Source organism: Quercus suber, unplaced genomic scaffold (assembly GCF_002906115.3).
Source record: "Quercus suber isolate HL8 unplaced genomic scaffold, Cork oak 2.0 scaffold_390, whole genome shotgun sequence".
Classification (NCBI taxonomy): domain Eukaryota; kingdom Viridiplantae; phylum Streptophyta; class Magnoliopsida; order Fagales; family Fagaceae; genus Quercus; species Quercus suber.
The window spans coordinates 342161-406772 of record NW_027069842.1 but is presented as its reverse complement, the minus strand read 5'-3'; the positions used below and the strand labels follow the sequence as shown (position 1 = coordinate 406772).

Genomic DNA, 64612 nt, shown 5'->3' with positions numbered 1-64612 from the left:
GGTCCAAAGAAATGGGAAATGCTCTGGTTGTGTACAGGGAAGTGAAATCCCTCATGAATTTGAATACAGTCAGCAAGATGGTTTAGTAATTGAATCCTATTTGATTAGAGCATTCGCAGCAGTGGAGTTAAAAATTTAGCTTTTTAACTCCACCAAAAATTACTTTATCTATTTTACCTATACACATGCTGCAGCAGTGGATCTATTTTAGCTTCTAACATAATAAAATAATATAAACATCACAATAAAATAATATATCTACTACAATAAAATAATATATCTTACTACAAAAAAAAAATCATCAAAAACCTATCAATAGCAAAATCCATTACCACTGCCAACCAAGAACCACCCACAACCACCCAACAACAACTAGCAAGCCAAGAACAACCACCCACAAATACGGCCAAAAATCTAAATTAGCCAAAAACCACCACACAAATCACCACAAAAAAAAAAAAAAAAAAAAATCAAACACAAGCTAACTTGGCCAAATTGAAGTGATTTTGACAACTAAACCATAAAACAAAATAAACCCAGAAAACCCAATTGGCAATTTATCACAGCTAGCTAGTGGAAACAGCGCCGAACCTTAATTGTATCACATAACAACCACCGCGCCGAACTGCATCAACCACCACAACACCGGCGACTTCTCCAGCTCCAAAAACCTCGACACCACCGCGTCGAGGACTCTCCCGGCCTCGATCGCCGCCGCCAAGTCCTTCGGCAAATTCTTCAACGACCTCCCAGCCTCCGCTAGCACCATCAAAGCCTCCTCTCTGTTCTTGTCCTCTGCCGACGACCCCTCATCGCCTCCTCCTCCTCTGCTACCACCTCCGCCGCTGTTTCCATTGTTGTTGTTGTCGTCTCCGGCGGGGAATGATACGGCGAAGTTTGCGATGGAGAAAGCGGTGAGGAAGTGGCGGGTGGGGTTGTTGTGGTGGTGGAGAGAGAGCGAAGTGGGTGAGAGAGAGACGGAGGTGGAAGGAAGTGGGTGGTGGTGATGAGGAAGAGAGGAACGGACGGTGAGGATTGGGCTTGGAGAGAGATTGAACAGAGAGGCAGTGAGCAGAGAGTGAGATTGAGAGAGATGAAGTTTAGAGATTTTAGATGAGAGAGAGAGAGAGAGAGAGAGAGAGAGAGAGAGAGGCACGGTGAGAGTGAATGAAAGAGAAAGCAAGTGGTCTTTTTTTTTAATCAAAACCAGAATAAAATAATGCATTTTATTTTTAGCTTTGATGAACAGTGCACATCTATATATAGATGTGTATTGTTCATAATCATCTAAAATTTTAACTTTTGCCTCCACTGCTGCAGCGTGATTTTTGTGTTTCTGAAGCTGAATTTTAGCATTATAGCATTATAGCTACACTGCTGTGAATGCTTTTAGTAACGTTGTGGAATCCAAATCTTCTGTCTCACTTTCTTTACTCCACTCTATACTCTACCAATAAATACTTGCCATGTGTTTACCTAATTAATTAAATACTACTTATTAATACTACAGTTATTAATTAATAGTAGTATTTAATTAATTAGGTGAACACGTGGCAAGTATTTATTGGTGGAGTATAAAGTGGAGCAGGAAAAGTGAGACAGAAGATTTGGACTTGTGACTTTGAGATTTTGAATTTATATTTATGTATGTACATATGTATTGTATACACGTTTCTATATGTAAATTAATGTGATTAAGATCTAACAGTAGCATTGGAAAGTTGAAACGATTATCTAGGTGTGGAATTGGTGACCATTGACTAGTAGTCTCCACAAGAGGGGAACCATAATAATTAATAAGAGCCGTGAGTTCTAATTAGCTCAACTGGTAAAGTCTCTGATGGTTGAATAAGAGATCTAGGGTTCAATCTCCATCTACACTAAAAATTGATTGGTGTCTTGGTCTGATGACAAAGAACTATCATCAAGAGCGGACGCCATAGGTTGAAACTCTCTCTAAAAAAATAATAATAATAAGAGCTCCATGCTATTTTAGTTTTAGTGGAAACTTTAATGAAAATAATTAAAATTCCACTGTTTTAGTGGTATAATCAAGGGAAAGGATTTGCTGCAAACTAAGTTACAGCAATTCCTACTAAACACAAACATGTCAATGCCTCAAATAGACACACCTGCTCAACAAATCCTTTTCCTAAAGATAATTTTCAACAACTCTCATGGTCCTGCCACAACTTTCCCTCTCAATGTTTGAATTTTATACACAAAACGTTTAGTGTAATAATTTGGGTAATATTTTTGCCCAATATGCCTACAATCTGATTTTAGGCTTGACTGCGACCTTCTTTGTCTATTTGCAAAAAAGAATTAACCGATAAAGCATTCAAAAAGCAATTTATACATATTTGATTACTTCTTTGCTTTCAACTGAATATTTTTGGGAAAATTGCAAATTATAACCGTAAAGTTTGGGAGTGATTGGATTTTACACCCTGAAGTTTCAAAATTTAGATTTTACATGTTGAAGTGTAGGGTGTATTTTACCCCTTAAGGTTTAGGTTTGTTTGGATTTTACACTCTAAAATTCTAAAACTTCAAGATATAAAATTCAATCACCTCCAAACTTAGGGGTGTAATTTACAATTTACCTAATATTTTTTTAATGACTAAAGTTTAACATTAATTGTGAGATTTTGTAGGAAAATAATTATTTTACTTGATGCGAGTTTAATGGAATTTAATTTTTTTTTGTCGTTAAAACTTTTTTTTTGGCCTAAAACCTAACCCAATTGAAAGAGAGAAAGTTAAAAAGGTATAGTAAGGATATTTTTGTCTTGTTATTAGAGTATTCCCATCAGGTGTTTTATAAATATACCATTTTGACACATCAAAAAACTTACTTTATTATTTTAATACATCATTTTACAATTCACCGTTCATCATGATCCTAATTTCCAATTATGGTAAGAATTGTTGTACAACAGTAAAGTGCAAATGGACTTTGATTTAGGATACTTAGCCCTATAATATTAGTCTTTTCTATCTTCAAGATTTCTATGTTTGTTTGTTTTGTTAATAACAGGTGATCAGTGTGATGCACTAATGCAAAACCTTTACAAGTTCTATTTTTAAATGTTCAAGTGATACTAGCTTACAGAAAAAACAAGACAAAAATTGGTAATTAAGAATCTAGCCCACAAAATAAAATAAAATAAATTTGACCAAAAAAAAAAAAAAAAAACTAACATAGCTCCACGTTTACTTAGCGCCATCAATTCCCATCTCTCTGCCAATTCCCTTCTTTTTTTCCGAATCTACTCTCTCCTTTTTCAGTCCTCTCCTCCTCAAGCTTGCTTTCTTTCTTCCATTTTTTTAGGAAGAATTTGGTCAAATGTTCAGCGAAGGAAAAAATTATGCCCTTAGCAAGACTTTCACCCACAAAAATGACCCCTTCACCCATAGGCATAGTCTTAAGCTTCTTCCACCCTTGTTTGATGAGCTGCTTCACAGACTAAAGCAAAGTCTTGGGTCCTTTGGACAAGGACATATGGCAAACTGTGGTGGTGGAAATGAGGGGATGAGGTGGGCGTGGAGTTTAGGTGGTCATGGTGGAAGTGAGGGGATGAGGTGGGTGTGGGTAAAGCTTTGGGGTTTGGGTGGCCAGGGTGGAAAGGAGGGTTTAAAACTGTTGGTATAGGTTCCCTATAATGACAGTTTTCAATTTTTAAAAAGTATCAGTATAGGGTTTCAAACTGCTAGTAGATGTAGATGTACGAAATGGAACTATACTACAACTATACTAGGCCCAAAAATAAACTTATACCCATCGAATGGGCAAGTGTAAATGAGCAAAGTTGAGTATGGTAGGTAAGAGGTGAGAGATTGGGTGGCAGGGGTAGAGATATGTTGCTCCTTGGGAGGCATGAAACTATACTAGTGTTAGGCTATAGGCTATACTACAACTATACTAGTGTTTTTTTTTTTAATACCAGTAACGGAAGAAAACCAAGTTAAGTTACACAGTGAAACATAAATGGGGCCAACAAAAGTGGATTGGCCTATCAGCAGCCAAACTAGCTAAGTGGTATACATTATCAAGGACAACCTTAGAAACAAAAATCAACTTCAACACTAAACCATCTTGTTGTATGTAGCAAGGATCTGCCATCATTGTTCTTTCCCTCCAATTAGGTTTTGCAAATCCATTTAAGAGAAGAACTAATTTTTTGCAGGTGCTGAGTACCAAAACTTTCTGAAAACCAAGGGTCCTTGCTTGGATAGAGGCTTCCACCAAAGCTTCATGCAAAGCACCAGCAGCCGAGCTTACCACACAGCTTCAGACACCCCAAAAAACCACTTCACCTTGTCTGTTCTTAGCCTCATAAGCATAAGCACTACCAGAATAACTCTTCCTTTTTGCTCTTGTTAGTTTAAGAACTATTTGCCACTGACCTCCAGCAGGATTGAGATCCTTGGAATGATTGAACTCTTTGGGACTGTGAGACTCTTCCTTGCCAAAAGCTTCTTGGTACCTGCAAGATAGAGTTTGAGCCATTAACAGCACACCAAGGGGGTCAGGTTGGATATTGTCATGGACTACCACATTCCTATGGTTCCAAATTGACCACAAAATGGTAAACAAAATTTGCAGAAATCTCATATCCTCTGGATTCAGCTTCTTATGCTTGATTAGCAAGGGGTTAATCCAATCTTGAACTGAGATGTTAAACAAAGAGGAGGTATGAAAGCACAAAATAGATCCATGCCAAATGGCTATTGCAAACTGACGAGAGAAACAGGTGTGTGGAGCTTTCAACCTCAGCATTACATAAAGGGCGATCTCTATTGACATTTATCCCTCTACTATTCAGATTCAAAAAAGTAGGAAGACTATCATGCAGCAACTTCCAAACAAAAGTCCCAATTTTCAAAGGAAGTTTAACTCTCCAAATAAGTCTCCAAACCTCCTTAGGAATTGAGACAGTAGGCCTAGAGTTAGTACAAGAGGCTTGAAATCTTTTAAAAGTAAAGAATAAGCCCTATGTACATGGAAGTCACTAGAAGATGAGTGTTTCCAAAGAAGTTTATCATTGAAGCATACTATTTTAGAAATAGGCAAAATGAAAATTTCTTTGCAGATTTGGTAGGGGTATAAACTCCTGACCAAATCAGTTTTCCAAGCACCTATGTATTGATTGATAAGGTCAGCTATTGTCCTAGGAGCTATTTAAGGACAGCTAGCAACACTAAGGTTGGTACATTGAGGGAACCAGTCTTTATGAGAAATGGGAATATCTGAACCCCTCCCAATCCACCATTTACCCTCTTTAAGTTTAATGTTTTCTGTTTTAATGATATTCCTCCAAATCCAAGAATTATGAGATTTGGGAGAACAAGCATGAATAGAGCCTCTAGGGAAGTGTTTACCCTTAAAAGTCTTGGCCAAGAGTGATTGGGGGTTGTGTGCAATCCTCCAAAATTGCTCAATAAGCATGGCCTGGTTCAACAATTTAAATCGTTTCAAACCTAGTTCTCCTTCTCTCTTGGGTTTGCAAACCTCATTCCAATTAATAAGGTGTAATTTACGAGTTCCTAGATCATGATCCCACTAAAAGGCTCTAATGGTAGCATCTAGTTTATCACAGACAGTGTCAAGGACTCTAAATTAAGAGAAGGTGTACAAAGGCATGGATTGCAACACAGAGGAGATAAGGGTAGTCCTACCAGCTTGAGAGAGCAACTTAGCCTTCCACCCTTGAAGTTTAGACTGAAGCTTCTCCCCCAAATATTGGAAATCAGCAACCCTTCCTCCCCTAAGCTTAAAATCTACCCCTAAATACTTACTAGGACTAACCACAAGGTTGACTTGGAGTTGTGAAGCTAAACTTCCCTGATCCTCCCTACACCTATTTGGAGAACAAAACAAATCAAACTTGTCCAATTTAATTTTCTGTCCTGAAAGGGCACAGTAGCACTCTAGTGTTGATCTTAATGTGGCAATAGACTTAGCGTCATTTCTAAAAAATAGGGGGAGTCATCAGTAAAGAAAAGATGTGTAAAGGATAACCCATTCCTTCCGAACTTCACACCCATAATATCATGGTTATGTTCAGCTTTAAGCAAAGTAAGAGACAAAATGTTGGCACACATAAGAAAAAGGTAGGGAGACAAAGGGTCTCCCTGCCTAAGTCCTCTTGAGGGTTTAAAACTCTGTGAAATACTCCCATTAATCAATAAAGTGTAATTAACAGAAGAAACACACTCCATGATCCATTTAACCCAATTTGAGCTAAAATTCATAGACAGAAGCATAGCTTTAAGAAAGGTCCAATCCACCCTATCATAGGCTTTGCTTATGTTTATTTTCAAAGCTCCAAAGCTGGTCTTTCTACCCCTTTTCTTTTTCAATAACTCAAAAACTTCATGAGCAATGATGATATTATCAGTAATGCTTCTCCCACTAATGAAAGAATTTTGAAAAGGAGTGATAAGGGTGTATATGAAAGGTTTAAGCCTAATAACCATAAGTTTGGAAATAATTTTGTAAATAACATTGCAAAGACTAATAGGCCTAAATTGAGAAACAAATTTAGGAAAATTAACTTTAGGAATGAGAATAAGATTAGTTTGATTAAGAGATTTGAGCAAGGAAACTGAGTGGAAAAAAGCCTGCACATAATTGCATACATCCTGTTTCACAGTATGCCAAAATTCTTGATAGAGGAAGGCTAGAATGTCATTAGGCCCTGGTGCTTTAAAAGGCCCCAATTGAAAGACAGTGTTTTCTATTTCTTTAATTGTGACTGGTTTGTTCAGAAGGCAGCATTGCTGAGCAGATAATTGAGGAATAGCTAGATTGTGCAATTGCTCCATGATGTTCTCTATACTACTAGTGGTGGCAGACTCATAAGCAGATTTAAAATGATCCACAAATATCCTTTCAACACCTTCTAGATCCTCGATAAGAACCCCTTCAGAATTCTTAATACAATGGATTCTACTTTTGGTCCTCCTTTGTTTCACCATTGTTTGAAAATACCTTATGTTTCTGTCTCCCTTCAAAATCCATTCACTCCTGGCCTTTTGTGCCCACATTAGCTCTTCTCTCTGCAACGAACACTCCAAGTCCTCTCTAAGCTCTCTTTTTTTTTTCCCACATCCTCCATAGATATAACATTGTTTTGAAGGTCTTGCAGCAACCTCTTTTTCTGTTTAATTTCTTGTTCTATTCTGCCAAAAACAGCCCTATTCCATTGAGCAAACTCCTTTCTAACACTGGTGATTTTATGCATTAATTGGTAAGCCCTTGAACCATAAGTATTGCTCCTCCAAGATTTTTGCACCACTGCCTTACATGATGGATGAGTTATCCACATACATTCAAACCAGAAGGGTCTTCTTAGAAAGGGAAGCTTGAAATCAAAGTCTAGAGTGATTGGACCATGATCTGATCTGATAATTGGACGATTAGTTAAAGCATAATTCAAATAAGTTTCAATCCACTCCACACTTGCAAAGGCTCTATCCAATCTATCCATGACAAAATTTTCCCCCTCCCTTTTATTCATCCAAGTAAATTGTTGACCTTGAGCTACTAAGTCACATAATTGTAGGTCTGACACTAGGAGCCGAAAACTCTCTGCACCAGGGATTGGACCATCACCAAAAGAAAATTTTTCCTTAATAGAGAGGATCTGGTTAAAATCTCCAATGCATAACCATCTCTGATGAGCTATCAATTTCAATTCCCTAAGCTTACACTAGACTTCTTCCCTCTTAGAAAGCTCAGGCTGACCATACACAAAAGTAATAGAAAGGGGGTTACCTCTATTGTCCAACAAATTCGTATGCACCAAATATTTGGACTTATACATAATATGAAGCTTCTATCTATCCATCTAAGCTAACAGAAGACCACCACTCATCCCCTCCCTTGGTAGCTCCTAACCAACCTCAAAACCACATTTATCCCATATCTTCTTTCCTCTATCTTTAGGTAAAAGAGTCTCCATCAGAAACATTAAATCTGGTTTTAACTCGTGGGCCTTTTTTTCACATTGACAAACTGCAGAGGATTTGCCTAAGTCTCTACAGTTCCAGCTGAGTATCTTCATGGCAACTAGGGAAGCTGCTGAAGGCCAGCTTCCCGTTGCCCATTTGGACTATTTAGAGTAGTAGTATTACCTCTTTGAATTGCTCCTTGATCCTCCCTCTGGACCTCCCTTCAAACCTCATCATCTTGATTAACATCCCCACCTCCTTCTTTCTGGAAGAACCCACATAAAATCCTTTGTCTAATATTTCTACCCAACCTGCCAAATTCCTTCCTAGTTCTCTTCTTAGAGGTGCACCCTTGTACCATAGAACCTGAGGAAGCATTCCGCACGACCTCTCTCTGATTGGAATTTAGAGGAAAAGGGTCAGAGTAGGATTCAGAGTGCGTTGGAGTTGATCTTAGACTGGACACACTCCTAGTACTAAAAGGACTCATACTAGCCCATTGATTAGTAAGAAAAGTGGGTACTTGGACAGTAGAGACATCCCCTTCCAACTGGGCCGAAGGAGGGCCTAAATGTGGATTATCCCTTGCTATGTTTACTTCATAGCTTTGGGCTTGATCTCTAGATACACCACCCACACCCCCCCCCCCCAAATTCAAAATAAGAACGGTGTCTGTTAACTCTTCTAACCAAATCTTCCACTAAGGAATCAAGGGATTTCGGAATCTGCCCTCTTTCCCACAAAGAAACTCCTCTATCCTCAGATCTATCCATATTTAAACTGTTTAAGTTGAACATAGTGGCAGTGAGAGAGTCACTATCAGTCTCAGAGGAAGAATGTTGGGTGTCCCTAAAATTTCCATTTGTAACAAATGGCCCTACCCCATCAAACCAAGTCCATCTCAATGACATAGACTCTGTATGCATCTCAGGGTAAGTTGTATGCGTGTGTGAGTTATGATCATGCTAGGTAGGAAACAGAGTTGAAGCATTTGCACTTCCCCTCGGACTATTAGCATGACTTTGCTTTGGAGAAGGTATAGGAGTGTTGACAGGTGTAGCAGGATCATCGTGGATATCTAAGTGTAATGAATGAACAGCAGCATTTAGATTGGAATGCAGTGTGTCTGTTTGGTTAGGAATTTGGTGGGGTGGATTGTGATTGATGTTAGTATTAGGACTCGGTGGGTCTGTTCCTGGGTCAGGGTATAGAGGAGAAGCTGGTGCATGAGATGGATGTGGATTGGCTGGGTTAGAACTAAGGTCAGGGGTCTGTGTATGGGTAAAATGTTGGTTTGGATACTGGATTGGGTTGCTTGAATAATGCTAATGCTGAGCCACAGGACCAAAACATACCTTAGTTGTCCAACGTCTTCTCCGATTAAAATATGCTCTAAGATTGTTTGAGAAGTGGGGCTTCAGAGCATCAAACTTGAACTGCACTTGGTGGATTTGCAGCATGCGAACCCTCTGACGATACAAACTCATTTCAATGTTCTCCATGCTCTCAGAGCATTGATTTCTGGAGTGCCCAATCAGTCCACACCGAGTACAGAGCTTGTGAACCCGTTCATATCTACATTGGATCCACGTTCTTGTTCCATCGTCCAATCTTAACATGAAACCTATCACTACTGGCATCCATGGATCTATACGAGCTCTGATACGCATAAACCTCACATTTCTAGGTACACGATTCTCCCAATCAACCCTCTTAAAAATCCCCAATAACTGCCCCATTTTTTCCGCAAGTTCTGGATACTGGTATTCCACAGGTAACCTGTACGAAGCTGTACCCACAACGAAACATAGTTTAGTTGAAGCTTGTGCATGACCAGATTAGGCCACCATTTCTCCAGAACAAATAATGCACCATCAATGGACCAAGGACCTTCATTGCATGTGTGATTTAGATCCTTCAAGTTCTCAAAATGGATGAAGTAGAAGCAGGAATCCCTTCCTACCATTGTGACAGAGCCCCGTAAGTGCCATGCGTTGTTAAGAAGGTGCTGCAACTTGGTTACGGAGAACATCCTATGGTCAAGTATAAACCCAATGGCACAGGAACTCCAAAAATCCCTTTGAACTGCAATATCTTCTGGATCAGGTTTAATTACAGTGGACCTCTTCATCATCACTGGACCTACACTCTGAGTCTAACTCATCATCAATTAAGCCAATACTTTCCTCAGAGTCACTACTCTTTGTCCAGCCGTATTCCCTTGTATCAAAACTATTGGCCATAATAAACAAGAAACAACACTTCTAGAAAGCTTGCATGTACCCCTAAACAAAAAAGAAAAGGAAAAGAAACCACTGGGACCACTGAAAGGGACACCCAGTGCAGACTCCCGAAGAAACAGGGAACAAAAGGAATACAGATAGAAAAAACAACACACGTCAAACTGGGGAAGTATAAGGGTCAACTAACAGAAAAAAGAAAAAGAAAAAAGAAAAAGAAAAAGAAAAAACAAAGCACAGCCGGGAAAGTATAAAGGTCAACAAAGAAAGAAAATAAAGCACAAAGAAAAGGTGAGTCAAAGCAGGTGACACGCAGAGGACATGCAAAGAAGAAATTGAAGAGGGTGGTTGGCAGGAAAAGACGTCTATGGAGAAGAGTAAATGAAATAAGACTTGAGGGAGAAAGAAAAGACAGGAAGTGATGGTTAGACGGCGAGAAAAGACGATGGTAGGCCCTTAAAGGGTGAACACTCCCCAACGAGAGAAAAGACTAGTGTTATTCTATTGCTATCTGATAATGTGTTATCTCTCTCCTACGTTAGTATATCATCTCTTCTCACATGAAAAAAGAAAGTTGGTGTATTATCATTTATTTTAAAATGATTTTTTTAGGCTTGAAATTAGGCATTGAAATAATACATTATAAAAATAAATAAATAGGAAAGTTTTAATAGAGAGTTTTTGTACCTTCACTCTTTATTAATGTTTAAAAATATGATGATATATCAAACTTGGTAATTTTGTATTCAATAAATTCATGCATTGTAATTATTGTATCAATATTTGCAACTCGGCCTCTTAAATGAAAATTTCTGGCTATGCCTCTATTGGGCGGTGATGGTGGAAATGAGGGGATGAGTTCTTGGTGGGTAATGGTTGGGACATGGTTGTCAAATTAGGGATCTTACATAGGATCGTGGGAGGTTAGTGGGATTGTGAATCATGGATCGTAATATCCTATATTTTTGGGAAACAAAAAATAAAAAACACATTGATAGTGGCTTTGTATGTTAAATAATCTCATAATTAAAGTATGAATTTATCTTTAAAAAAAAATATTTGCATCAATATGATGTCATTTTTATACCATGAATTACTGTGAAACCAATGTGGCTACGTCTATACTTTATAATAATGAAACAAATATATTTAAGCTTTAACACAATATATCCAAAAATTAAAGTTTACCAAATGTTTAATTAGCCACTAAGTATCAAAACCTTTGGAAAATATTTTTCAAGTTCAAAATCCAAAGGAGTTTGTGAATGGCAACTAGTTAAGTAGAGCTATAATATAAAATCCAAAAGCAATTTGGAAATAAAGATGAAGTGAAAAGGTTTTTTTGATTTATATTATAGGGCATATTGGGTCGTTTCTATCCATTGAGTTGATTGGACTTTTTTTTAAAGACAACTCAAAACAAATTTAGGTTTTTAGTAGGATCATCGAGATCGTAAGATTGGTTCAATCCACCGATTCCATACAATCCAACTAATCCTACATGCAATCCTCAAAAATACAGGATCCTATTGCGATCCAAGTTTTTTTCGTTGAGTAGGATTATACAATTCGACACTTGATATGACAACCATGATTGTTAGTACATAGGACATATTTAGTGGTACAAGAATTAAAAAATATAAATATATTTTTGTCATTTATGAAAGTATAAGTAAAATAATTTATTTATTTATTTATCAAATAATTTTTAAGACTAAGGTTTTGTTTGTTGTTGTTGTATTATCAAATAATGAACTTAACACCCATTTTTTGTTAACACAACATTAAATTACTAATTTCTCTAAAAGTTTAAGTTGTTAGCAATTGGTGAATTTTAATATATATATATATATATAAGATTTAAGCCAAAACTTAGAGAAAGTCTAATTAGATTCTAAATTGGATTACAATTGGAGTTCAATTTTGCCTCATGTGTTCTATCTAATTTTTTAATATTTGTGTCAAGTGAATAATTGGGTACAAAAACCGAAAAGTCCAAATCTCATTATATATTTTAGAAGTTCGTGGCTTAAAAAATGTGTAAATCACTAAATTGTTACTCTAACACAAGTATAATTTGAATTCATTTATGTATATAATTGTGATTATTTTTAAATGTAGCCGTGTATATGCAGGGGGTTATACACTATTTATTCTAATACTTTCGCTCATATTTGAGTCCAAACTCTCCCTTAATAAGTTGGTCCGAATTGCCCTGACCGAAAGTTGATCAAAATGTAGGTGAGAGAAAATTGAGAGCAAATTTGGTTTTATGTAGGCTGATTTTTTTTTTTTTTTTTTTTGAGAATCATGTAGGCCGAATTAATAGAGACAAAGTGAGAGCTCCTGTTAATGGAATTGGACAAACGTTAAGTTTATGCACAAACTCCAACTCCATAAGAAATTCAATTGGTATTGGAATTTAGACTCATCATATGAAGTCTTGGAAACTACTACAATCTTTTTTTTCTTTTTTTGAGGGAGGAAACTACTACAATCTTACATTCTTACATTGTTTTTGGGTCAAATAGTTTTGATTCTATAAGATATTGTGCATTCACTAAGAGAGGTGGGTCTGAGTAATTTCCTGTTAATACATGTGATGAAATATATTCATTTGCAGCTTCTGTATAATGGTTTCCATCCCAATTCACGTACTCAGCAGTATTATTGCATGGTATTGCTGTCACCGAGCTCCCATTTAGAATCTTGGTTTGGCCACAAGCAATTCGGTTGTCAAAATTCAATGGCAACCCACCATAGCCACAGCAAGCTGCTAAAGGTTGTTTAAATCCTGAAAGCCACATAGTTCACAGACAATCCAACTAATTAGATAAACAGATAAATGCAGAAAATGCAATAAAACAGAGTGAAAAGTACAAATTTCAAGATTGGTAATGGTAACTTACCATATAGAGAATAATTTGAAATGAGGTTTAATTTTATTGAGAAAATGTCAACATATGTGACATTAGCTCCAGGGAGTACCCGAAATTTTGTACAAAGGTCATGAAGTTGCATGTTGAATTGATTAGCAGCATTGTTGTGTGAGGTCACACATCCAAACTGGTCAAGTTTTGATGAGTCTTTTCCAAATTGTGCAATTATTCTAGGTAAGCATCCAAGGGGACCAGTGTTGTGAATCCAAAAATTCCTTGCACCCTCATTATATAATTTCTGAAAAAGCAAGAAAAGGTAAGGAAAGAGATACTTGATGGTTCTACTAAAATCAACTGGATTAATTTGTTAGGTTAGGCAAAATAGATGAAATAACCTTAACTCCAGCCTCAAACTCTGTTAAAATGATGGGAATCAAAGCAAGTACTTCATCTTCTGATTTTGAATAAAATGCTCCGTCCAGATCATTCTGACCGACATCAAACATGTAGGCGGCCTGCCTAAAAGATTCTTGTGAAGGAATAAATTCTTGAAGTTTCTTATCTGTGACAAACACATGAAAATTACATTCTAACTCTCTGAAAGCAACCTTTTACATAACAATGTCATTAACCTTAAACTTGGGTGTTGTTACACTTATAGTACTAATACCTTCTACTAGTAATTCCAGGACTCGAGTCTTGAATCTGACAAATTGAGCTACCTGAATTCCAAAGGAGAAAGGGCTTGTTGATGCTGCATTGGCTGGAAGTATAGTAGATCCTCCAGTAGCAAAGTTACACCCATTCTGGAAATTTGGTATACCAATTGAATCCAAGTATGGATTGAGAAATGAAAGGTCCAATGCATTCACTGCTGCATATAAATATGCATAAGGAACCTACATACTTATAAGCTCAAAAATAAGAATCTAAGTGTGAACACAGCCTCATTCTACTTTGTCTTCACATCATTAAAGTTTGAAGTTTTAGGCCTTTCACATATTTATATGAAATAAAATTATTTCAAACTGATAAACTCATAGTAGTAATGTTCTTTAGCATGTGTGTGTGGGCATTTGTATTTTGAAGTAACAACTCAAATTCCATGCATTGTTTTTGTGCAATCAAAGTTTATTTTCTTGTTTCAACATGCTCCTATGCAAGAACTGGAAGTTGTTAAAGATACATTACCTAGAAAATCAATGATCAAACGACCATCGCAGAACCGCCCAGATGGCTTAAGGAAGTATGTTTGTCCATTAGGTTGTCCAATCGGAAAAGCAATTCCTGCAGCCAAGCCACCGGTGTCTGAATTTGAGTCACCAAAGTTGAAAATTGCTGGGATACTGAAGTTGGCAGAGCTAACAATAGGCAAGACTAAGAAAGTTAAGGCAAGTATGTGAAAAATATAGGCTTTAAGAGCCATACCAATTGAAGAAAGCTGGATGGGGTCTATGGATAAAACAATCTATAAAATTATGTTCCTTTAAATGTGGCTGGAACGTGAAGATAAATCCCTTGCAAGTTTGGTACGAAATTGGTGTCTTGCAAGTTGAACTTTTCTTTTGTTTGGTATCTTGTTTCGGGTCAAATGGTTGGATAAGCTACACGACACAAATCTAATGTGCTGTCTAAACTTTAAACTAGAGTAGACTTTAAGAAAAAAAGAAATGTATATTATAAGGTATATAACATAGTTTTTTGAAGTTTTTGATACTTTATTTTAATCAAAATAGTATTATAATTTAATAAATTCTGATAATAAAGTTTCATGTAAAGTAAACTGTGTTAATAATTTTATAAAATTTAAATTAATTTTGCCATTATGATATCAATTTATATATTTCTTTAAAATTAGCAAAATAATGTTATAATTCTCAATTTATATGATCACATGTCGTCACATTGCTCTTCTTACCTCTTCTTTCCCCCTCTTTTACCCTTTATTCATCTCTTATAAAAAATAAAAAATAAAAACTCTTTTATTCCTACCTCCTTCCAAACTTACTATTAATTTTTTTTTAATACAAGATAGAATTTCTACTCTAACATAATCTAATTGTGAAACTCCCTTCTGGAGACTTAAATCCTGACCCTTACCCCCCACACCCCACAAGCATGGTTTTTTAAACTTGGACTGGACCAGCCAATTCAACCAGGTTAACTGTGAACCGGTAATAATTTGGTTTTTTAACTATGAGAACAGGGTATACATGAATTCTGAGAGAACGAGACGAACCAGGGTTCAACCTGAAAAACCTGGACTGGACCAGCCAGTTCGATCGAGTTAACTGTGAACCGGTAATAATCTGGTTTTTTAACTATGAGAACCGGGTATACATGAATTCTGAGAGAACTAGACGAACCAGGGTTCAACCCGAAAACCATTTGAATCGCAGGCCCGTTCAACTAGGTCATGGAATAGAACTTATTTGGAAAAATTAAAGAAAAATGCGCTTACCAGGCTCCAAACCTGAGCTCTCTCACCTTGTAAGCACCAAAACTGAAACCATGACCAACGGACCAAGTGCCCTTCTTGGGAGCTAATATGCAGTATTATTGAATTTATATTAAATTTACATGATTTATAGTTTCTAAACTTCCATGTCATCTTTCTCAACATATTAAATATTACTAAATTTTTTTTTCATTGCTAAATTAAATTTTTATTTAAGAATAATACCTATGCAATTTATGAATTTATTTAGAAGTCGTTTTTAGTTAATTGAAATGATTTCTCTTGAAGGATTATTATAAAATTTCTTTTTATGCTTATTTATGTTGTACTATTTTTTATTAACCTTATAATGTACCATTTTATGTTAACCTTATAATGTCATGAAAATTTCACTGAAATTTGTTTCAATTTTTAAGATATTCTTAGTAAATTTTGCTAATATTTACAAATTTAATATACTTATTTATATTTAAATAATTATTAAATTAATTATGACGTCATCATGGTTTGACCCCGTTCAACCTTGGTTCGATTTTAAAAACCTTGAACATCTCCCTTTTTTCGATTCAATGAATGGTCCGGGTTTGAAAACCATACTCATTAGCACTTATACTTAAGGACTAACCACTGCACCAAGGCTGTGCGGTGGTAACATACTATTAATTTGTTATTTTTTAAAACCCCACAATTTCATTTATTACATCCCTAAATTATTGGGTTTAAAATAAATTTTTCAATAAGAGTCTTATACCTCAATTAATAATGGGTTGGGCTTTAACAGGCTGGTTACATCAAAATATAAACCCAAAAAAAAATCAAATTATAGGATTTTAAAAAAAAATCCTCATTAAAAATCATATAAATCAATTAACCCATTTTGATTTTTGATGTTTCCAACAGTGGGAAAAAAAAAAAAAATTTGGCCCGTTTTGTAGCCCATTGTAATCTTGTGCGCAGGATATAAAAGTTGCTTTTGTGATTAGGGTTTGTTACTGTTGTCGTGTTTTAGAGAAAGAGAGAAAAAAAAAAAAAAAAAAAAAAAAAAAAAAAAAAATCACGCCTGAAAAAAAAAAAAAAAAAAAAAAAACCACTTTCAGTAGAATCCAAACAGGCACTACTTGATTCTCTGTTCTCTGTTATAATCACTGTAGTAGATTGTGGAAACTTCATTTGTAGTTGTTAATGAAACTTGAAATTTATTGTCATCTTCCAATAAATGCTTTGGTTTCGGACCTTTATGTTCTTGTTAACGGTTTATATATATATATATATATATATAAATGTTGCAGCAACCCATGACCATTACACTACCGGTTTCTCATTGCAAAATTTACTTAGTTTTCAACCATCTATTACATTTTTAGATTCTGATAGCGTCATTCTTTTTTTTTGATAGGCTAATGTGTCATTCTAATTCTCTTTCATCTCTAAAAACATTTCTTCAAGAGTTCCACCACATCAAGCATTATTGTTTTTTCTCGCATGGCCAATTCGGATATTCCCTTGGTTTTAAGGGGAATGTGTCCAGGGCCCACTTCAAGAAAAAAAAAAATGTGATGTAATGGAACGTTAGTATGAATTCTACTTGGAGACGGTCAAATCTAAATGTGACAAATTTAAAAAGACATTGGTAGTGTAATTTCAATAATTTATGCAAAATTACAACTTGTTTTACCAAGTTTATTGGTATTACAAATTTACAATCAAATCTATTCCTAATCGTATCAATAAATGTATTTGTGGACGGGACGAAGAGTAACTAGTCCATTATGTAAATGTATCCGGCACTGAGAAATACTTGGGGCTACCTTCCCTTACGGGGAGAAATAAGAAATCTAGTTTTAATTAAATTAAGGAGCATGTGTGGCGAAAACTTCAAGGGTGGGAAGAGAAGCTCCTTTCTCAAGCCGGGCGAGAAGTTTTAATTAAGGCCGTTATCCAAGCAATTCCCACTTATACCATGAATTGCTTCAAGCTTTCTATTGGTCTTTGTGAGGAGTTAGAGGGCCTTATTTGGAGGTTTTGTTGGAGTCAAGAGGCGAGAGGCGAAAAATCCATTGGGTGAGGTGGGAGGAACTATGTAAGCCCAAGGGTGAGGGTGGTATGGGGTTTAAGGATCTTGCGTTGTACAATGATGCTCTTTTAGCTAAACAAGCATGGAGGCTCCTCCAAAACAAAAACTCACTACTATATAGAGTTTTCAAACCAAAATTCTTCCCTCATGGAAATATCTTGGAAGTGCCACAATCACAAATGAGGTCATATGCTTGGAGAAGTATATTAAAGGGGAGGGATGTGTTAATGGAAGGTTTGAGGTGGAGGGTGGGTGATGGTGCATGTATTAATGTGTGGGAAGACCCGTCGCTGCCCTCTGAGTTTCTACCATTTGTGACTTCACAAGTTGCAACAGGACTAGAGAACATGAGAGTCTCGACTTTGATCAAACCAGGCACAAATGAGTGGAATTCTGAGCTTCTGCAGCAATTATTCTTAGAAAGAGATATCTCTCTGATTAAGTCCATCCCATTATGCTCAAGGCAGGTGGTGTTGGGCTTTGTGGAGCCTAGTTTATTTTTGGCCTAGCCCATTATAACCCTGTAAGTAGGATATAAAAGCCGCTTTTATAATTAGGGTTTGTGACTACTACTATTGTTGTGTTTTTTAGAGAGAGAGAAAAACACTGTAGCCGCCCTTTGTATTTTTTCCCTGATAATAGTGAAATCCCTGCAACTCCGTGGACGTAGGCAAATTGCTGAACCACGTAAATACTGTCTTGTGCGTGTGATTGTTTTTCTTTGACGTGTGTTTTCTCTATTTTTTTTTGGTTTCTCACAGGTTGGAATTTTTGGTTAAATTCCCAACAACTGGTATTAGAGCTAGGTTTAGGTTTGAGTGAGAGCAATGGCAGAGGAAGCAGGAAAGGCGTCTGGAATAGAAAATTTTGATGGCACAGACTTCGCGTATTGGAGGATGTAGATTGAAGATTATCTCTATGGGAGGAAATTGCATCTGCCTCTTTTGGGGACAAAACCTGAGGCGATGAAGGCTGATGAATGGGCTCTTCTTGACAGACAAGTACTAGGAGTTATCAGGTTAACTCTGTCTAGGTCTGTTGCACATAATGTTGTAAAGGAGAAGACCACAGCAGATCTGATGAAGGCTTTGTCTGGTATGTATGAAAAGCCGTCAGCAAACAACAAGGTGCATCTAATGAAGAAACTGTTCAATTTGAAGATGGCAGAGAATGCATCAGTAGCACAACATCTAAACGAATTTAATACTATCACAAATCAATTGTCGTCTGTAGAAATTGATTTTGATGATGAGATTCGTGCTCTGATCGTCTTGGCTTCTTTGCCAAACAGTTGGGAGGCAATGAGGATGGCAGTAAGTAATTCTACAGGAAAGGAAAAGTTCAAGTACAATGATATTCGAGATTTAATTCTGGCTGAGGAGATTCGCAGAAAAGATACAGGTGAAACCTCAGGATCTGGTTCTGCCCTAAACCTTGAGACAAGAGGCAGAGGTAATAACAGAAATTCAAATCGAGACAGATCAAAATCCAGAAATACTAATCAGAACAGAAGTAAATCTAGATCAGGCCAACAAGTACAATGCTGGAATTGTGGGAAAACAGGTCACTTTAGGAACTAATGCAAAAGTCCTAAGAAGAAAAATGAAGATGATTCTGCTAATGCTGTAACAGAAGAGGTATAGGATGCATTACTTCTTGCAGTAGACAGTCCACTTGATGATTGGGTTTTGGATTCAGGAGCCTCGTTTCATACCACTCCACACCGAGAAATCATACAGAACTATGCTGCAGGTGATTTTGGTAAGGTGTATTTGGCTGATGGTTCAGCCTTGGATGTTGTGGGTATGGGAGATGTCCGGATATTGTTACCCAATGGGTCTGTTTGGTTACTGGAGAAGGTTCGACATATTCCTGACCTAAGGAGGAATTTGATTTCTGTTGGACAACTTAATGATGAAGGGCATGCAATACTATTTGTTGGTGGTACTTGGAAGGTTACAAAGGGAGCTAGAGTATTTGCTCGTGGAAAGAAGACTGGCACTCTCTATATGACCTCAAGTCCAAGAGACACAATTGTAGTTGCTGATGCAAGTACTGATACAAGCCTATGGCACCGCAGGTTTGGTCACATGAGTGAGAAAGGGATGAAGATGCTGCTGTCAAAAGGAAAACTACCAGAATTGAAGTCCATTGATTTTGACATGTGTGAAAGCTGCATCTTAGGAAAGCAGAAAAATGTGAGTTTTTTGAACACTGACAGGACACCGAAGGCAGAAAAATTGGAGTTAGTACACACTGATTTGTGGGGGCCTTCTCCGGTTGCATCCCTTGGAGGTTCAAGGTACTACATCACTTTCATTGATGACTCAAGCAGAAAGGTATGGGTTTATTTTCTGAAAAATAAATCTGACGTCTTTGAAACTTTTAAGAAGTGGAAGGCTATGGTTGAGATAGAAACAGGTTTGAAAGTAAAACGTTTGAGGTCAGATAATGGAGGAGAGTACATAGATGGAGGGTTCAGTGAGTATTGTGCTGCACAGGGAATTAGGATGGAGAAGACCATTCCTGGGACACCACATCAGAATGGTGTGGCTGAGCGCATGAACAGAACTCTCAATGAGCGTGCTAGAAGTATGAGGTTGCATGCTGGACTACCAAAAACTTTCTAGGCTGATGCTGTTAGCACTGCAGCTTACCTGATAAATCGAGGGCCATCAGTTCCCATGGAGTTCAAACTTCCTGAGGAGGTTTGGAGTGGTAAAGAGGTAAAGTTTTCCCATTTAAAAGTTTTTGATTGTGTCTCTTATGTTCATATTGATTTTGATGCTCGTAGTAAACTTGATGCTAAGTCTAAAATATGTTTTTTCATTGGCTATGGTGATGAGAAATTTAGCTATAGGTTTTGGGATGAACAAAACAGGAAAATCATTAGAAGTAGAAATGTGATATTTAATGAACAGGTTATGTACAAGGACAGGTCAACTGTAGTCTCAGATATTGCAGAGATAGATCAAAAGAAATTTGAGTTTGTCAACTTAGATGGATTGACTGAAAGTACTGTCCAGAAAAGGGGTGAAGAAAATAAGGAGAATGTAGATTCACAGGTAGATCAGAGTACACCTGTAGCTGAAGTCCGCAGATCTTCCAGAAACATTAGACCTCCACAGCGTTATTCACCCGTTTTAAATTATCTACTATTGACTGATGGTGGTGAGCCAGAGTGTTATGTTGAAGCCTTGTAAGATGAAAATTCAAGCAAGTGGGAGTTAGCCATGAAGGATGAGATGGATTCCTTGTTGGGGAATCAGACATGGGAACTGACTAAATTGCCAGTAGGAAAGAAGGCTTTGCACAACAAGTGGGTATACAGAATAAAGAATGAGCATGATGGTAGCAAACGTTACAAGGCCAGATTAGTTGTTAAAGGGTTCCAGCAGAAGGAAGGCATTGACTACACAGAGATATTTTCTCCAGTTGTGAAGATGTCAACAATTAGACTAGTGCTGGGAATGGTGGCTGCAGAAAATTTACATCTTGAGCAGTTAGATGTGAAGACGGCATTCCTTCATGGTGACTTGGAGAAAGACCTTTACATGATTCAGCCAGAAGGGTTCATTGTTCAGAGGACAAGAGAATCTAGTCTGCAAACTGAGAAAGAGCTTGTATGGCCTAAAACAAGCTCCTAGACAGTGGTACAAGAAATTTGACAATTTTATGCATATAAATTGGGTTCAAGAGATGTGAAGTGATCATTTTGCTATGTTAAGTTTTTTGACAATTCTTACATCATATTACTGTTGTATGTGGATGATATGCTTATTGCAGGTCTTGCATTGAGGAGATTAATAATCTGAAGAAGCAATTGTTAAAACAGTTTGCAATGAAAGATTTGAGCTGCAAAGCAAATCCTTGGTATGAGAATCATTAGAGACAAGCTAATGGTACCTTGAAACTTTCACAGTCAGAGTATGTGAAGAAAGTTCTCAGCAGTTCAACATGAATGAAGCTAAACCAATGAGCACACCCTTGGGTAGTCATTTCAAATTAAGCAAAGAACAGTCACCGAAGACAGAAGAAGAAAGGGAACATATGAGAAGGTGCCCTATGCCTCAGCTATTGCAGCTTATTATGCTATGGTGTGTACAAGGCCAGACATTGCCATGCAATGGAGTTGTGAGAGATTCATGAGTAGGCCTGAAAGCAGATTGGGAGGCAGTCAAGTGGATTCTTAGATATCTGAAGGGTTCATCAGATACATGTCTTTGCTTCACAGGTGCAAGTTTGAAACTGCAGGGTTATGTAGATGCTGATTTTGCTGGCATATTGATAGTAGAAAGAGTACTACTGGGTTTGTATTTATTCTGAGTGATACAGCTATATCATGGGCTTCAAATCTGCAAAAAATTGTTACTTTGTCTACTACATAAGCTAAGTATGTTGCAGCAACTGAAACTGGAAAGGAGATGATTTGGCTACATGGTTTCTTAGATGAATTGGGTAAGAAGCAGGAGATGGGCATTCTACACAGTGACAGTCAGAGTGCAATTTTTCTTGCTAAAAATTCTGCTTTTCATTCAAAGTTAAAACATATACAGACAAAATACCACTTTATCCGGTACCTTATTGAAGATAAGCAGGTAATACTTGAAAAGATATGTGGATCTAAGAACCCGATAGACATGTTGACTAAGAGTATCACTATTGAGAAGCTAAAGCTGTGTGCAGCTTTAGTTGGCCTTCTAGCTTGAGGACAGGATGATGAGTTGCAGGGATGAGGGATTGCTTTTGGAGGATAGTAGCTGATGTTGGTGATTGAACTAGTCTCCAAATGGGAGATTTGTTGGGCTTTGTGGAGTCTAGTTTATGTTTGATCTGGTTGACGACCTAACCCGACCCGAATAATGTTGCGTGATTTTTAATGGAAGATTTTCTGAGGCTTAGTCCATGGGCTACGGCTTTTTTGGCCGTTTTGTAGCCCATTGTAATCTTGTGCGTAGGATATAAAAGCCGCTTTTGTGATTAGGGTTTGTTATTGTTGTGTGTTTTGAGAGGAGAGAGAGAAAAAAAAAAAACATGTAGCCGCACTTGTATTTTTTCCTGATAATAGTGAAATCCCTGCAACTCTTGGACGAGGCAAATTCCCGAACCACGTAAATACTTTCTTGTGTGTGTGATTAATTTTTCTTTGATATGTTGTTTTCTCTATTTTTTTTTTTTTTTTGTTTCTCACTGGTTGGAATTTCGGTTGAATTCCCAACAAAATGGGTGTCTTGCAAGTTGAACTTTTCTTTTGTTTGGTATCTTGTTTCAGGTCAAATGGTTGGATATTCTACACGACACAAATCTAATGTGCTATTTAAACTTTAAACTAGAGTAGACTATAAGAAAAAAAGAAGTGTATATTATAAAGTATATAACATAGTTTTTTGAAGTTTTTGATACTTTATTTTAATCAAAATAGTATTATAATTTAATAAATTCTGATAATAAAGTTTCATGTAAAGTAAACTATGTTAATAATTTTACAAAATTTAAATTAATTTTGCCATTATGATATCAATTTATATATTTCTTTAAAATTAGCAAAATAATGTTATAATTCTCAATTTATATGATCATGTGTCACCACGTCGCTCTTCTTACCTCTTCTTTCCCCCTCTTTTACCCTTTATTCATCTCTTATTAAAAATAAAAATAAAAAAAACTCTTTTATTCCTACCTCCTTCCAAACTTACTATTATTATTATTATTATTATTATTTTTAAAAATACAAGATAGAATTTCTACTCTAATCTAATTTAAGTGTATATGTGTGTGAAACTCCCTCCTCGAAGGTTAAACCTCGACTTTTGCCCCCCACACCTCATAAGCATAGTTTTTTAAACCTGGACCAGACCGGCCGGTTAGACCGGGTTAACAGTGAACCAATAATAATTCGGTTTTTTAACTATGAGAACCGAGTATACATGAATTTTGAGAGAACTAGACGAACCGGGATTCAACCTGAAAAACCGTTTGAACCGCAGGGCAGTTCAACTGGGTCATGGAATAGAACTTATTTGGAAAAATTAAAAAAAAATGCGCTTACCAAGCTCCAAACCTGAGTTCTCTCACCTTGTAAGCACCAAGACTGAAGCCATGAACAACAAACCAAGTGCCATTCTTGGGAGCTAATATGCAGTATTATTAAATTTATATTAAGTTTACATGATTTATAGTTTCTAAACTTCCATGTCATCTTTCTCAACATATTAAATATTACTAAATTTTTTTTTCATTGCTAAATTAAATTTTTATTTAAGAATAATACCTATGCAATTTATGAATTTATTTAAAAGTTGTTTTTAGTTAATTGAAATGATTTCTCTTGAAGGATTATTATAAAATTTCTTTTTATGCTTATTTATGTTGTACTATTTTTTATTAACCTTATAATGTACCATTTTATGTTAACCTTATAATATCATGAAAATTTCATTGAAATTTTGTTTCAATTTTTAAGATATTTTTAGTAAATTTTGCTAATATTGACAAATTTAATATATTTATTTATATTTAAATAATTATTAAATTAATTATGACGTCATCACGGTTTAACATCAGTTCAATATCGGTTCGACTTTAAAAACTTTGAACCCCTCTCTTTTACGGTTCAATGAATGGTTTGGGTGTGAAAACCATACTCACAAGCATTTATAATTGTGGAGTAATCACTGCACCAAGACTGTGCGGTGGTAACATACTTTTAATTTGTTATTTCTTAAAACCCTACACTTTCATTTATTACATCCCTAAATTATTGGGTTTAAAATAAATTTTTCAATAAGAATCTTATATCTCAATTGATAATGGGTTGGGCTTAGACGGGCTGGTTATAACAAAATATAAACCCATACAATCAAATTATAGGATTTAAAAAAAAAATATCCTCATTAAAAATCTTATAACTCAATTAACCCATTTTGATTTTTGATGTTTCCAACAGTGGGGGGAAAAAAAAATTCCCCCAATCTTTTATTTATTTTTGTCGAAGTTGCTAAGAAAATAATGGGCTGGGCTCTAATGGGCCCGGGGCAGCAACAAAAACCGAACCCAAACACCGCCAAATCTAAAACCCTCGAAACCCATCATCAAAGACAACCCTTAAACCCTTACGCCTCTCTCACACACTCTCTCACTCTCAGTTCTTATGAAGCTCGTCATTTCCTGACCAAGTTACTAGGTCTAGGGCTTTTGCGTTTTTTCTTCGATTCTCTTTCAAAAATGGCTTCGGTGGCTCTCAGAAACCCTAGTTCCAAGCGCCTCTTCCTCCTCCCTCCTTACTCCTCCCAAATCTACTACTCCTGCTGTAGAGGGTCGGCACTTTCTCTCTCCGATTCGGTCTCCGGTAATGACAGAGTTTCCGGCCACTCTTCGTTTTGGAGATCCATGGCCACCTTCACCCGAACGTAAGTTCCCTATCCATTGATTAGCGAAATGGGTTTCTAGTGATTCAATGTAGTTTTGACTTTGAGATTTCGATGGCTTTGTGCGTTAAATTGATTAGTAAAGTTATGACTTTGAGATTTTTAGGGCATATTTTTGGTGGTATAAACGAAGTTCCCTTTAAACTTTAATAGTTTCTGGAAAGCAGTAATGTATGTGTGTATGAACTTATACGTTAATAGAAGTAGTAAAGAATGACACCTCAATTAATGAAGTGGCATAGGGACTAAGGCTTTGTTGTTGATTGTTGCTGATGGTTATGGTGACAACGATGATGATGTATAATGGGGTATACATTTGTTTCTGCATTTGAATTGATGCGATTAAGATCTAATAGTAGCGTTGCAAAGTTATGGTTTAAAAGAAAATAGTAGCATTGGAAAGTTGGAACAATACTCTAGGTGTTAATTGTTTTGGAAATGGTGGTCAGCAAAGTGTTTTAGTAAGTGAATGTTTAGGGCATATTTAGTGTTATGATGAAAAAATATCCTTTTTTTTGGTCCTTTTTGAAAGCAGTTAATGTAGGGTTTTGGTGGCAGTAGTGTTCTAAAAGAAAAATGAAATCGTTATTTCTTTATTTTATCAAATAATGAACTGACACCCATTTTCTGGAAACACAATGATAAACTACTTGTTACCCTAAAAGTTGATGTGGTTAGGAACTAGTGAATTTTCATCTTTATTATAATACTCTCGCCCATGTTTGGGTCTAAATTCCCCCTTGACAATTGGGGGGCTCAACCAAGGTAGTCAACAGCAAAAGGCCACCTTAATGCTCCAAGGCCTTGTATTGCCTGAGGCTCTGAGGCATGAGGTGACAAAAAGGTGCTAGCCCGATTAAAGTGAGGCACCAAATTCTAAATACAGTTATGATACATATAGAACTTAAATCATTCGTACCTAATGTATTGAAATATTATAATCAAGTGTTTGTAAAATGTGTTACATGAAGAAATTAGGTCTATTAATTGATTTCAAAGTAGCCTTAACATGGTTTAGGCTCTTAATTATCTAACAATAGGCTTTACAACTATCGTCTATAATTTAATTAATCTTACAATAAGTTTTACATATTTCTGTAAATTAATTAATCAAACAATGGGTTCTGTAACAAGCTTATGTAAATTAATAATATAATAATAGGTTTTACAACAAGCTTCTATATATACATAAACCTATGGCTCTTGACTTAGTTCCTTTTTCATGGCTTAAGGCAGTTGCCTTGCTTGCCTAGGCTCTAAGGCAACGCCTCACTAAATTTAAATTTTAAAAATGGGAGGTGAACAATGTTCGCAATAATAAATTAGCAGTTGTTCTAAAAGCTTAAATGTTTGGTATATGGTAAATAACAATTGAACCATTATTCTAACACACAAAATGGTGGTTTTTGGTGTTTCTGCTTTAGATTTGCATAGAAGAAAGTCAGAGTTATTTTATCACTGTAATTACTTTTACATGTTTTTGGTTACAGTGTCTTAGGCTTGAAAACCATGCATTCAATTATGTATATCGGGTTCTCCGTTTTTTAACCTATCTTTGAATCAAAACACTGCAAGTTTACATTAAATTTATATCCCTATTCCTAATAGATTGACCCAAAAATAGCTTACCCAAATTATAAGTCCCATGGATCTACAATTGTAGAATTTACACCTTCCGAATTTTTATTTGTTTGGCATCCACTGTTTTAGAATAGGTCTGAGTCAAATAGAAATGATTTGAAGCACTTATTTTTATACTATTTCAAAAAGACAAGGTCTCATGTAATGTATAGGATTTTCCAATCCTAGCGGGAAAAGGAGGTTGGGACCTTTAGAATTAGGAAAATAACTTATAATCTGATATTTGTAACTAAATATATACAATTTGACAATTTACAACAGGCAATGTTGTTGCATGTGCATTCATAGTGTGGATTCTTGTGTTGTCAAGCCATTATTAGGGGAGGTTTTGTTTTGGATTCTTATTTGTTTGAAATTATTTTGCTGGCAGGAAGCCTCACGTGAACGTGGGAACTATTGGCCATGTTGATCATGGGAAGACTACTCTGACTGCAGCTATTACGAAGGTCTGGTTGTTTTTTAATTTGGTTGCTTTTGAATGTGGATTTTATTATTTTGCCCAGTTTTAATCTGGTTTCTTAACTGAAAGCTGGACTAAAATAATGAATAATTTAGTATGAAATACGAAATGTTTCATGTGATGTTTCTCTAGGTGCTAGCGGAAGAAGGAAAAGCTAAGGCTATTGCCTTTGATGAAATTGACAAGGCCCCAGAAGAGAAAAAGAGAGGAATTACAATTGCAACGGTTGGAATACTCATTTTTTTTGTTTCATTTGTGCTTACTCTTTTTGCTGCAGCTGTGCCTTCCCATTTTGCTTCTTTTACCAAATTCATCTTCTCAAAATAACATCTGCTTACCTCAAGATTAATCTGATTTTGCAGGCACATGTGGAGTATGAAACTGCTAAGAGACACTATGCACATGTAGACTGTCCAGGACATGCAGATTATGTTAAGGTAAGCTGTACAACTCTTTTGGTTTTATGAAGAAGTAATTTAATCCATTTGAAAATTTTGTAGCATTACCATGCTAGGACCAACCAATAGAAGCGATTGTCAGAAAGATTAACCCTTCATTAATGGACTACAGTTTTATGCATTTTATCTGAATCTTTATAGACTTAGTCTTGTTTCATGAACTTGTATGAGTTTTCAATTTTGGACATATTGGTGCACCTTTATGACTACGTAAATAATCACATATTTTGTAGCATTACCATGCTAGGACCAACCAATAGAAGTGGTTGTCAGAAAGATTAACCCTTCATTAACAGACTACACTTTTATGCATTTTATCTGAATCTCTATAGACTTAGTCTTGTTTCATGAACTTGTATGAGTGTTCAATTTTGGACATATTAATGCACCTTTATGACTACGTAAATAATCACATATTGGTTTTTATATCCATGCAAAAATTAGGTGAAAAAAATACTTAGATAGGCTTGTAATTTGACCTCACTTTTGTTGACTTGCATCTCTTTGAAGGTATACACTTTGAACGTCAACTGTCCTTATTTAATCATCTTACTTTACCTAATAAACCAAGTTCTGTTACTAAAAAAGGATATTTTCAAGTTAATTTATTTATGAAGTTTGTAATTTTTTTCATTTCTCTTCATCTAAACTTTTGTATGCCCTCATGCACCTATTCATGTTTTGCAGAACATGATTACTGGTGCTGCACAAATGGATGGGGGTATTCTTGTTGTATCTGCCCCCGATGGACCCATGCCACAGACCAAGGAGCATATTCTGCTTGCACGCCAGGTGGGTGCCCTGCTAAGAGTGGCTTGTAAATTTTATCTATGCTTTTGAAGTTAACTGTATGAGGATTTTTAATGTATTTCTACAGGTTGGTGTGCCATCACTTGTGTGTTTTCTAAATAAAGTTGATGCCATTGATGATCCTGAGTTGTTGGAGATTGTGGAAATGGAGCTGCGTGGTAGAGTGTCTTTTTAAGATTTTTGTTTCACACACACACACACACACACACACGCACTGTACATGCACTTGTGCACACGTGCGCGTGCACGCGCGCGCACACACACATACACACACACATATATATATATATATATATAATCATTTTAGTTAGTTTGACTGTACAAGTATTTTACATTAGCTTATGCATTTGGCAGAGCTTCTCAGCTTCTACAAGTTTCCTGGGGATGAGATCCCTATCGTTCGGGGTTCGGCTTTGGCTGCTTTAAATGGTACAAATGAAGAGATAGGCAAAAAGGCTATCTTAAAATTAATGGATGCTGTGGACGAATACATTCCTGACCCAGTACGCCAGCTTGATAAGCCTTTCCTTATGCCTATTGAAGATGTATTCTCAATTCAGGTAAAAAAATATCCATTCATCAGTAATTGCTAGCATTTCTTTGTGAAAGTGAATTGCATGCTTTTTTTTTTTTTGGTAGAAATTATCTGCTCCCTTTAAACTCTTGATTTTGTTGTTGTTTGTTTAAGGGTCGTGGAACTGTTGCCACTGGTCGTGTTGAACAAGGAACTATCAAAGTTGGTGAGGAAGTTGAGGTTTTGGGGTTAAGGCAGGTAAGCTTGAGAATCATGTATTCTTTTTCTTATTTCTGTGAAAAATCCTCGGGCATTCCCTTGTAATAAATTAATTAGTCTGTCATTACTGATAGGCTGTGTGCCTGTGTCTCCTTTAAGCTTAGATTGGATTTGACATTTAGTAGAAGGTCTGCTTCAGATCTTTGTAGTCAATCCATACTTGGAAATCTGGTTTAAATATTGAGTGTATTTTTTTTCAATCCTATTCAATGCAGGGAGGTCCTTTGAAAACTACGGTCACTGGTGTTGAAATGTTTAAAAAAATATTGGACAATGGGCAAGTAAGTGATTGATAACACTTTCAGCTAGAATGGCTCTTGCACAGATGATATTAAAATACTGATGAGTTTGTAAATGTTATTAGGCTGGTGACAATGTGGGTCTTCTTCTTCGTGGTCTAAAACGTGAAGAAATCCAGCGTGGTCAAGTAAGTAGAAGATATCAAGCGCTAGAAAACTTTGATTGATGGACCCTGTAGCATAATGCAGAATTCATATGTTGCTTAAATAAGATGTTATTTAGACGTGAAAAACGAACTCTTTTACCGATTTTGGTAAAATTTTCCAATTTATTGTGTGAAACTTAGTTTAATTACTTTCTGCCTCAAATTTATGCTGCATCTAAAGTTCTATACAGAGTACTCTTAGTGCACTTGCTCAGACACTTATAAATAGCAGTAATTATGTGCTTCGTCAGACAAGATTTGATCAATGGTGCCTGTGACAAATCCAACTTGTGATAGGTTAATTTGAATTATGAAATCACACTGAGCAATGGCATTAAATGGTGAAGATGCATTTTGTAAGAATTGCTTTACTATCTTACCGATTTATTGTATAGGTAATTGCCAAGCCAGGTTCTATTAAGACATCCACGAAATTTGAGGCTGAGATATATGTACTTACAAAGGATGAAGGTGGACGCCATACTGCCTTCTTTTCAAATTACAGGCCTCAGTTTTATATGAGGACTGCAGATATAACTGGAAAAGTAGAATTGCCTGAAAATGTTAAGATGGTTATGCCTGGGGACAATGTGACTGCAGTTTTTGAGCTGATTTCACCTGTTCCGCTTGAATCAGGTATGTCTAGTTTAATTCCGTTTTAGAATAATTAAATTAAAGGAGTTGTATGTTGATCTCTTAGGCCGTAAAACAAAAGAACCATAATTTTTTTCTGCCCGAGTGTTGTGCTCTGATATTTGTTGTGTATATCACTGTGAGATATATGAGTAAGCTTAAATTTTCATGCATTATATTTTGTTCTTGTGTGCCTACTGGAGTATCTGTGAATTAGGCAGGCACCATTAAGTTTTTCAACACACATTGGTTTGCTTGCTTCTACATTACATCAATTCTGGTCATTAAGTGATGCATTTCTGTCATTTCTTTCCATTAGTAAGCACTCCCTTTTTTACATGTTAGAAATTTCATCATATATGGGGGCTATCCATGTAGGTTGTCTTTACACCATATTACTTTCATGTCTTGTTGTCTCATTTGTTTATAGCTATTTAGGATTTGAATCTGATACTGAATTAAATTCATAAAACAGAAAAAGGATTTTCCTTGCCAATTATGTGACAGCCTTTTAATTAAATTATAAAATAATTAAATAGCTAATTTATTTATTTAAGATTTACCTGACATGATAAAAGAAATAACTTGTGGTGCAACTGTGCAATTGTTGAACTTTCTGTTATTGTCTCTGTTCTATCCGTGTGAATTTGTGTTATGATGGGAATACATGCATTTATTTATACATGGAAATGGATGTTCTCAGTAGCATAAAGCTAAGTATTTTACTTGACCATGTTTCCGCATTTTGTGCTTAGTTTGACTTGGGGGATTGTGTATTTTCTGAAAATTGTCGTTTCAAAATTTGTTTCTCCTGATATTTTGTATTTTCTTTCGTCTTTCATAATACTTGTGGCATAGATGTTGGGTAGTGCACCCAACATGTTGCGGATATGTGCCCCCATCATGACCTACATGTTGAGTCAGAAATAATTGTAAATAAGAACTCCTTAATGTATTTCTTGTTTTAAATCAAACAGGACAAAGATTTGCTTTGAGGGAGGGAGGTAGAACGGTTGGTGCAGGTGTAGTTTCAAAAGTACTGAGCTAAGTTGCACTACTTGATTCTTCAGCATTTTAGTCTGTTCGTTTGCAGAGTGGAAAGGAAGACCTTACTGTTATCCTTTGGATTTGGATACATGCCATGTGGTTATAACATTTATAGTCCGCACTTGATGAAATGTTTTCTCTAGGCAGAACAAGAGAGATTGTCAATGGTATGAAATTTGAGTAAATTAAAAGAAAGTTGATCTTCATTGGTACTTTTTGCAGCGCACAATGGTCAGCATGATCTTGATAGCTGTTGAAACATTTATGTCCATGTGTTATTAGAAATAATCAGTTAATAATTGTTGGATTATTATGTTGTACTTCAGTCAGGGGATCACTACATAAAAGTTTTGTCATTTTGAAGCATTGCTTATGTTTTTATTTATAGGCATGGGATTTTGCCCAACATAAAAGCAACGCAGGATGAATTTTGTAACACCAACTTTTCTGGCTAGCCGTTTTTTTTTTTTTTTTTTTTTTTTTTTTGGTATTTTTCCTTCTAGCTTCCAATACATTGTTCAATTAGTTCATTATTGGGGGATGCATGCACAAAAATGTATATATCATAATTGAGGAATGAAATAGGGTACCTACTCCTATACACAAGAATAATACCATTTGTTTATGCTTACTACTTTGTGTAACATAGAAAAGAAAGGGGTATATTTAGGACTTATAAAATCAACAACATTAAATATCACATTCAAAGCCAAATTGAGTCGAATGAAATTCTTACTTCGAATTTAAATTAGTAAATCAAAACATAACCAAGGCAAATTTGGTTTGATGGAGAGGATCTAGTGGGTCTCGCTTTTTACCATTGTGCAAGCAAAAGATAAATGGAAATGACTCAATGCATTTCACTCGCTGTATCGCGTAACTCAAATTATTATCATTCATGAATACATATCATTCTCTCATAAATCATTTAAAACCGTAACGCTCCTAAATTAGATCGGGTGGGTGGATCCAAACCGAAACAAACACAAAACTATGCTCCAAGTAGCCTAAGATCAACATCTAGATGGTTCATCCATGTCTCCAGGGCAAGGTATCATTAATATAGTGGATTCATTGCATGCAAGGAAGCATGGGCACATCTGTATTAGATACAAAGAAGCATGGGCACAGCCGCACAGCCTAACATCTAGATGGTTTTATTCCATGTACAGATGTACTAATTAGTAAGTTGTTGACTCTGAATAAAAAATTATTGACTAATTTTTTTTTTAAAGGAGACTTTCATTTTTATTGAAGAATTGTTACATCTACAATATTTCCACAAAACTTTTATCAACGTCTAGATAGTTATTCCATGTCTCTAGGGCAAGGTGTCATTAATATAGTGGATTCATTGCATACAAGGAAGCATGGGCACAGCCTAACATCTAGATGGTTTAATTCCGTGTACAGATGTACTAATTAGTAAGTTGTTGACTCTAAATAAAAAATTACTGACTATTTTTTTTTTTTTAAAGGAGACTTTTATTTTTATTGGAGAATTGTTACATCTACAATATTTTCACAACACTTTTATCATAAATATTAGGTAGTAACATCTTAGGTAGTAAATTGTTATGGTTTGTAAGGGCCTTTTTATGTACTGTGCGTTGGGCTGCCTCTTGCGATAATGGGCCCGAGTATTCTGAGTAGGAGAGTTGAGACCGGTCCAACTGTAACTCAATTTGGGCCGGCTTGTGCACAAACTAGGCCTCGTCTGCAAGGAATGTACTTATAGCAGGCAGAACTGTTTTAAATGAGTTACGAGAGGCAGATATAATAACAATAATAAAAAATAAATAAAAAAAGAATAGAATACAATGACCTTTTCTTAATGGAAAATGACCAAGTAATCCCTATTTATGACAATCTTAGTGATAACAATGGCTTTTGCAAAAGGAAATAAAGGAGTTAGTGACAATATGAGTTAGTCAAGAATAAATATCAAGTCAAGTTTGGTCCGTAGAGGCAAAGACCAAAGAGGAAAAATGCTTCCTTTCAATGCAACTAATCTCCCAAGAAAGATCCTGCCGTGGGGATTAACAACTTTGAGGGAACCGGACCTAAATGGTTAGTGCTCAAAGGAATCCTCTTTTGTTTACTTTGCTCAGAGAGAGTAGAATTTTGAGAGGGAGAGAGGGAAATCGACCTACCGGTGCATGCCTATCATATTATCTCTCTTGGTTTTCTGTTTTCTCTCATATCTTTTCTCTTTCCCTTGTTTTTTGCTTTCTTTCTATTTTTTCTTCGTGATCCCCTGTTTTTTTATCTCTGTTCTGGGCATGGCAAGGGTCTTCTTATAGTGCCTGCCGTGACCAGATTTTACCATTTTGCCCCTTAACTGCCATTGTCTGGTTTGGGCGTATTGGCCGACCACCAAAGGGTTCGTTTGTGTGCCACTCATCCTCGCCAGACAAAAGCAGGTTTGTTTCATTCGTTAGTCTACCGTGACACCCTTTCCTACCATGATGTAAGTGCTTTCTCTCTCTATCCCTCATGGCATGCACCTAACGGTTCCTCCCTCAACCTTGCTTCTTTTGGGTGGTCTGTCATCCCAGCAGGACGTACCCTTCAAAAGAGCTTGGATAGGAGTTGCAGAATAGATCTTTTTCTCTCTCCCCACCACCAAACCATACCCCTCTTACCTCTTACCTCTGACCCATGACCCCACCACGTCCCATATTGGCTAGGTACAGGCTGGTGGCGCCTAGGTCTTGCGCGTGCTTCCCTTTCATGTGTGTCCAAAATCTGCCTGTTGCTCGTGCGTTTGCCGCGGTCTGGAGCTATGTTTGCACAATCTGCCACTCTTCTTCATCCTTTTTTATGGGTCGTTTTATAATTCACTGTTCCCCTTAAGGGCTGGGCTTTATTTGATACTGGGCTTCACATTTCCTCCAACCTATTTCTTGATTGCCATCATGTCCTGCCATATTACTTTGTCATTCCTGCTGTATTGACTTGATCCTGCAAGGCCCTTTTTAAGCCTGCCATGTGTTCTTTCCCATGACTATGGGTTTTCTTACTTATGGGCTCCTACGTCCCTTTTGTTTTTTCCTTGGACATCCTTGGCCCATTTGCTTGCCTTAGGCTTCCTCGGCCATTTTTCCTAACTTTGTGTTCCCATGGGCTTTTACTAACTTCATTAGGCTTCCCCGGTCCAATTACCTCATTCTCATCTTTGGGGTTTGTGGGCTTGCCATCAATTCCCTGCTCTCTTTGTTTATATTGCTTTGGGCCTGTCGTGGCCCATTCTTACTTTTCCACATTGTATACTGCCCATAGGTTTGCTATTTGTTATTTCTCTCTTTCCGGGCTCTTTTGAACTCATTTGCTTTCTCAAGGCCCATTTATTTATTTTATGAACCTGTGATCTATTATTCCTGCTGCTTGGACTTAATGGTTCTTGTTTTCTATCTTTTTTGCCAGCTTCTTTTCGGTCTGTGTTGTTGGACTTCTTTCTTTCTTTATGATTCTTCAAAAATGGCCCTCAACATTTAGCCCCCTGAACATATGAAGCATTCCTGTGGTTCATATGTGAATAAAAGACTTCCCTACCCTTTCTATCTCTGTTCCTTCTTTTCCTTTGCGGGCTTTTTTGAACAGTGGACCTCATTTCGTTCATATATAAGTACCTATATATAGATGTATATATTTTTTTCTTTTCTTTTCCTGCCGCAAACAGGGTTGTCTCTTCTAATTTCCCAGATTGGCAGTTATTCTGAAACATAGCCGTCGTTTCATTAATTTTAGTCTCTTCTTGATGGCTGAACCATCACCTCTTTTCAGGCCGGCATTAATGACCCAGTTATTTAGAGTAGAGTCTCTCTGCAATCCAAACACAAACTCTTTCCTTTCCAAAAAAGAGAAAACTCTGTCTGTTTCTCTTCCTTCACTGTTTTCCTTTTTTCAAACACTCATACCCACCTTACTCTGGTCAAGCCTTTATATTATGGCGCTTGTGAAAACCCAGGGCTCTTCTTGCCATAAAGGGAAAGAAGCCATTCTCGTTCCTCCCGTTGAACAAGAGATAGGCGAGGAGGCCACATACTCTGAGTCGGACCATTTCGACGAGAAAGAGGCGCAGCGTAACCCAGACAATGAGTGCGCCCCTTTAATCAACCCTTGGTATGACACTCACCCTCACTTTCCCAAGGTTCCTGGAGCCGCTGTTGCTAGGCCGTGTGTGGCTCGTTCTTTGCCGGCGAAACCCTAATGTTTCTTGGGCTCCGGTGTCTTCCTTCATCTCCGATTTAGTCATTCGTCAAGGCATTTCACTCCCTATGCCTATCCATTTCAAATTTGGGTCGGATATCAACCTTGGTTGGAAGGAGTGGGTTGATTGCTAGTTATCCGATACGGGCTTCATGGGTTTGCTTCAGCAGGCCGGTGTTTTGAAGGCTATCGTCCTATCCCAAAGCCTGTCTAATTTCCGAGACCTCTACAACCTTTGCCATTTGGCTCACCGGCGGTGTGCCACCACCCACACATTCTTCTTTTTCCTATGGCGAACTCACTGTTACCCTTGAAGACGTGGCGAATCAATTACTTTTGCTAATTCTTGGCGATGTTGATCTTGCCACCATAGAGCTTTCTCCGAAAGAAGAAGTTATTGAAGTTAAGTTGAAGAAGAGAATGACCAGGAACGCCAAGTTATCGTATTGGGTTAGTTCTTCTTCCAAATTTTCTGTAATTGCTCGTCGTGCTGCTTTTGTTGCCTTTTGGCTTTGCAAGTTTGTCTTTAGATCCCACCCCCATTATGCCATAAAGCCTTTGTATTTTCGTCTAGCCATAAAAATATCTGTCGGGGTGAGTCTACTGCTGGCCCCCTTGTTCTTAGGGCATCTATATGTCCAATTGGATATCCTGCGGAGTGACGAGAGTCAGGCCGGCTCCTGCCACATGATCACTTCCTTTGTACACAACACCATCTTGCAGCAGTTGTTATTTAAGCGTTGTGCCCAGCACTTAGCGAAGTGTAGGCCCGTTCGCTATGCTAAAGAGAAGTATCAATCCTACTCGCAGGTAATTACTGACTTCTGTGGCAGATTTGAGTTCGATTTTCCTCTGGCTTTCCATTGGTCTGGTTTGAAGCCTATCGATTATTCCGTTGTTAAGTCCTTTGATGAAGGTGTTGGTTTTTCCTGGAGAGCTTACAGATATTTGAGTACTGGTTACACATGCATAGATTTTGCTATGGGTTCATTTGTTGATACTGTTGGAACTACTACTCCCTTAGCCGATTTCGATGAGACGGGTATCACCTATTTGGCGGCCACCAACACCAGATGGTTGCCCTATTTGGCCGATGAAGGTGTCAGGTTTGTCCATTATCCTGCCAACCGGGTAAGAAGGCAGTTTGGGTTGGATCAGGACATTCTTGATGACCTTTCCTTTCTTATGGAGTCCCATACCTCAGTTAGACCTTTTCTGCGACATACCTTATTTGATTTTTGGAGACATCAATTTAGTGCAGTCATAGTTCCTGGCTCTTTGAGGGAGGGCCTTTGCACCCCCGCTATGCATGGATACTGGCAGGCTGTAATGACCTCATTTGAGCAAGAGTTGGCTGGTAGTCGCAGTTTCTCTCTCATTCCTCCTGAGGGGCTTAGTATGGTTGTCTCGCCTAATCCTCAATTGCTCTTGCCTTCCAAGTCTGTGTTGGCATATGCCAAGAAATAGAACTGGTCTGCCATCTTTGAATGGGATGAGGAGAAGAAAGGATGGTATTGGCACACAGGTGATTATCCTCCAGGTTGGGAAAAGAAGGTTAAAGTGATAAATGTCCCTGCACCAGTCAAGAAAGGTACTGCCAAACTTAAATATGCCAGCAAGCCCAAGTCTGCTACTTCTCAGCCACCTATAGATGCTACTCTGCCAGCAGAACATGAGGCAGTAAGAGGAAGACAACTCCCCCTCCTGTGCTTGCTGCTGAGCGGAGGGTACAACACTTTTAATTTTTGCTTCGTCCTTCAAATACACACACACACACACACACACACACACACACATATATATATATATATCTTTTGACTTTTTCCTGTGCTTGAATTTGACATACTTGCTGACTTCTTTCTTTGACTCTGTCTTTTGTTCCCCTTTTTCTTTGCAGTCTAAGCACAAGGAGGATACGTCATCCACCTGTCCTATTGTGCTCGATGAACCTGAATTGGAGGTACATTTCCTTATTAACCAATCTATCATACACTTTTGATTTCCTCATTCACTCAAAAAGTTACTTTAATCTTCATATCTCCCTCTTTTTGTCTTCTAGGATGAGCCTAGGCCTCTTTCTATATATCATCCTTCTGCCGAGGAGCTTTCTGCCTCCATGGGCACACCCATGGAGTGTCTTTTTGTTGGGACTGAGTTTGCAACACCTGCCACTTCTGTAGCTACGCATGGAGTTCCTACTGAGGCTCCTACCTCTCCCACCGGGCTGGTACCCATAGATGAAGGTACTTATACTAGGAAGGTTAGTGAGGTCACCTCTACTCCTGTCGAGACACCCTCTATTCAAAGGGAAGCCACCCCTCCTGCTGCTACTCAGATTGAGACTACTCATGTTACGCCTCTTGTCATTTCCACCAGTGACCCTTTCGCTGCTCTGTCTCAGGCTGTGAAGGACGGTTTCTCTCTGGTAGTTACTTCTTCCTCCATTCCTATTTCTACCACCTGTGGGCCTGATGCTGATTTGGTCTTTGAGGAGTCTGAGGATATCCTTGAAGGATCTTGACGATGCGCCTGTCCTGGGGAAGAGGATTTCTGAGTCCGAAGAAGAGGAGAATGCTCCACCCGAGATTGAATTCATGCCTGTCTCTATTTTTTCCACAGCCCCCATTGTCACTGGCCCTGGTGAGCTTTCTTTTCCCTTATTTCTTTCTTTATTTCTTCCTCGTGGGCTTGTCTCCTTTTTTTTTTTTTTTTTTACCAAGGCTTCTCATTTCATGCCTTATGCTTTCTTGACAGGTCCACTTCCTACGGTGCCTTCTCAGTTTGAAGTGGGTAGTAATTCTGCCACCATTCCAGATCTTGTGAGCGAGGCTGCAGCCTTTTTTGCACGCTTTGATCAACTTGAAGTCAATGATCTTGGACCTGCAGATTTCTGGGGCTCCGAACCTCTTTATATAGATTTCCACGGCTTCAGAATCCTTGAGGACTGCGCTTCTCACTTGGCGACAATTTATAGCAACCGTGGGGACTTCATGGAAGGATTCCGACTTGGTCTTTCTGCTAGGGAGCATTTCTTGCGGATGTTGGGGAGTGTGCTGAATGATATTGAGCATAACTTTGTTGACATTGTTTCCACCAAGAGGATCCTGCAGTGGAGGTCTGCGGTGTAAGAGCTTGTGAGTGTTGGTTTTGCTGTGGAGTTTATCTCGGACCACCTTCGAGAGATTGCCCGGGCCATTTCATGAGGAGAGTCCAACCTACTATTGATGCTATTGACTCTCGCCTTGAAGTTTTGAGAAAGGAAGTGGCAGACTTGGAAGGCCGTCGCGAGCGCCTTATCTCTAGCATAGATGGGTCCAGTCGTTTTGGAGATCATCCACTCATTTCTGGTCTTCATTGATGATGATGCAGTTTCTTCCTTGTTCTGTTGTTTCCTTATTCTATTTAGCATACTATGTTTCCTATAGCACTTATTTGGCTAGTTTACCATAGTTTGGGTTTGTAACTTATGATGCTACACTTTGCTACTCTTTTTTTTTTTTTTTTTTTTTGCTATGACATATGATGATAATACTTCGTGCTTTTCATTGCATCTTCATGAAAGCAAGTTACAACAAATTTTTTTTTAGACTTGTGACATAGTGACTTGAAAGACAGAAAAAGTACAAGGAAACATAAGAGTTTTTTCAACAAAACAAAAGAAAAAGACAATTGCATGACTTTTTTTCCTTAGGCGAAGTAATGTTTCAACCATTTCCCATTGATGGGATCCATTAAGTCTCTGCCATTCACCTGAGTCAAACGGTAATACCCACTTGGATGTGCCTCCCTTATCACAAGAGGCCCATCCCACTTCGGTGCAAATTTAAATGGTTCTGCCAGGCCTCTTCTAACATAGTCTACCACTTTCAAAACAAGTTGTCCTTTTGTGAACACTCTCTCTTTAGTCATCTTGCCATAAGCTTCAGTCATCTTTTGCCTATATCCGCGACTACGTTCCTAGGATTTTTCTCTCTTTTCATCAAGTCCTTCCAGATCTTCGCACCTTTCTGCCGCAAAGACTTCTTCTTCTCTTTCTTTTTCTTGCATCTGCATAACTCTTAAAGATGGAGTCCTCATTTCTGCTGGGCTTACCACCTCAGTTCCGTAAACTAAGGAAAAAGGTGAGAAACCTATAGCTGACTTTGGTGAATTCTATAAGCCCAAAGAGTGTCTGGCAAGTGCACTACCCATCCTTCCGTATACTATTGGCTCATCTTGCTAATGATCTTTATGAGAGTTTTGTTTGTTTTCTATGCTTGCCCATTGCCTTGAGAGTAATAAGGTGATGAACAGTGGTGCTTGACTTGGTAAAACTCTAGCATCTTCCTTACATCACTGTTGATAAAAGGCATGCCATTATCACTGATGATACTATAGGGAACTCCAAACCTTACAATTATATTTTCTTTGATGAAGTTTGCCACTGCTTCTCCTGTGGCTTTACAGAGTGGTACTGCCTCTACACACTTAGTAAAATACTCCGTAGCCATTAGTATCCATATGTATCCACACAATGGTAGGTTCACTGGTCCAAGCAAGTTAATCCCCCAAGTGTGGAAAGACCATGGTGTGACCATGCTATGCAAAGTCTGCGGATGGATGTGGATAAAATTGGCTTGTATTTGGCAGCTGTGGCACGTTTTTACAAATTATGCGGCGTCTTTTTTCATGGTAAGCAATAATAGCCCATCTGCAGCAAGCATCTGTAAAGTTTCTTTTTTCCTTAGTGCTCCCCACACTCGCCTGAGTGTACTTCTTTTATCATTTCTTTTGCTTCTTCAAGGCCCAAACATCTCAAAGGGTCCCCATCATACCCTTTTTTGAAAATGACTGTATTATGCAAAAAGTAACGTGTTGCCTACCTCTTAAGCTTGTATCTTTTACTGTGCTTTTGCGGCAGGATGCCTTTTGTCAAATACTGTATGAAAGGGGTTCTCCAGTCTTCGCTGATGAACACAGCATAACTTTCCTCTCTGTCTGCCGCAAGTTGGCAGGTCCCGCATTAGGTTGGACTTGATCTGCTTTTTTACCCATGCTTGGTCAATAGAAGCCTGCCCTTTGGAGTCTGTGGTAAAGATTGACCTCTTCACAGGATCTACAGATTTTTTCATGTACCTCTTTCAATTTTCTCTGGGCTTCCTTCTGTCCCAGACATCTGGACAAGATCCCACCTGGCATCCTGTGGTACAGCTCTCCCTTTACCAGGGTATAGTCTTTCAGTATCTTTAGCTCCACGATGTCTTCTTCTTCCATCAAGGCTTCCCTTATGGGGATCCCCCAATCCCTTTCACAGTGCTCCTCCTGGAACTTTTCTCTTAACATCTCAATTGTGGATTCTTCCCTTTTGCTGATCTCCACTCTAGTGCTATCCCATTCAAATATTATTTGTGAGCCCAATGCAGCCAATGCGTTGGCAAACTGATTTTCATTCTTTGGAGCATGTTCTATCTCAAAAGTTAAAAACTTTTCTTCCATCTTTTGGGTCATTGCTTAGTATGGGGCTAGGCTAGGTTCTTTTAGGGAGAAGCTTCCTTTGGTCTGGTAGACCACTAAATTCGAATCACCAAGTACCTTCAAATGCTTGACTCCTATTTCAAGAGCCGTGGCTAACCCGGTTAGATAGGCTTCGTATTCTGCCGTGTTGTTTGAACATGGGAATTCCAGCTTGAATGATAAAGCTATTGCTTTTTCCTCATCTTGGTACAAAACTACTCCTACTCCTTCGGATTGGGTGGTAGAAGACCCATCAAATTTCATCACCCATTGTTCTCTGACCTCTTCTGCCATAGCTACTTCCCCTGGAACTTCGTCGCCCAGTGGAAATTCTTCTTCTCTTGTAAACTGTGCCAATAAGTCTGCTATAGCCTAGCTTTTCACCGCCCTAGGTGTCCCCATCCTCAAGTCGTACTGTGACAACTGTAACAACCACTAGGATATCCTGCTAGAGAGGATCGGTTGCTGTAACAAGGATTTAATGGCATGGGACTTGGTCATCAACCATACTTTGTAAGCCAAGAAATAGTGGTGTAACCTTTGTGAGGCATACACAATAGCCAAGCATTCCCTTTCTGCCCTTGGGTAACGAGTTTCTACATCTTTTAAGGTGCGGCTGATGTAGTACACTGGTTGCTCAACACTGCTTCCATCTTCTTGGGCGATTAATGCACCAATGGCATACGAATTGGTGGCCATGTAAAGCAACAATGGTTTTTTGTGGATTGGGGCTTGCACCGTGGGTAGGTTCATCATGATTTGCTGCAGCCTCTTGAAGGACATCTGCTGTGCTTCTCCCCATTCAAAACTTTGCCCTTTCGTGAGCAACTTGGTGAAAGCCAAAGTTATCGATGCCAACCCAAGGATGAATCTTCAGATATACGAGACTTTTCCCAAGAAGCTCTTTAGTTCCTTTACCGTGGCTAGAGGCCTCATAGTTGCTATGGCTGTGGCTTTGGCTGGGTCTACATTTATTCTCCTGCTGTGAACTAGTAAACCCAAGAATTTCTCAGAAGATACTCCAAATGCGCATTTGAGAGGGTTCATTCTCAATTTAAAGGCTTTACATCTTTCAAATACCCTTTTCAGCACACAGAAGTGCTCTTCTCTCCTCTTTGACTTAACCACTATGTCGTCCACATAGTCTTCTAAGTCCTGATGCATCATATCGTGAAATATGGCTGTCATTGCTCGCTGATAAGTTGCACTTGCATTTTTTAACCCGAATGGCATCACGGTGTAGTAGAAATTGCCCATGGGTGTTCTAAAAGTAGTCTTCTTCACATCCTTTAGTGCCATTCTGATTTGATTGTACCCCTTGAAACCATCCATGAATGAAAACATGGCACTTCCTACCACAGAATCTATCAATAAATCTATATTTGGTAGTGGGAACTCGTCTTCTAAGTATGCTTTGTTGAGATTTTTGAAGTCTACACAACATCTTATCTAGCCATTCTTCTTCTTTACTGGTACTATGTTGGATAGCCAGCGGGGGTGTTAAATAGGCTTGATGAATCCTGCAGCCAGCAACTTCTGTACCTCTTTAACTATTTATCCTTCTATTTCTGTGTGAAATATCCTGGCAGGCTGGGCCACGGGCTTGGCCTACAGGTCCACATTTAACGTATGTGCAACTAGCTCTGGGTCTAACCCTAGCATTTCACTGTAGTTCCATGCGAAGGCGTCTTTGAATTCTTTCAATAACAGTGTTAACTCTAAGTTTTCCTTTTCAGCTAGACTTGCATGGATTGAGATAGGCCTCGGTTCCTTCGAACCAAACCCTAGGTCAACTTCCTTCAATTCTTCTTTAGCCACAACCTGTGCATCTTTTTCTGTCATAATTTCCTCATCCTTTTCTTCTTCTTTTTTCACACTTTCTTGAGCTATACAACACGCCAACTTCCTGTGCTGCCATTCTTGGGTAGGGCTCGCTTGTGTCTTATTCGTGGGCCCCACGTGCCTTCATAATTTGTACACGATCCTGCCATCAGGCCCTCGAACCCTAACACATTGGGGTGTGTCATCTGATTCTGCGGCAGGCGCTTTTCTCCTTTTCCTCTTTCTTGCCAATAATTCCCTCAAATCAGGGTCTGGGTCATCTTGGATGTCTACTCATCTAGGCACGAAGGTACCTCGTGGTTTTGATACTGAACTTTCCCCAAATGGAGCCCATTGGTCATAGAACATAGTTTCTATTAAATGGGCCTCTGCTTGCTCGAACGACTAGGGGTTTGTAGCTATGCGTATCATTCTGCCATTCAATCTTCCTTTCACGCACTAGTGATAGGTGGACTGGACCAATCGGTGTTTGTGCAACCATGGCCTTCCCAAAAGCACATGATAGGGTACTTCTATTTTCACCACATGGAACCGAGCTAAAGAAGCTATGGGGCCTACTTTCAGCCACAGCTGAATGTGGCTTACTGTATACTCACCCCTTCTGCTGAAACCTCTTACTTCCATTGGGCACCCCTGAATCATTCTTTCTAAAATTCTTGCCACTTGCAAAGTGCTCAATGGAATGAGATTCACCGAAGCACCTGTATCTACCAAGGCTCTCTTTATGGGGATTTGATTTATGGACGCCGCTAAGTATATGGGTCTCCTGTGATCTGGGTGTCCCACCTTCATATCTTCATTACTAAAAGTGATTTCAGTTGACTCTTGTAAGAGAGCCTTATCATCTGGGATTTCTGCCGATAGACATTCTACTCCTACACTAGAGGCAATACTCACCAAAGCCTCTGTGACTACCTTTCTTTCCTTTGTTGTGAGTCCCAGCTGGTCGAACAAATTTTTGAACTTAGAGCTCTGTTGTAAAGTGGTAATGGCCACTGCGGGCAAGGCCAAGTTTTCTTCTTCATCTTCTCCTAGGTCCGCTCAAATTACCACCTCCACTACACCCTTCCCTTTGTGGTTTGGGAGTGGATTTCTTTAGACTTCCTGCTGGGACAGTTCTATAGTCCCTTCTTTTATCTTGCGGTGCACTAGTCTGCGGAGCGCCTAACACTCTGCGATAGGATGTTGCACGTAATTGTGTAAACAACAAAAATTTAGGTCCTTCCGCTCTTCCTCTGTGGGCTCCCTAGAAACTTGGTTAGGTTTGAAGATCCCATCTGCTATCCACCTGTCTAACAGTACATCTAGCTCCTTTGTCATGCATGGTATTGGCAAAGGAGTATCAAACTCTCTCCCGTCGGTCTTCCTTCTCCACTCGCCAGTAGATATTGCCATAGCTTGCGGGGCACTTCTTTTGTCCATGCTCGGCTTTACGGACTAGGCAGTTTTTCTCACCTTTTGCAATAACTACGCGAACTGGGAGATCTCTAGATTTTCTAGGATTGCCCTATATTCTCTAATCATATTCGTCATACACATCTCTACCAGTGTCCTTTCTTCACAATGGTCGTAGCAGTCAAGTGCTATATCCCTGAATCTTTTGATGTACTCCATCAAGTCTTCCCATTCCTCTACTTGGTCGCTTGCAGAGTTGCAAGTTTTACCGTTTCTTCTCCGTGAAAGTATTTGGTACAAAATACATCCACCATATCATCCCATGTCAGGATCGATCCTGGCTTTAAGCTAATGTACCAGGTATAAGCCCTGTCACATAGTGATTTAGAAAATTCTCGAAGATATAGGTCTTCGTCTGTGGCGTAAGGGCCGAGAGTGTCAATGAACTTGCTTACGTACTCAACAGCACTTCCCTTCCTACCATCATATTGCGCAAAAGCTCGCGACTCATACCTCTCACGGTATGGTTTATTGAGCACTCTTAGTGGGTATAGAGACCTTCGTGCATAGAACCTCTCCTTGGGTCCTCTGGCTCTCTCTTACTCCAAGAGAGCCGCTACTTCAGCCATAGTAATAAAACATTGATTCGCGTTCAGCAAGACACCCCCTGCTAGTGTCTCTTCTTTGTTTGCCGCATGTTTTGGATCATGCTGGCTTCCTTTTTCCTTTGTTCTGTTTGTTTTTAGTTGACGGATTTCTTCTATCATTTGCTGTTGCGAGTGCTGCAGAGCCTGCAACACCTCAACGAAGGTGTTGGCATTGTCTGTTGGGATTCTTGGAGGAGGTTGGGGTCCAGTCCCCATTCCGTTGGCACCTTCCGCCTGGTTAGGTTGTTGTTGATGGGGCATCGTTGGTCTAGATTCTACTTACGAGGGCACGACACTCATCTTTCGCGTTGTCCTGGACTTTGGAGGCATTTGTGTGTGAGGGTTCTTGTCCCTAATCTGTTTCTCAACTCCCCAGTGAAGTCGCCAATTTAATGTAGAGACCTTTTTTGTGTACTGTGCGTTGCGCTGCCTCCTGCGGTAATAAGCCCGAGTATTCTGAGTAGGAGAGTTAAGGCCGGTCTAACTGTAACTCAATTTGGGCCAGCTTATGCACAAAGTAGGCCTCGTCTGCCAAGAGTGTACTTATGGCAGACAGAGCTGTTTCAAATGAGTTACGGGAGGTAGATATAATAACAATAATAATAAAAAAAAGAATAGAATACAACGACCTTTTCTTAATGGAAAATGACCAAGTAATCCCTATTTATGACAATCTCAGTTATAACAGTGGCTTTTGCAAAAGGAAAGAAGGGAGTTAGTGATAATATGAGTTAGTCAAGAATAAATATCAAGTCAAGTTTAATTCGTAGAGGCAAAGACCAAAGAGGAAGAACGCCTCCTCTCAATGCAACTAATCTTCCAAGAAAGATCCTGCCGTGGGGATTAATAATTTTGAGGGAACCGGACCTAAATGGTTAGTGCTCAAAGGAATCCTCTTTTATTTACTTTGTTAAGAGAGAGTAGGATTTCGAGAAGGAGATAGGGAAATCGACCTACTGTTGCATGCCTATCGTATTATCTCTCTTGGTTTTCTGTTTTCTCTCTTTCTTTCTTTTTTCTTTCCCTTGTTTTTTGCTTTCTTTCTATTTTTTCTTTGTGATCCCCTGTTTTTCGATCCCTATTCTGGGCACGGCAAGGGTCTTCCTATAGTGCCTGCCATGACCAGATTTTACCATTTTTCCCCTTAATTGTCTTTGTCTGGTTTGGGCGTACTGGCCGACCACCAAAGGGTTCGTCTGTGTGCCACTCACCCTCGCCATAAAAAGGTAGGTTTGTTTCATTCGTTAGTCTGCCGTGGCACCCTTTCCTGCCATGGTGTAAGTGCTTTCTCTCTCTATCCCTCATGGTATGCACCTAACGGTTCCTTCCTCAACCTTACTTCTTTTGGATGGTCTGTCATCCTAGCAGGACGTACTCTCCAAAAGAGTTTAGGTAGGAGCCGTAGAATAGACCTTTTCCCCTCTCCCCACCACCAAACCATACCCCCCTACCTCTTACCTTTGACCCATGACCCCACCATGTCTCATATTGGCTGAGTACAGGCTGGTGGTGCTTGGGTCTTGTGTGTGCTTCCCTTTCATGTGTGTCCAAAATCTGCTTGTTGCTCATGTATTTGCCGCAGTCTAGAGCTGTGTTTGCACAGTCTGCCGCTCTTCTTCGTCTTTTTATGTGGGCCGTTTTATAACACATTGTTCCCCTTAAGGGCTGGGCTTCATTTGATACTGGGCTTCACATTTCCTCCAGCCTATTTCTTGATTGCCATCATGTCCTGCCATATTACTTTGTCATTCCTGCTGTATTGACTTGATCTTGCAGGGTCCTTTTTAGGCCTGCCATGTGTTCTTTTCCATGACTATGGGTTTTCTTACTTATAGGCTCCTACGTCCCTTTTGTTTTTTCCTTGGACATCCTTGGCCCATTTGCTTGCCTTAGGCTTCCTCGGCCCTTTTTCCTAATGTCCTGTTTCCATAGGCTTTTACTAACTTCATTGGGCTTTCACGGCCCAATTACCTCATTCTCATCTTTGGGGTTTGTGGGCTTGCCATCAATCCCCTATTCTCTTTGTTTACATTGCTTTGGGCCTGCCGCAGCCCATTCTTACTTTTCCACATTGTATACTACTCATGGGTTTGCTATTTGCTATTTCTCTCTTTCCGGGCTCTTTTGAGCCTATTTGCTTTCTCAAGACCCATTTATTTATTTTATGAACCTATGATCCATTATTCCTACTACTTGGACTTAATGGTTCTTGTTTTCTATCTTTTTTGCCAACTTCTTTTCGGTTTGTGTTGTTGGACTTCTTTCTTTCTTTATGATTCTTCAAAAATGGCCCTCAACATGGTTCTAATTTGAACCTACTACTGAAATTACTGTTTTGCCTACAATAACAACTAGTAGCAATCTCATAGAATTTTTTTTTTTTAGAAGACTACTACTTAAAATTTGTTGTATAAATGTTGGAAACATAAGTAAAATTTCTCTATTTTATTGGGGTTTACTTTTAACTTAATCCATATTTTGCGTGAAAATGAATCGAATAAATCACATAAAAAGAAAAGGTGTGAATGTGATGGCATACACCTATGGAAAGAATTATTACAATTTGATTATGATTATTTCTTTTTGTTAAAATGATTTTTTTTTAAAAGAATTTTTAGTGTAGGCAGATATTGAACCTTAGATCTCGTATACAACCATCAGAGACTTTACCAGTTGAGTTAACTGAAACTCACGTTAAAATAAATTATTTCTGATTTCCTTCTTAACTTGGTTTGTTTATGAATCTTATTTGCGCCTAATATGGCGATACGGGATTTGCCATTTTTAGCTAGTGCTATGTTGGCAATATCAATCAAACTGTGGAAAGTGTTATAATAATTTGACAAAAATCTTGCTGGAAATCTTTACTTAATTGGAAGCAAAAATAGTACCTTACTTGAAAATTTTGACTAATTTTACTTTATTTTATGACGAAATAAACAAATAAAACCCAAAATATTTGAGGTTTTTTTTTCCCCGCTTTTTAAGGAGGCAAAAAAAATACGTAAAGCATGCATATAAAAACATGGTTAAAATTGGAAAAAGAAATCACAAATAGATTTATTCTAATAAGCCATAAAAATAAAATTTAAACGTAATTTCCTATTAAAAAAGCCATAAGTAAATTTAATTCTAATAATCTGATGTATCATATTCTAAGACATAAAGTAAAAAATATAATTAAAAATTTTGTTTATTATGCTATGAATCTGACACTAGTTAGATTCATTTTGTAGTACAATTAATATTAATTAAAATTCACATAAAAATAGTAATTCAATTTTAGTATTTTTTTTTTAAAAAAAAAGGTAATTAATACGACCTTATTACCAAAAAAAAAAAAATCCATTCCGAAGATTCTTCTCTCCCTCACAATCCGACCAACCTCATTCCTTCCCTAGTTTTTCTCAAAAAATTCAAAGCAAACCATTTCTAACCTCTTCCTGAACCTTCTCCAAATCCAGCCTAACAATGGCTGCCACCACCACCACCACAACTACCACTACTGCCACCACCACCACCACTTTTCTATCTCCTTTGCTTCGCTAATTATATCCCAATCGCCTTTGTTTTTACCATCGAAGTCAAGGATGGAGGCCTTTTGGATGAGCCCCACTTTTCCACAACCATTATCATCACTCCTAATAGGCCTCCTGTCTCTCCTCTTCCTTCTCCTCCTCCCTGATCTCCATTCCACCGCCACCACCGCCACCGGTATCCGCCTTGGGGTTATCCGGAAGCCGTCCCCAGATGTCCCCATCTTCCGCGAAGCCCCTGCCTTTCGGAACGGAGAAACATGTGCCTCTGATGACAAAATCCACATATCCATGACATTGGATTCAAACTACCTTAGGGGTACCATGGCAGCTGTGTTGTCCATTTTGCAACATTCAACATGCCCAGAAAACGTTGAGTTTCACTTTTTGTGGTCAAGGCATGAGCCCGATGTATCCTCAAGCATCAAATCCACCTTCCCTTACCTTAACTTCAAAGTTTATCGCTTTAACTCCAAAAAGGTACGTGGGAAAATATCAAAATCAATACGTCAAGCACTAGACCAACCTTTAAACTATGCACGTATATACCTTGCAGACATTATACCAGCCGAGGTAAAACGTGTTGTGTATTTAGATTCTGATCTTGTAGTTGTGGATGACATCAAGAAGCTATGGGAGGTGGATTTGGAGAACAAGGTTTTGGCTGCACCAGAATATTGCCATGCAAATTTCACAACCTATTTCACGGACTTGTTTTGGTCTGACCCTTCAATGTCCAGAATATTTGATGGTAGAAAGCCTTGTTATTTTAACACGGGGGTTATGGTTGTGGACGTGGATAAATGGAGGCAAGGAGATTATACATCGAAAATGGAGGAGTGGATGGTAGTGCAAAAGCAAAAGAGGATTTACCACTTGGGTTCTTTGCCACCATTTTTGTTGGTTTTGGGTGGCGATATTACCGGTGTGGACCATAGGTGGAATCAACATGGACTTGGTGGAGACAATCTTGAAGGAAAATGTAGGAGTTTGCATCCTGGGCCTATTAGTTTGCTTCATTGGAGTGGGAAAGGGAAGCCATGGTTGAGGTTAGATTCAAGGAAGCCCTGCATTGTGGATCATCTTTGGGCTCCATATGATCTCTACCGTTCATCAACTCACTCTTTGGAAGAATAAAAGAATTAGGAAGAAAAAAAAGTGTTCATTTTACGCATGCATGGGGTGGACCTTTTGGATTCATGGGGATTAAGTAGAAGAGCAAGAAGGTGACCAATTAATTGGGTACGTGTCCATTTCTTTTTTCTTTTTCTTTTTTGTTCTTAGACCAAAATTGATTGAAAAAAAATATTTCTTTAAAGTGAAATGTAACATAGGAAAGGGAAATAATTTGGGAGGCAATTTACTTTGCATTGAGAGTGTTACAAGGTCAAGGCTAAATTAACTCTCTTTGTTCTATATATGAGGATTGAAGAAGAGGGTTTTTTTTTTTTGTTTTGTTTGGGTCATGGGTCCTTGAAGGAGCTACTTACAACTTTAAGGAGGAGGATAGTCTGCCAATTGCCGAATGATCCTCTATGAGATCTTTCTATGTCCCTCTGAATTACAACTTTTCTATATGCTTAAGTATGTCCGAATATAATTTGGTTTGTGTGCGTTATTAAGTCCAATTACAATGTGTTCTTATATATGTATTTTTCTTTTGTTTTCTCCTATTTATTACTATTTTTTGGGGACCCCGACCCCCCACTTGTAGCAATTTACAGTTTCAGTTTATTAAATTCCAAAACTAATTCACACTCCAACTCTTTTTTCATTAGCATGAGTTTATCATGGATTATTATTTTAGTATCTTTTAGGTGGACACCAATGGCTTATTATTTACGTTTTTTTTATAGATAAAAGGAGGGTTTCCTATTAGATTTAAGAAATAAAATCTCAAGTATGAATCACAAGTTTATTTCTTTTAGTTGCCTTTTCCATTTTTTTGGTGAAAATGTTGAATTGATTTTATTTTTCATGTAGTTGTACTAAAGAAGAAGAGTGGAGAATGAAACTTGGAAAGATAATTTTTAAGCTCACTTCAAATGGAGTATTTTGATTCCTAGGTTAATTTAGTCACTTATAACTTTAAATCATTGGTAATGTGAAATTTATCCACAAGTACTAGAAGGTTTTTCTTTCATTTAATTCTTGAATAATTTATTGAAATTTTTGAATAGATTGTTTGTCAATGTGAGTTTTCCCCCATTTGAATTGATCATATCATCTACTACTTGACAATCTTCATTTTGATGCTAATCACACACTAGTTAGCAATCAGAAAGGTTTTGAGTAATAATTTAGTGCTTAAGTTGCATAATAAAGATGCTCCTTGTTAATGCGATACAAAATTGAAGGATCTCACTTCCCTCTCTTGAGGCTCAAAAGTTGAAAGATTATTGTCTAATACCTATTCTTATGTAGTTATGTTGATAAGAATTCTTATTAAAATCTTTATTTATTTCAGATATTTGGTAACAAATTAATTAACCTATGATCCATCATTTTAATTTTAAGAGATAGTAACAAAGCAGACCTTATTACCAAAAAAAAAAAAATCCATTCCGAAGATTCTTCTCTCCCTCACAATCCGACCAACCTCATTCCTTCCCTAGTTTTTCTCAAAAAATTCAAAGCAAACCATTTCTAACCTCTTCCTGAACCTTCTCCAAATCCAGCCTAACAATGGCTGCCACCACCACCACCACAACTACCACTACTGCCACCACCACCACCACTTTTCTATCTCCTTTGCTTCGCTAATTATATCCCAATCGCCTTTGTTTTTACCATCGAAGTCAAGGATGGAGGCCTTTTGGATGAGCCCCACTTTTCCACAACCATTATCATCACTCCTAATAGGCCTCCTGTCTCTCCTCTTCCTTCTCCTCCTCCCTGATCTCCATTCCACCGCCACCACCGCCACCGGTATCCGCCTTGGGGTTATCCGGAAGCCGTCCCCAGATGTCCCCATCTTCCGCGAAGCCCCTGCCTTTCGGAACGGAGAAACATGTGCCTCTGATGACAAAATCCACATATCCATGACATTGGATTCAAACTACCTTAGGGGTACCATGGCAGCTGTGTTGTCCATTTTGCAACATTCAACATGCCCAGAAAACGTTGAGTTTCACTTTTTGTGGTCAAGGCACGAGCCCGATGTATCCTCAAGCATCAAATCCACCTTCCCTTACCTTAACTTCAAAGTTTATCGCTTTAACTCCAAAAAGGTACGTGGGAAAATATCAAAATCAATACGTCAAGCACTAGACCAACCTTTAAACTATGCACGTATATACCTTGCAGACATTATACCAGCCGAGGTAAAACGTGTTGTGTATTTAGATTCTGATCTTGTAGTTGTGGATGACATCAAGAAGCTATGGGAGGTGGATTTGGAGAACAAGGTTTTGGCTGCACCAGAATATTGCCATGCAAATTTCACAACCTATTTCACGGACTTGTTTTGGTCTGACCCTTCAATGTCCAGAATATTTGATGGTAGAAAGCCTTGTTATTTTAACACGGGGGTTATGGTTGTGGACGTGGATAAATGGAGGCAAGGAGATTATACATCGAAAATGGAGGAGTGGATGGTAGTGCAAAAGCAAAAGAGGATTTACCACTTGGGTTCTTTGCCACCATTTTTGTTGGTTTTGGGTGGCGATATTACCGGTGTGGACCATAGGTGGAATCAACATGGACTTGGTGGAGACAATCTTGAAGGAAAATGTAGGAGTTTGCATCCTGGGCCTATTAGTTTGCTTCATTGGAGTGGGAAAGGGAAGCCATGGTTGAGGTTAGATTCAAGGAAGCCCTGCATTGTGGATCATCTTTGGGCTCCATATGATCTCTACCGTTCATCAACTCACTCTTTGGAAGAATAAAAGAATTAGGAAGAAAAAAAAGTGTTCATTTTACGCATGCATGGGGTGGACCTTTTGGATTCATGGGGATTAAGTAGAAGAGCAAGAAGGTGACCAATTAATTGGGTACGTGTCCATTTCTTTTTTCTTTTTCTTTTTTGTTCTTAGACCAAAATTGATTGAAAAAAAATATTTCTTTAAAGTGAAATGTAATATAGGAAAGGGAAATAATTTGGGAGGCAATTTACTTTGCATTGAGAGTGTTACAAGGTCAAGGCTAAATTAACTCTCTTTGTTCTATATATGAGGATTGAAGAAGAGGGTTTTTTTTTTTTGTTTTGTTTGGGTCATGGGTCCTTGAAGGAGCTACTTACAACTTTAAGGAGGAGGATAGTCTGCCAATTGCCGAATGATCCTCTATGAGATCTTTCTATGTCCCTCTGAATTACAACTTTTCTATATGCTTAAGTATGTCCGAATATAATTTGGTTTTGTGCGTTATTAAGTCCAATTACAATGTGTTCTTATATATGTATTTTTCTTTTGTTTTCTCCTATTTATTACTATTTTTTGGGGACCCCGACCCCACACTTGTAGCAATTTACAGTTTCAGTTTATTAAATTCCAAAACTAATTCACACTCCAACTCTTTTTTCATTAGCATGAGTTTATCATGGATTATTATTTTAGTATCTTTTAGGTGGACACCAATGGCTTATTATTTACGTTTTTTTTTTTAGATAAAAGGAGGGTTTCCTATTAGATTTAAGAAATAAAATCTCAAGTATGAATCACATGTTTATTTCTTTTAGTTGCCTTTTGCATTTTTTTGGTGAAAATGTTGAATTGATTTTATTTTTCATGTAGTTGTACTAAAGAAGAAGAGTGGAGAATGAAACTTGGAAAGATAATTTTTAAGCTCACTTCAAATAGAGTATTTTGATTCCTAGGTTAATTTAGTCACTTATAATTTTAAATCATTGGTAATGTGAAATTTATCCACAAGTACTAGAAGGTTTTTCTTTCATTTAATTCTTGAATAATTGATTGAAATTTTTGAATAGATTGTTTGTCAATGTGAGTTTTTCCCCATTTGAATTGATCATATCATCTACTACTTGACAATCTTCATTTTGATGCTAATCACACACTAGCTAGCAATCAGAAAGGTTTTGAGTAATAATTTAGTGCTTAAGTTGCATAATAAAGATGCTCCTTGTTAATGCGATACAAAATTGAAGGATCTCACTTCCCTATCTTGAGGCTCAAAAGTTGAAAGATTATTGTCTAATACCTATTCTTATGTAGTTATGTTGATAAGAATTCTTATTAAAATCTTTATTTATTTCAGATATTTGGTAACAAATTAATTAACCTATGATCCATCATTTTAATTTTAAGAGATAGTAACAAAGCATAAGATTAAGATCTCTATAATAAGTAACATCTACAAGTTTATGAATACTACTAGAACAAAACCACCACAAACACAATGAAGCCAATAGGCCACAAACCTTGGTCAACTTATTATGCTTGAGGTAAACTCTTATTCCAAAGTCTAAATATTTATAAACAAAGCATAGATTTGGGCAATTCAATACACTAAAAGCAAGCTGGGACTTACCCACCAAGGTCATTGTTACACAACCCCTGCTAAGAATATCTTGGCTCCATGCTATAATTCCTTTTCATGGCTTCCTTCCTACTCTTAATGAATTCGTCAGATTTTTCATTTATATTTGGCTCAACACTGAAACGTGGCCTTGTCTTGATTTGTGTGGCTTCAGGCTCTATTGTCAAGCTTTCATCTACTATGTTCTTCCCCTTATACTTCCTTCTCTCTTCTTCTGTCATATCTTTCATGCTTACACTCTTTTTTGGGCCACTAGCCCGGCCCGAGGCTGTGAAAATTTTCTCTACTTCTTTTGAGCTTTTACCTTGGGTTTGTGAAACATTTCTCTCTTGGATTTGTGATAGAGACTTACCATTAGAAACATCAAACACTTCAACTAGTGGGATCTCCTTTTCATCACTGTTCACCAATTGGGCCTGAGCGGCGGTATCAATTGGGCCGTTCTGTTCCGAGACATGGACCGAAGAACCAAGCTCATCAACCGCGATCCAATTCTCCAACTCATCTTCAGTCTCCAAGAACTGGACCTGAATTTCAGAGCCCAAATCAACTGGTGACTTGCTCACACTACTAGCTCCATTGGGCTTGGCACCATATATGGGTTGTTGCCCCTCCATAGAACCCAACCCAGGAGGCACTTTGATTAAGCCCTGATGAGGCAGTGGATTTCCCAAGGTTACACGCTTAAGGCCACGAGCAATGAGGCTGTCAAAGATGAAGTTGAATAGCTTCTGGCAAATTTCAAGAGGAAAGAACTGGTTGTTCTTCTCTTGCATTGCTTGTGTTAGAAATATAGTGGTAGGGAAAGAACTACAATAGGCTTAATGCAAAATGCATTGGAGGAGAGAGTTCTATTAAAACAAATGGATTGCGTTTGTGATTCTATGCTTGAGATAAGGGGTAACCAAAAAGTGAGATTGTGAAGTTGAGGGAAGCATTCTTTTTTTCTCTTTTTATCCCAAAGGGTGGGGTGGTAGAAAGCAAAAGCAGATACAGAGAATATAATGAGAATTCATTTGATACCATGCATTGCAAAGAGAAACTAGAATTTCACTTTGCTTGAAATTAGTTTATTCCGGAACAGGTAGCAATGTAAATGCAAAATCATAAAATGGGCCATATCTACGGATAGGCAAAGCTGTAAATTTGATTCAAAGTGACCCCAAACTCTGGATTGATCTTTGGAATATTTAATTAATTTATTTTCCTTTCTGTTTTATAATTAGATTCTCATTATCCTTGGAACAAATTGATTTTTTTTTTTAAATTCTTTTAAAATCAATTATGGAACAAACATATTTTGATTCTCCTTGAGGAGCTGCTTGAGGTTATTTTCATCCTAGATTGGAATGTACAATTAAAAAAAAAAAAATTGTTTGTATATGTTTTGACATAAACAAAGGAGCATTCTCTAACCAAACTTCTGCTTCCTTCACATATTGTGCATGGCTCCATGCCTAGCCAAGACATGAGTTGCATTCATCCTAAAAGAAAATATACAATTCTTTAAAGTATAACACTTTTTTACTGTATAAATGTAGTTATATATAGTGAAAGAGAGATGCTTTAATTTCAATCCCATACGTGCAAGTAATTCCATGCAAACAAACAGGAGCGATGAAAATATGACATTAAAGCATTACTTGAATCTTCATGTGAGTTCTTTCGCTTGCAGAATGTAGAGTCGATTCGTGCAATGTGATTCATGCATGTCAATCAAATTGCATTGCTATATTTTCATTTCTCACGAGCTCTATGTCTTAATGACCTGACCCTATGAAATGGAATGGTTGTACTTTAACTTAGCCCCATCAAAAAGTAAATTAAAGTTTCTCGTATACCAAATGATGACGCGTAAGTTCGTCAGTCAAGTAAATTCGTCCAAACTGATGAAGCGTAAGTTCGTCAGTAGAACAAGTTCGTCAGTAGAATAAGTTCGTCAGTAGAGTTACGCTGATGAAGCGTAAGTTCGTCAGTAAAATTACACTGATGAAGCGTAAGTTCGTCAGTAGAACAAGTTGGTCGGATGGAAGTAATCCTCAGCCTGTATGAACGTACTCTCAGAGGTGGTCACCGGTGTGGTGCCTGCCACAATGCCTCCGATGCCAAAGTCAGTATAAGAAGCTCTCTTGGGAATAAACAATGTAATTGAACAGAATGAAAGAGATCTCTTAGTGTCTATATGTGTGCGTACCTTGCACTTGGCAATGTGGAGGCTTTATATATGCGGTTACAGCTCCTAGCCGTTGGGGCAATTAAGGTGGTTTTAATGCTATTCTTAGTAACGTTTCGTGCCTCATAATGTGGCTTCAATGTGCTCCAACGGCTCACACAGCTGGATCTGTAACTGCCCTATGTATTAATTGGCTGTATTGAATGGATGGTTTTACCCTCGTCAGTGACGTGGGCATTGGTTTTGTTCGTCCAAGTATGCCCTCGTCTGTATTGTTGAGGTCGTCTTGGCGAATGAGTTCGTCAGTCCTGTCAGTGGGTATTAATTTGCTCGTTCAGGGATGTCTTCGTTGGACTCATGGTTGTCGTCTTCAGTAAATGAGTTCGTCAGTCCCATCACCAAACACCAACATGACAACTACCCCTGACTCTTAAAAAAAAAAAAAACATGACAACTACCCCAGGAGATACATTTCTTCACCTAGACCTTGTCATTTATTACTTTATTATCTTCTTCTTCTTCATTTTATAATGAAATACTTTATCATCTTTCTTCTTCTTCTTCTTCTTCTTCTTCTTTTTTTTTTTAATTTTTTTTTTTAAAAGATAATAAAGTATCTATCTTGTACACTCTCGTACCCTCCGCATCATTTGGTTATTGTTAGGACTAGGCCTGTCCATGAGTCAGGCCAAGTCGGGTTTATGCCCAACCCAGACTTGACCCGAATGAGGCGGGTGGATAAAAATTTGACTTGAAACCGACTCGGAGATCTAGTCGGATTTTTTGATTCGGGTCTCGTTGGTTTTGGGTTGATTCGGGTTGGTCTCAAGTTTATCAACGAGGCTGAAATTTGGCCGGATCCGGCGAGATCTAGCCTAGATTTTGTCGGATAATGACGAGATCTCGCCAGATCTGGTCGGAAATTCATAATACTTCGCCGGAAAGGATAAAGGATTTGATTCGGGTCGAGTGTCATAGGTTTTGAAATGAAAAACCGACAGCCTACCTGCATGGGGTTAGGTTATCGAGTTTGGAACCCGCATCCAACCGCTGGAGTTGCCGGATTGGGTGGCGGCAGGTTGGTCGCGGGTGGATTTGCCGAGTTGAGCTGGTTGCCGAGTCTTCTAGACAGCCCTAGTTAGGACATAGGAACAATGCTATTAGGCCCATATTTATTATCTTTTACTTTATTATTTAAACAACCAATTAAATAATTGGTTGTTGTATCCTTCAAGTCTAAGTTAGGATTATATTCTTCTAAAAAAAAAAAAATTAGGATTATATCACTATAATATGATCCTGTTAGACCTTATTGTAGAAGTGTAATACTCATGTAAGATATTTATTGGAAGACAATAAAATCATGTAATGAAGAATTTAAACTTTTACATGCAAGAAGCCTCTTAATTGAGTACCACTACCGGACATATTGTTCCTCACATACTTGCATTGAACTATTGAAGTGACTCGTCCATACTTTTGGCAAAAGAGGCCAAAATGGGAAATTAACATTGATTTTCAAACAATATAATTATTAAACACAGTTTCTAAACTATATTTTTTACTAACATCTCGAGTCTAGGAGACTCGATTTAGGGCTATAAATCGAATTTTGAGACTCGATTTCCATGGTCTGATCACATCTGATGTGGCATTTTTTCCACATGGCAACTACTTGAAAATCGGGTCTCTAATACTCGATTTATAAGCCACCCTGCTTTTTAAGTGCGTGTGCGTGATTATTGGTACAATTTTAATATGAGTACAAAGAGGAAAATAAAAGGAGGTCATTGAAAATAGTAGAAACCACAGCCAGCCAAACCACGCCATGCGACCCAGGCCGCGGTGCCCAATCCACGCCGTGCGACCCAGGCAGTGCTGCCCAAGCCGCGTCGTGCAATCTCTCCTGTCTAATCTGGGTTTCAGACATTCTTCCATGGTCAGACATTCTTTCACAAAATTGGTGAGGTGAACTTTCTCTCTAATCTGATTGTGTTGGGATTGTTGTGTTTCTAGGATTTCTTTTTTTTTTTTTTTTTGGTATTTTTGGGAATGCTGAGAGCAGAGTTGTCAAAATCGCGATTCAGATCGTAAAATCGCATGATTTTACAATCCCACTTCACCGAAAAGATTAAAATCGTAGCAGGATCGCAAAAATGGTAGAATCATATGTAGGATCGTGTAGGATCATAGGATCGTATGGGATCCTACCGATCCTACCAATCCTACCATTTGGCTTGAATTTTTTTTTTTTTTTTTTTTTTTTTTTTAAGTGGGATTCATTTGGGTAAGATAATCCACCTAAACCCACAAGCTTAACGGGTTATCAGAAGCCCAATAATGAATTAAAGTCCCAAATTTACCCTTGTGTCAACATAAAATCTCAAAAAAAAACCTAAGGGATTTCGATGATTACGCCATAGATGTTGATACTAGGAAGGATATAGATGATGAAATGGGATATGACAATGACAATGATTAGATTAGAAGAACCTTAGAATGGGAATTCTCTTTTAGATTTCATATTTGTAATTAGCTAGTTTACCTTAGATTGAGAATTCTCTTTTGGATTACATATTGTAAATTTGTAGTTAGCTAGTTTTTATATGCTAACTAGCCTAACTTATTTTAGATTTGGAAATTAGAATTTGGAAAACATTTTCCATATGTGTAGATAATATTTTGGTACTTAGTTGCTAATTAAACATGTACTGAACTTTTTGGATACATTATGTCAAAAATTAAATATATTTTGTTTTGTTAGAATGATATAAGAACGATGTAGTGCTTGTAAAATAGATTTTATGATGCAATTTTTTTTAATGGATGGATTCATATTTTAAGTAATTATATAACATACAAAGTTACTATCAATAGGTTTTTTGCTTAAAATCTGAAAATAGATAAGATCTTACAATCCATGATCCGATCCTACAATCTACGATCCTACCTACCTCCCACGATCCTATGTAGGATCCCGATTTTGACAACCTTGGCTGAGAGACTTGAGACTTAAAATTTTCTTGGTTTATAAGTCGAGTCTAAAAGACTCGATTTCCAAGCCACGCGGAAAAAATGCAAACCATAAAAATTGAGTATTTGAAACTCGATTTATAGACCCTAAATCGAGTCTCTTAGACTCGAGATGCTAGTAAAAAATATAGTTTGAAAACATTTCCTGCTAACTAGATAGTTGGGAAATCTTGGTCAAATTTCAATTTTGGCCAGCAAAAGAAGGTAATTCTTTTTCTTTCTTTTTTGATGAAAACAAAAGAAGGTAATTTTAAAATAACTAGAATTGACATGTTATATCTTATAACCCTACAGTTTTTCCCTATTGGTAATGTCAAAGAGTATAATCTGAAACATATATCACGGATTCAAATTTGATTGTATATGCTCAAAAAACAAAAAACAAAATCCTAGGGTAATTATTAAAATAATAAAATTGATGTTAGACTCAATCTATATCTATATTGGTTAGAGCTCATCACGTATGATATTTTTGTCATCCCAAAAACAAACGAAATCTAATTGGGTCAAATCTTTATTTTAGAATGAATACAATTTCTCTTTATACTAACTAGCAGGTAACTCGTGCTTATGCACGAAATGGAAACATTATAAATGGGATCAAGTGGCACTAAAATTTTTTTAAAAAATTAAATTAAATTAAATTAGACGCATGGTACAAAATTATACTACAATTAGAAACTAATTTTGATTCAATTTGAATTCTAAAATGGTACTTCAATATATATATATATATATCCACTTTTAACAAATTAACAAAATCATAATTCAAACACACTAATTAAAATGCACTATTTAGAAAAGTACAGGAATTGAGAGAAACAAATTCCTTGTTTGAAACAATTATATCTATCACACTTTGGAGTTTGAAAACATTTGTGAAAATACGTGTGGTTGAAAAAGTGCATTGAAATACATGAAATATTGTTTAAAAATTGAAAATTGTTGTTTGAAAACACTAACCAAACACCCCCTAAACAAAATAAACAACGAAAGTTAAAAGGAGTGGCTCTACAATTATAATTTAGCAAACCAATATGGAGCATATTAGAATTGGATTATGCTAAACTTGCCATCAGAAATGAATTATGGTCCTGCAAGCAGATAGTTAGAATAAGACAAAAGGGCATTTGATTGGAACAAAGTGGGGACTCTTTGCTTCTCTTCTCCCCTAAATGCTTTAGTAGAAAGATACAAACATTATGTTCATTGAAATATACCAATCATGAGACATGCAATCGTTTGTTGTGTCCCCAAGAGCATGCACATGGAAGCCATGGAGTCCAGGTATAAAGACCAGAAATATTTTCAGATACTGTAGCTAGGCCTGAAAGTTTTAGAAATGAAAATTATAACTTTAAATAAGAAAATAACAATTTACATTTCTTTATAAAATAACAGCAATTTCAAGTTACCATCTCCTTCTTGAGTGAAGTAGATAATGCCAAAAACCCTCAATTAATGCTGCAACCAATCCTAGATTCGTTCAGAGACAACATCGAGTGAATCAAATTTTGCGGTAGAGTAATTAAATAAGAAAATGGAAGAAAAAAAATCCAACTCAAATTCTACATTTAAATTTTGATTTTTTTTTTCCATCAAATTGAGCTCTAAACGTTGATTATGTGCATTTACAATCACGGCTAATTTGATGGAAGGCTTTGTACTTTGTGGTTCCACTATGAGAGGATGATTCAGAATCCAAGAATGACATTGTTGCAGCAATATATTTGGCTTCAAACACATAAAAACACACAGAATCAACAAATAGAATGTCAAACATTGTACCCAACATTGCCCCCATAATATAAATATAAAATTTTGAGGGACATTAGACTTATCTTTGTCTTTTTTTTAATATTTTTTGTTGAGAACTGGAAATGTCTTTCATTGATGTTAACATGTATAATATATTGTGGGCTTTAGGCCCAGTTAGGTTACTTGTATAGCACACATATGTTTCCTATATAGAAGCACCTATGTACATTCTTTCATTGATAAAATACAATACAATTACATTTAGTATTTCTAACATGGTATAAGAGCCACTGCTCTAACCTTTCTTTCTTAGCAGTCTTGTCTTTATTGGTGTTACTCCGTTCTCAACATCGCCTTTTTGTTGAACTCTCTCATTTTAGTACTTCCCTGTCTTTCTCCTCTGTCTTAGATCTTTTTCCAGATGAGGCACATATTCCATCTGTAGCTGCTCCTGATCCTCCTGTAGTTGCTCCTGATTCTGTTGCTGTAGACTTCTCTGTCCAACCACCAGATATCACTAATCCCTTTCCTAGTTCACCCTTTAATGAACAGGTAGAAGATGAACAGGTTGAAGACGAGCTAACCAACCCCAATCCTGAGCTTGGGTCTCCTGCTCCTGCTCCACCTAAAGATCTTGCACAAGACATTCCACCTTGTCACTCAACTCGGGTAAGATCTATTCCTACGCATTTACTTAACTATCATTGTTACACTGCCTTTGTTATACTACATGAGCCTCACACCTATCGTGAGGCTTCCATTGATCCTTTATGGCAGATTGCAATGAAAGAAGAACTTGATGCATTATTTAAAAACCATACTTGGGATTTGGTAACACTTCCTCCTAGGAAATCTGTGGTTGGTTGTAAGTGGATCTACAAGATTAAGACTCGCTCTAATGGGTCCATTGAGCGCTACAAAACTCGTCTTGTTGCAAAAAGTTTTACACAAGAGTATGGGATTGATTATGAAGAGACTTTTGCTCCGGTTGCTCATATCTCTTCTGTTCATGCCCTCTTAGCTATTGCTGTTGCCAGTAAATGGGATCTTTTTCAGATGGATATCAAAAATGCATTCCTTAATGGGGATTTAAGTGAAGAAGTGTATATGCAACCTCCTTCTGGTCTCTCTATTGACTCAAATAAGGTTTGTCACCTTCGACGTGCACTTTATGGCCTTAAACAAGCTCCACGAGCTTGGTTTGCCAAATTTAGCTCTACCATCTCTCGCTTGGGTTACATGGCCAGTCATTATGATTCTGCCTTATTTCTTCGTCGTATTGACAAAGGTACTATTTTACTTCTCCTATATGTGGATGATATGATCATAACTAGTGATGACCTCAATGGCATTCAAGAACTTAAAGTTTTTCTCAGTCAGCAGTTTGAGATGAAAGATCTTGGACATCTCAGCTACTTCTTAGATCTTGAAATCACTCATTCTACAGATGAACTTTATATTACTCAAGCCAAGTATGCCTCTGAACTCTTGTCTCGAGCTGGACTCACTAATAGCAAGACTGTTGACACTCTAGTTGAGCTTAATGCACATCTGACTCCTTCAGGAGGAAAACCATTGCCTAATCCCTCTCTTTACAGACGCTTGGTTGGCAACCTAGTTTATCTCACTGTCACTCGTCCAAACATTTCTTATGTTGTTCACTAGGTGAGCCAATATTTGTCTGCTCCACGATCGACTCACTATGCTGCTGTTCTGCGCATTCTTCGATACCTAAAGGGCACTTTCTTCCATGGTCTTTTCTACTCTGCCCAGTCTCCTCTTATTTTCCGTGTATTTTCTGATGTTGATTAGGCAGGAGATCCCACTGATCGTAGATCCACCATTGGTTATTGCTTTCTTCTTGGTTCTTCTCTGATTTCTTGGCATAGTAAGAAACAAACTCATGTGGCCCGCTCCAGTATTGAAGCAGAATATCGTGCCCTTGCTGATACCACATCTGAGCTCCTTTGGCTACGATGACTTTTCAAAGACTTAGGTGTGTCTACATCCTCTGCTACTCCTCTTTATTGTGACAACCAGAGTGCCATTCATATTGCTCACAATGATGTCTTCCATGAACGGACTAAACACATCGAGATCGATTGTCATTTTATCCGTTTTCATCTTGTCCATGGTGCTCTCAAGCTGATCTCAGTCTCCTCTAAAGATCAACTTGCAGATATCTTCACCAAGTCACATCCTAAGGGACGCCTTCGTACTTTGGTTGACAACCTTAAGCTAGTCTCACATCCACCTTGAGTTTGAGGGAGCTTAACATGTATAATATTATTGTGGCTTTAGGCCCAAGTTAGGTTACTTGTATAGCACACATATGCCTCTATATAAAAGCACTATTACATTCTTTCATTGATGAAATACAATACAATTACATTTAGTATTTCTAACAGTTGAAAAATGAAACTAAAAACCAATTATATCAAATCCTTTTTGAACAACGTCTACCAACCTAACATTTTAAGAACTGTGTATATATTAAGGCCTTCCATGCCATATATGTGTTGATTGGTTTGCTTCACGTTTACATTGCAGCCAACCTAGCATCTTCATGACATACCCTAGCAAGGATGAATTCTTTGTAGGATTCTAAAGAGTTGTAACTACTGCAGAGTATCACTCTCAATAATAGCTTTTGTGAAACTTGTTCTACCGTAAAGAGAATACCCCTTCTCAGTGAGAAGTTCTCACTACCAGAGTTTCAATTTTTTCTGCATCTTAACCAAAGCTTTGACAGAATGCCAGCCTAATGTGGTGCAATTCAAATTTCTCTTTCTCTGCCTTATGGACCTTCTCTCTCCCTCTATCTCTCGTTCTCTCTCTTCTTCTTCTTCTTTATTTTTTTTTTATTTTATGAATAGAAACTTAGCGCATTTCATCCCTATAAAAATAGTCACATGTTGCCAATGCCATCCTAATGGCTGGATGCACTGTATCCAAGCCAAGTTCTTATTGTAGTCACTTTGGTTTTCACGTTTAGTGGCAAAATTAAAAAAAAAAAAAAATATATTATATACTTATAATATATATATATATATATATATATATATATATATATATATAATTGATACAATAACTCGCTTAGATAAAAATCACCAAACTTATATTGAACAAACATGCCACAAAATTGNGAGTTTTACCTATATATGTGTGTGTGCATGGATGAAAGTTCCTCCGATTCAAATCACATGATATATTTTATAATTACGTGGATGAGTGCTTAAGAAAAAGAGATAAGTGTAAAGTCCAAATAATAATATTTCATACTTCAAGTCCTACACCTATGATCCATTTTGAAGGGAATTCAAACCCTGAATGTACCACCGCGCATTCTTGGTGCAGTGGTCACTCCATAAATATAAATGCTTGTGGGGTGTTGGGGGCAAGGATCGGAGTTCAAGTTTCCAAGAGTGAGTTTCACACATATATATACTTAGATTAAGTTAGAGTAGAAATTTTATCTTGTATTAAAAAAAAAAAAATATATATATATATATATAGATAGGTTCAAGTTACACCTGGTGTAACTCTTTAGAGTTATACTTTTTTTAAACCATTAGATTTAAATAGATCCAACGGTTAAAAAAAACTCTCATTATTACAAATATTTTTATTAAAATATCATTAATTATCCTCATTTATTACCTTCTAAACCTATCTCTAAACCCAACAAAATTTAACGTCT

The 64612-nt window shown here is 37.7% G+C and overlaps 4 protein-coding genes across 5 annotated transcripts; 3 read left to right on the top strand and 1 right to left on the bottom strand.

Annotated features, from left to right (window-relative positions):
• Positions 1-12573: 12573 nt before the first annotated feature.
• Positions 12574-14571, bottom strand: LOC112031519 (GDSL esterase/lipase At1g54790). 2 transcript variants are annotated; one of them, XM_065760979.1, is made up of 5 exons: positions 14270-14571; positions 13749-13952; positions 13474-13640; positions 13109-13376; positions 12574-12993 (listed from the first exon to the last, which is right to left on the bottom strand). In XM_065760979.1, exons 1-5 carry the CDS (start codon positions 14502-14504, stop codon positions 12707-12709), a joined length of 1161 nt encoding a protein of 386 aa, XP_065617051.1. In that variant the 5' UTR covers positions 14505-14571; the 3' UTR covers positions 12574-12706. The 2 variants fall into 2 exon arrangements, with proteins under 2 accessions (XP_065617051.1, XP_023919981.2); XM_024064213.2 differs by having other exon boundaries at positions 13749-13949; positions 14270-14570.
• A 10122-nt stretch (positions 14572-24693) lies between these two features.
• Positions 24694-31690, top strand: LOC112031515 (elongation factor Tu, mitochondrial). The gene is made up of 12 exons (XM_024064209.2): positions 24694-25019; positions 27049-27124; positions 27271-27363; positions 27501-27575; positions 28284-28388; positions 28474-28564; positions 28761-28966; positions 29095-29178; positions 29415-29480; positions 29564-29626; positions 30040-30280; positions 31255-31690. Exons 1-12 carry the CDS (start codon positions 24835-24837, stop codon positions 31323-31325), a joined length of 1356 nt encoding a protein of 451 aa, XP_023919977.1. The 5' UTR covers positions 24694-24834; the 3' UTR covers positions 31326-31690.
• Positions 31691-48354: 16664 nt separating this feature from the next.
• Positions 48355-50065, top strand: LOC111992638 (probable galacturonosyltransferase-like 4). Its single transcript, XM_024024501.2, has one exon. It carries the CDS (start codon positions 48504-48506, stop codon positions 49584-49586), a length of 1083 nt encoding a protein of 360 aa, XP_023880269.1. The 5' UTR covers positions 48355-48503; the 3' UTR covers positions 49587-50065.
• Positions 50066-51103: 1038 nt separating this feature from the next.
• Positions 51104-54370, top strand: LOC112031516 (probable galacturonosyltransferase-like 4). The gene is made up of 2 exons (XM_024064210.2): positions 51104-52441; positions 54293-54370. Exon 1 carries the CDS (start codon positions 51254-51256, stop codon positions 52334-52336), a length of 1083 nt encoding a protein of 360 aa, XP_023919978.2. The 5' UTR covers positions 51104-51253; the 3' UTR covers positions 52337-52441; positions 54293-54370.
• The last annotated feature ends 10242 nt before the right edge of the window (positions 54371-64612 follow it).

Excerpts from the sequence above, each read along its gene's own strand:
- LOC112031516 (XM_024064210.2), top strand. The coding sequence starts at position 51,254 with ATGGAGGCCTTTTGGATGAGCCCCACTTTTCCACAACCATTATCATCA.
- LOC112031515 (XM_024064209.2), top strand. The coding sequence starts at position 24,835 with ATGGCTTCGGTGGCTCTCAGAAACCCTAGTTCCAAGCGCCTCTTCCTC. Across the intron at positions 29,481-29,563 it reads AAATATTGGACAATGGGCAA|GCTGGTGACAATGTGGGTCT; the intron begins GTAAGTGATTGA and ends AAATGTTATTAG. Across the intron at positions 30,281-31,254 it reads ACCTGTTCCGCTTGAATCAG|GACAAAGATTTGCTTTGAGG; the intron begins GTATGTCTAGTT and ends TAAATCAAACAG.
- LOC111992638 (XM_024024501.2), top strand. The coding sequence starts at position 48,504 with ATGGAGGCCTTTTGGATGAGCCCCACTTTTCCACAACCATTATCATCA.
- LOC112031519 (XM_065760979.1), bottom strand. The coding sequence starts at position 14,504 with ATGGCTCTTAAAGCCTATATTTTTCACATACTTGCCTTAACTTTCTTA. Across the intron at positions 13,641-13,748 it reads CCTGGAATTACTAGTAGAAG|ATAAGAAACTTCAAGAATTT; the intron begins GTATTAGTACTA and ends TGTTTGTCACAG. Across the intron at positions 13,377-13,473 it reads AGTTTGAGGCTGGAGTTAAG|AAATTATATAATGAGGGTGC; the intron begins GTTATTTCATCT and ends TTGCTTTTTCAG.